Source organism: Oryctolagus cuniculus, chromosome 13, assembly GCF_051225735.1.
Source record: "Oryctolagus cuniculus isolate XC-2025 breed Fujian yellow rabbit chromosome 13, ASM5122573v1, whole genome shotgun sequence".
NCBI classification, from domain to species: domain Eukaryota; kingdom Metazoa; phylum Chordata; class Mammalia; order Lagomorpha; family Leporidae; genus Oryctolagus; species Oryctolagus cuniculus.
In genome coordinates this window covers 102,695,223-102,766,388 of record NC_142879.1, presented here as the reverse complement: position 1 = coordinate 102,766,388, position 71,166 = coordinate 102,695,223, and the positions used below count along the sequence as shown (strand labels likewise).

Below are 71,166 nucleotides of genomic sequence, written 5' to 3'. Positions count from 1 at the left end.
TTCCTGCCCCGGATGCGGGAGGCTTGGACTGAGCTGCTGGCTTCCGGCTTCAGCCCCAGCCAGGCTCAGTTGCATTTGGGAGTGAATCAGTAGATGAGAACTCTTCTTGTCTGTCTGTCTGTCTGCTTGCCTGTCTGCGTCTTAAGTAAATATGTTTTCAGTTAAAAAATAAAAAGCAGTGTCCTCATTGGCCACAGATGCTGCATTTCCTTGCTCAGTTTCCATACGTTCTCCTGAGTCTCCCTGTGTGTGTCTGCTTCTCCCAGAAAAACATTGTCTCAGAAGCGGGATTTCTTTCTCTGCCACTCCAGCAGCTTCCAGGGGTCGCTGTGTGCTCCCCGAGTGGTTGCTGATGGGTTAAGCCACAGCTTGGGACTCCTGCATCCCATACAGGAGAGCCTGGTTCAAGTCCTGGCTGCTCCACTTCTGATCCAACTCCCTGCTAATGCACCTGGGAAGGCAGCAGGTGATGGCTCAAGTACTGGGGTCCCTCCCACCTATGTGGAAGACCCAGATGCAGTGCCTGGCTTTGGCCAGGTCCAGCCCTGGCTATTATAACATTTGAGGAGTGAGTCAGCAGATGGAAAACCTCTCTCTCTCTTTCTCTCTGACTTTCAAATCAATGAACCTTGAAGAAAATAAAAGAGAAAAGAAATAGCCCATGCTAAAATTCCGTGCAAACATCATGACCACCAGACCGATTTCTTTCTTCTCCCCAAACTATCTTTATTTCTTACTTTTCTGTACAATGTTTCTTTTAGCCAAGCTGCAAGAAACCTTGGGTTGTCTTTTCCCTGCTTGCTCCCTAGAAGGGCACTGGCAAGTTGTTTGACATCCAATCTGTTTGGGAAGGAAGCAAGGAAGAACTCAGTCGATTACAAAATAAATCACATTGTTGCTGCACACAGCTTGGCTGACTGGGAACTCGTCCTTATCTTGCTATTACAACGTGGGTCAGCAAGTGCGCACAGTGTGGCTCTAAGCTCTCTGCAGAATATAAACAGCATCTGCCCGGTACTGTCTATTTAGCTACTGCTCAGTGAATGACCACTGCCGATAATATAGAAGACCGCCTTTCACAAGGGGATGTGTTTTTCTAAATTTCTGGTACAATAGGCTCACGGCTCCTGGGTGCGGCATCTCTGGGTGTGTTTCTTCTCTGAGCCTGCCATACCTACGCTTGAGGGCACGACTCACATCTGACAGTCATCCAGTCGTTTATTCATTTGGCTCCTACTGTATACCACACTCAGGGTCATAGTAGGCGCCCCAGGAAGTTTCTAAGCTCTCCACGGTCAAGCCTTCTGCCCACATTCTGTGGAAGTTCATGGCTGGATCGTCTCCTTAGTACTGTGTATCTGCTCTCTGGCCTTGTAAATTGCTTTCCAGGGAATGGTTTGGCACATTGGGTTCTCTGCCAATGGTTTTATTGAAATTCACAACGCATCTCCACATCTCTCTGGCAATTGAAATGCACGCAACTGGATACTATACAGGAAGTGCGATTTGATGTCTTCAGATTCAGAGAAATTTGTCGCTTGGACATCCTCAAGCACGACTGGTGGCTGATGGGACAGCCCAGGCCACAGGTCAGTGGCTGTCGGCACAGTCCACATGCAGATTAGTAAGGCTGAAGACAAATGTGGGAGCAGAGGGGGCTGCTGCATAGAGCCCAAAGGCAGAGGCTGTGGCCAAGTTCAAGACTAAATTGAAGAGCAGTCGCCCAGTCCTACCCCACGCTTCTGAAGGTGCTGACTGGAGGCTGGCACTGCGGTGCAGTGGGTACAGCCACTGCCTGCGATGCTGCCATGCAATATCAGGGCCCTGGTTCAAGTCCAAGTCCCAGCTGCTCTGCTTCTGATCCAGCTCCCTGCTAATGAGCCTGAGAAATCAGCGGAAAATGGCTCAGGTGCTTGGGCCCCTGCCACCCACATGGGAGACCAGGGTGGGGTTCTGGGCTCCTAGATTCAGCCTGGCCCAGCCCTAGCTGCTGCAGCCATTTGGTGAGAGAGCCAGTGAATATGTCTCTCTCTCTCTTTCTGTCACTCTTGCAAATAAATAAAAATAAATATTTAAGAAAACAGACAGTGCCTAGGAAAGCGTGATGAATGTGTCATGAGGGCACTGGGGGTTGTACTTTCTGAGCACACACAAACATGGCATGCACAAAACTGAGCCCTAAGCTGGATAGGATTTGTCCCATATGTTGGCCAAGGAAGCGCCACTGTTCACCGTGGGAGGGATGGAAAGTGAAGGCTGCTGAGCAAAGCCCAGGTGAAATTGATTAACCCGGTATGAATAGCGGTGTTTAGTTTGGAGGTAGATGAGATCGAACAGAGAAAAAGGAGGATCTGCGTAAATATCTTCAGCACGCAAAAAGCCAGCATTTCAAGGTCACGGCCGCTGAATGTTCCCATGGCACCCAACGGCATGAACTTGCCGACTCCTCACGGAAAGACAGTCTTTTGGGATTCCTGGGACCAGGCTCATCAGCAGCTCTCCCCTGAAAGTACCAAGAGCTGTCAGGTTGCTTTTGAACTTGATGTATCATGAGATTTACTTTCTGCAGCCTTTTTATTTTTAAAGTAAGATACGTGGGTTTCATCTCCAGGGATTTTTTTAAGTTTTTTTTTTTTATTTATTTGAAAGTCAGAGTTACACAGAGAGAGCAGAGGCAGAGAGAGAGAGATTTTCCATCTGCTGGTTCACTCTCAATTGGTCGAAACGGCTGGAGCTGCGCCGATCTGAAGCCAGGAGCTTCTTCTGGGTCTCCCACGTGGGTGCAGGGGCCCAGGGACTTGGGCCATCTTCCACTGCTTTCCCAGGCCATAGCAGAGCTGGATCGGAAGTGGAGCAGCCAGGACTTGAACCGGCGCCCATATAGAATGTAGGCACTGCAGGCTGGGGCTTTACCCGCTATGCCACAGCGCTGGCCCCATCTCCAGGGATTCTGACTCAGCAGCTCTCTCTCAAAAACTTCCCAGGTGATTCCCAGGTGGGATTTGGGGTTCACTGGTGTGGAATTCTTCCTTCTACACCACACAGCTGGGCTGGAAAGAGAGGGTGGGGTCTGATGCACCTGAAGAGGTGAGTGGTTGAGAAGACAAGACTTGACCATGGACAAGGGAGGAGATGGTGCCGGTGAGCAGGGAGAGGACAGGGGGCTTCCAGGCTGCCCAGCACAGCCCCAGATGCAGGAGGATCAGAGTATCTCTGGCAATGCAAACAGCGTCAGCCAAGCCATGGAGGCGAGGCGAGGAGCAGGGAGGAGGGCAGCCGGTCGCGGTGGACGCATCTGGAAACAGATCTGACTTGCTGCTGTTTAACAAGCTGCTCTGTGCACTTCGCAGGTGGGGCCCGGTGGAAAGTGTGACTTGGATCCACAGCTCCCCACCACGTTGGAGTTACAGGACGCTGTCATTGCTGGTCTGATTTCACAACACTCTGAGTTTTTCTTTCCCTATCTCTTCAAAGAGCTCATCGGAAAGGCATCCAGGCCTGAACACAGCAGACTTTTTTTTTTTTACCTTCTGGAGGCTTGACAGTGCTTCTGAGAGTTCCCAATGCCGAGAGAAAATAATGCTTGGGTTTAAGAGCTTGCAACCACATTTCCACATGGGCACAGGCCACTGGAGAGAAGGCATAGCCAGACGCACATCACAGCCATGCCCATCCGGGGACAGGGCAGAGAGGAAGGTCCCCCCCAAAGAAGGGTACCAGGAGGCCCACCCTGGTCCCAGCAACCCTCAACACCAACTATTGCCAGCGGCTGATGTAGGGCACATGTCAGAGCCATATGTGTGGGGTCCGCTCTGAGCCAGGCGGCATGATGGGTGCTGGGATATAGGGCCCAGTGTCCCAACGCAGGAAGTTCAACTTCTCACCTGAGAGATTTAAGGGTGAGTCCAGGTTAAGACGCGGGCCCAGCGCCTTGGACAAGCCAAGAAGGTGGTTAGGTCTGGGGGTGGTGAGTGACAAGTGGGGGGAAGAGATGGGATGTGGAGGGAGACGCAGCCGCCAGTGGAGGAGGCCTGTGTCTGTCTCTCGGATCTTGGCCGTGGACACAAGTGTGAAGCCGAGACGGAGCAGGAAGGGGGCGGGCCAGGCTGTGCCCTCATCTCTCCCTCCCCTGTGGCACCAGCGGAACCGTCACCATCTCTCCTTTGCAGCGGTGGCTTTGGTTTGCGACACAAGTGGATCGGGCAAAGGGCAACACCCATGCCGGTCAGGAACAGAAATGAGCCTGGGAGGGAAGCTGCATGATTCCAATTCAGTCCAGGAGAAGGGAAGCCAGGGAAGGGATTTAACAGCATTTAAATATAGGACAGTTATTTAAGGAGAAAGAAACACTTCTCTGTCTTAGCATGCCTTCGAGACGAGGAAGTGGCTTTTATTCACAGAAAAGAAGCTCATTTATTTATAAAGAAAGCTTTTGACTACGGACCAGATGAGGAACAGTGGGAGTCAGCAAAGGACCACCATGGCCAGGGCTGGGCCAGGCCCAAGCCAGGATCCTAGAACTCCATCTGGGTTCTCCCACATGGGTGCAGGGAGCCCAAGGACTTGAGCCGACACCTGCTGCTTTCCCAGGTGCATTAGCCGGGAGCTGAACACTTGTGCTCCCGGAGCTGACCCGGTCCCACTCTGCCTGCCACAGCTACCACAGGCCCTCCACCCCCAGGGTCATCTCACATCTCAGGAGCCAAGGAGATTCCAGGGCAAGACAGAGCTCTGAAGGTGGCCACACGGGCACAATGCCACATGCTCCATTTATAAAGACTTCCTGGACAGCAGCATGTATAAGAACAAGCCATGCATCTCTGATTCTGCTCCTCTCGAGATTCGGGGCTGGGGATAGGGACTTACACAACTGCAGCCTAGAACCAAGCTGATCTGTGTCACAGTGAGAACAAAGCCATTCCTCTCAGACCCTCGAAGTAGGGATGAGGCCACGCCCAGGAGGGATGAGGCCACACCCAAGAGGGATGAGGCCACGCCCTGGAGGGGCAAAGCCACACCCACCCGTGGCAAGCTCCCCATCTCCGGCTGGTGGCTCTTGGAGGTTACCCGGAGGCAGTGGTGTTGGGTGAAGCAAGGCAACCATTCCTGAGAAACGCATTTAGTGCCGTGGTTAACTTGCTGGCGGGACGCCTGCATCCCATGTGAGAGGGCTGGGTTCAAGGGTCAGCTCTGCTCCCAATCCAGCTCCCTGCTAGTGCACACCCTGTGGGACAGTAGGTGATGGCTCCAGTGCTTGGACCCCTGCCAGCCACATGGGAGACCCGGAAGAAGTTCCCGGATCTTAGCTTTGATCTGGTGCAGCTCTGGCTGGTGCAGGTATTTGGGATGCAAGATCTCTCTGTCTCAGTCTCTCTGCCTTTCAAGCAAAATGTGATTGAATAAAGAAAGAAAAGCAATGTGCATTTGTTCTGGAGCCTTCCTTGTAAATAAATCTGCACTATGTGGTCCATTTTTCCCATGGATGGAAACCTACCCAGGGCAGGAGACAAGAGGCAGCTCACCGCTGAGGGGTCTCCTTGCCACCCTCTGTCTGGGCCAGTGCCCGGGCAGCACTGTCGTGAGAACTGCACTGAATGTTCTAGATGCAAGTTTGTGCATGGCCCATTACACTCTGTGGATGAACCAGTCACGGAGGGCTCTGCTGCCCCCACACAGACCTGGAGACCCCATCAGGGGCTCAGCCCCTCTGCAGACCGGCTGATGCGAGAGAACCAGAGAGGCCCCAGCCCTGGATGCCCACATGAGGAGGCGCTCAGCCCGGGCCCTGGAGGCTGGAGACCAGGGAGTCAACGCACAGGCCAGGAAAGGGTGGGGCCTCGCCCTGGGCAGCTCAGGAAACGCTGCTTTGCTTTGAAGCCAGATGTACAGCTGGCCTCTTCCACCTCAGAGCCAAAGGCTGCTTTCTTCCCAGCGCCCAACCCAGGAGCCAAAGGCACAGGTGCCAGGGGCTGGCGCTCCTAGGCCAGGCGGGCAGAGTGGCTGCGTGCCCGGACTACAACGCCCGGGCCACGCTATACACTTGGGAGACACTGCTTCTGGGCACAGCCAGGGGCCATGCACACACACACCTGCACACGCACCTGGACATGCGCACATCACACACACACATTACACATGCACCTGGACACACATGCATTGTACACACATACATTACACACATACGCACCACACGACTGGCTCATGCACAGTGATGTCTGAGACACACACGCATGCACACACATGATACATACACTACATGTGTGCATGCCTCACACACTGATCTCTCACACACACATGCACACACATATGCATTATACACACACATTATACACACGCACATCATACTGTGTCCACAGCACATGGCCCAGTGAGCGGCCAGCAGTCTCCTCTGAGGGACCCCCGCCCCCATCAGCCACAGAGATGCACTGTGCCAAGCCCCTTCTGACAGCTGGGGTCACGCCAAGAGGCTGATGGGAAGAAGGGACAGCAGGGATGGAGGTTGGGCTCACAACTGCGACCTGGCCTCCCAGGGGGAAAGTGGAGGGGTGCCCTGGAGACCGGGAACAGGGAATGACACTGGGGTGGCTCAGAGCTATTTCCAAAGTAGTTCTTGGCATTTGTGGGATCCCCTCGTTAAGGGCCTGGCGCTTTCCAAGTGTGTGGCCTGGATGAGCACTGATCCTTATAGCTGCTTGGAGGAGTGGGAATTGCTGTGCCCATTTTGCAGATGTGGAAATAGAGGCAGGGTATGCATAGTAAGCAGTCTGTGGGATCCAGGACGCCTGTCCAGCCACAGAGCCACCTTCTCTCCCCCGGAACAGTCTGGCTATTGTGCCGAGAGGTTTGGGCTGTCCTTGAGGGAGGATATCTCTGACCGCATTGTGCCGGTGGGAGGCTGGGACGTGAGAGCAGGCATAGATGAATGCAGTCGGAAATTTGTTTCTAATTAAATCTGACACGAAATTTTCAAATGTATTATTATACACAGAGTGGCAAAACAAAATATGTTTCTAAATGCCAGCCACAGCCACCAGTGTCTCGGAAGATGATAAAAATACAAGCAGCCCAGGGTAGATAGCTAAATGCAGAAACCCAGCCAAGGACTGGAATCAGTGCTGTAGCTCCCGCCACTGCTTGTCAGTCACAGGGTGGCAGGCAGGCAGGGCTCGCTCTCTGCTGCTGGACGCCTCTCCCCCGGCCACCGGCCGGTGCTGAAGGCAGCCTGGGGCGTGGTTTTGCACTTAATGGAGTCTGCGTGCCCTTTGCGTGCTCACCAGCCATGTAGACATCCATGGCCCACACCTGTGTGACCTGTTTCCAAAGGGGCTTGGGACCTGTCACTTGGGTGGCTCCTGCACCCCCGTCCTGAGGCTGATGATCAGAGGGCAGAGTAGGGCTGCAGTCAGACGGCAGAGGCAGAAGCAGGCACAGCTGGTGGACTCCGCCTCCCCGGGGGCTGCTGCCCGTGCTAAGCTGCACGAAGGAGCAGGGCCGAGTCGTTCCAGGCCAACGCAGCAAGGAGAAAGCTGGGCTGTCTCAACAGAATTGAGTCAATGAAGTACGCCCCAAGGAGAGACAGCTGGGCCCTCATAATCCCGACACCTGCCTCCCTGAAAACCATATTTCCTGCAGGCTGTTTTAGGCCAGTCTGTAACAACTCACGCTTCCTTGGAGGTTCTGGCCCATCTGCCCATGGAGGGGGGAGAGAGAGAGAGAGAGAGAGAGAGAGAGAGAGAGAGAGGTCCTCCATCTGCTGGTTCACTCCCCAAGTGGCCACAACGGCCAGAGCTGGGCCGATCCAAAGCCAGGAGCCAGGAGCATCCTCTGGATCTCCCACACAGGTGCAGGGGCCCAAGGACTTGGGCCATCCTCTACTGTGTTCCCAGGCCATGGCAGAGAGCTGGATCAAGCTGGGACTTGAACTGGTGCCCATATGGGATGCTTGAACTGCAGGCGGCAGCTTTACCTGCTGTGCCACAGCGCCGGCCCCCAGTCCTGATTCTTGCAGCACCAGTGAGTTAGATGCTTGGATGGGGCAGAAGATGAGCTGGGAGGGGCCAGTGCTGTGGTGAGATGAGTAAAACCTGTGATGTGGGCATCCCATATGGGTACTGCTTTGTGTCCCAGTGCTCTACTTCTGATCCAGCTCCCTGCTAATGCACCTGGGAAAGCAGTGGAAGATGGCCCAAGTGTCACCTGTGTCCTGCCATCCACCACAACAGAAGTCAGGAGGCAGGAGCCTCATCCAGGTCTCCCATGTGGGTGCAGGAACCCAAGCACTTTAAGCCATCAACCTGCTGCTTTCCAAGGCCATCAGCAGGAAGCTGGATCGGAAGTGGAGCAGCCAGGACGTGAACCAGCACCCATATGGGATGGTGCATCTCAGGCGGTGGCTTTACCTGCTAAGCCACCAGGCTGTGTCATGCTCTCCAAGGGACTTTGAAAAAGCGTGACATGGGATCTCGCGTGGCAGTGCCCTCAGCATCGTGGCCGCACCTGCACCCCAGTGGTGCTCTCTGAGTATCCTGAGACCCCAGAGGAATCCCTTGGGTGCACTGTTGCTACGATGGGGATGCAACATCTACCAAAACATCGCATGGCCCGGGAAGTCTGGTCAAGGCCAAGGCCAAAGCTAAGGCCAAGGCAGCCCTGGGCCTTAATTCAAGGCTCTGTGGCTCTCAGAACTGTCATGAGTCTGGAGAGACCAGACCAGCACGGCAGGTGCATCAAGTGGCCAGAGGAAGGGCACACAATGTAGATGGTGGCTGCACTGGAGACAGAGCAGCCAGGGTTTCTGCTCCTCTGAGTCCCAGCTCTGGATTTGCTCTTCCCTGCAGTTCAGCCCCCAGCTCCTAGAGTGTCCAGAGGCCTCCCTGCCCCCAGAGAGAAACAAAAGAATGACCAACTTCATTACACTCTATTTTCTCCTATGAATTGATAGCAAATTCTAAATTTTTCGGTGTATTCTACAGAGAACTGTATATTTCATTATGAGACTTCCAGCTGGGTAACTCCCCACTGAGTTACTAATTGCAATTTTGATTGCATTGCAGAGACTTTGCGAGTTTGTGTCAGTGACCCGTGTGGCCTTTAAGGAGACGTGAGTGTGTTGCGACAGTCGTGAGGTGACCTGGGACTCTTCCTCTACAGGCGGCACTGGGAGATGAGCATGCCGGGTGCCGGCTGTGTGAGTGTTGCCTCGTTCTCTTCACATCGCTGTTCTCTCTGGGAGCTGTGCACACCTTCCCAGGGAGCCTGGGGGGCCAGGGTGCTTTTCCCACGGATGGCGATGCATTCCGCACTCCGTGCGCCGTGTAGACATCTCTGCAGAAGCAGTGGCAGTGGTCCCAGTCTTTCCTAGAAGTCACCGTGGTCTATACACTCAGGGAGGGGTTGGGGGTGAGGGGCAGTGAGTATTACAAATGTTGTTACACTTCAGACATTGAGTGTGGGCAAAGACCCGTACAAAGTGCGACAACCGCTGATGGACCTGAACGGTCAGATTCCATGCGGCGGCCAACTTTGAAGAAACTCCCACTCGGCACCCACATGGGAGACCTAATGGAACTCCTGGTTCCCGACTTTGTCCTGGCCAACCCTCAGCTCTTGCAGGTATTTAGGGAGTGAATTAGTGAACAGAAGCTCTCTCGCTCTCTCTCTCTCTTTCTGTCTCTCTGCCTTTCAAATGAATCAATAAATCCTTAAAAAAGAAACGACCACTTGTGAAGTTTGGATGTCGTGACAAAGCAGAATACCCACAATTATCTGAGAAGGCCAACACAGTGTCTCCCCTTTCCTGGCCACAGTAGCGCATGTGAGAGCCCAGCTGTCGTCTCTTAAACCAGCGATTCAGAGGTTCACGTGTTGGTATTCTAGTTACTTAAAATGAATTAACCCGTCTGTTCAGAATTTCTGTTTTTATTTCTAACATGGTAAACATGGACAGAGACAGCCCGTATAAATGAGAGCTCTTTCAACTAATCAACAACTGCAGGGGTCTTTAGGACAGAACATTTGAAGGGGCCGGCGCTGTAGACTGGCAAGTAGGTTAAGCCTCTGCCTGTGGTGCTGGCATCCCATACAGGCACTGGTTCGAGTCCCGGCTGCTCCACTTCTGATCCAGCTCTCTGCGTGGCCTGGGAAAGCAGTGTTTGGGCCCCTGCACCTGCGTGGGAGACCCAGATGAAGCTCTTGGCTTCTGGCTTCGGGTTGGCCCAGCTCAGATTGTTGCAGCCATTTGGGGAGTGGACCAGTGAATAGAAGATCTTGCTCTCTGCCTCTCTGCAACTCTGCATCTCAAATAATTAACCTTTTTTTTTTTAAGAATACTTGAAAACCCACTAATCTGCCAGGCTAAAAATCCTTATCTGACTCACTCACTGAGAGGCAGAAATCTCGGAACAGCTGGCACCAAGAAGACTCCGCCTAAATTCCTGAGAGCCAGAGCCGCCCCCTGCTCCCCCCGGGGCCACTGGCAGCCTCCCAGGCATAGGCATTGCCAGGATGAGGATAAAATCAAGATCGCTCTACAGTGAAGGAGCTGCTCTCCAGCATCCGTGGGGCCACATGGCCTGGCTTTGACCAATGCCAGCAGTACCTGGACTCGGGCTGCTCTGTTACTTTCCAGTCTACATACGAAAGATTCTACAAATATCTCCTATGTGCAAAAATACTGCCCGAGACGTGGCATTCGTGCCAAAGCATCCAGTCGGATTCTTCACTTCCTGTCTTCCAAGATTTCTCCCCTGAGACTTCTGTCCTTTCATTTATTTGAAAGGTACAGTTTCAGAGAGAGAGAGAGAGAGAGAGAATCCATCTACTGGTTCAATCCCCAAATGGCCACAAAGGCTAGGGCTGGGCCAGGCCAAAGCCAGCAGCTAGGACCCAAGGACTCAGGGCATCCTCTGCAGCTTTCCCAGGCCATTAGCAGGGAGCTGGATGGGAAGTGGAGCAGCTGGGACACGAACCGGTTCCCATAGGGAATGCCGGCACTGCAGGCAGCAGCTTTACCTGCTATGCCACAGCACCAGCCCTCTCCCCCTAACTTTAATCGGTGCCTGGTATAGCCATGGCAGCGAGCGCTACAGCCCACCCATCACAGGTGCTGCCACTGGACCTTGTGGGTGAATTCTAGGATCCAAAACCGACATGGGGATGAAGAGTGGTCAGGAAGCCATTGTAGACAACTCGGGTTTGCTGACTTTGTCAGTATGGTATCAGAAGAGCCCACCAGGTTTGCAGGCACAGGAGGAGGAAGAAGGATCACTCAATTAGATCACATTTTGCTAAAGGGAAATCACAACCATGCTGGCACCTGACGTCGGATCTCCTTAGGGGAGATTCTGTGTTGTCTTACAGTGGCAACAACACAGACTTTTTAAAAACTTTTTAATGTTTAGATCCTGTAAAGCCAAGTTTCCTGGTAGCGGAAAATGCTTTGAAGACACAAAGTATACTTGTTTTGTAAGCTAAACATCATTATTTTGGAAAAAGAAGAAAAAAAATTGTTTCTTGAAGACTACAGATTCTTTTAGTTAACTCTTAGTTTATTATGTTGCAATAGCCAGTGGAGCAGAGTCTGGTTATTTTGCTACTGCTCGCCTGTCATTTTATCTCTATCTGCTTTCCCATGTACACAACCATTTGATTCTCAAGCAAAAATTGTTCTAAATAAAATGACAAACTTTGATTTTTCAAAAAGATTTATTTATTTGAAAGTCAGAGTTACAGCAAGAGAGGGAGAGGAAGAAGGAGAGAGAGGTCTTTCATCCACTGATTCAATCCCCCAGTTGGCTGTAACGGCCCTGGGCTGGGCCACACTGAAGCCAGGAGCCAGGAGCTTCCTCTAGGTCTCTCATGTAGGTGGTAGAGACCCAAGGACTTGGGCCATCTTCTGCTGCCATCCCAGGCCATTAGCAGGGAGCTGACTCAGAAGTGGAGCACCGGGGAAATGAATTGGTGCCCATATGGGATGCCAGTGTCTCAGGTGGTGGCTTTACCCACTATGATACAATGCCGACCCCCCACACTTTCATTTTATTTTATTTTTTAAAGATTTATTTATTTATTCTTCCAATCCAGCTCTCTGCTGTGGCCTGGGAAAGCAGTAGAAGATGGCCCAAACACTTCAGCCCCTGCACCTGTGTGGGAGACTGGAAGAAGCTCCTGGCTTTCCCAGGCCATAGCAGAGAGCTGGATTGGAAGAGGGGCAGCCGGTACTAGAACCAGCACCCATATGGGATGCCGGCACCATAGGTGGAGGATTAACCTACTGAGCCACAATGCTGCCCCCCAAACTTCTATCTTAGAAAAAAAATAATTGCAGCCAATGCTGTGACATGGAGAGTTAAGCTTCTGCCTGTGGCACCTGCATCCCATTTGGGTACCAGTTCAGGTACCAGCTGCTCCACTTCCAACCCAGCTCCCTGCTAATGGCCTGGGAAAGCAGTGGAAGATGGCTCAGGTGCTTAGGCCCCTGCACTAATGTGGGAGACAGAGGAGGCTCCTGGCTCCTGGCTTTGGCCTGGCCCAGCCCTGGCTGTTGTGGTCGTTTGGGGAGTAGACCAGCAGATGGAGAATCTCTCAAATAAATAAATAAATAAATAAATCTTCAAAAAAAGAAAAAAATAATCAGTGCCTACAAAAGTTGGGCCCAGGTAAGGTAGGTCTGCACGCCAGGCACTGAGAGTCGTGGGTATTGGCAACCAGGGGAAATGATGGGGCTTCCTACGGTGCCTCACGCCATGTTAAGCGATGGAATGTTCTGGACTCACAGTTGTCAGAGGGTGTTCCCTGGACCAGCAGGCTCAGCTGCACCTGGGGAACTTAGACATGCAAATTCCAGGGTCCACCAAGACCCTCGACTCCAGGAGTGGCCCAGCGAGCTGTGCTCTCGGAAGTCCCGGGGGAGCTCTGGCCCAGGTCAAGGGTGAGGACCAGAGGTCAGGTCTGAGCCCCGCAGCCTCCCCCCAGCATTCCAAGCTTTCTCTTCCACTTCATCCCTCTCTCCTCCTCCAATCACATCTCCATCTTGTTGCCGACACTGTCTCGGACGAAGCCTGAGTGACAAGGCTTCTGGCATTGCACTGTATTTTTTTTTTTTTTTTTTTGACAGGCAGAGTGGACAGTGAGATAGAGAGAGAGACAGAGAGAAAGGTCTTCCTTTGCCGTTGGTTCACCCTCCAATGGCCGCCGAGGCTGGTGCGCTGCGCTGATCCGAAGCCAGGAGCCAGGTGCTTCTCCCGGTCTCCCATGCAGGTGCAGAGCCCAAGAACTCGGGCCATCCTCCACTGCCTTCCCGGGCCACAGCAGAGAGCTGGCCTGGAAGAGGGGCAACCGGGACAGAATCCGGTGCCCAGACCGGGACTAGAACCCGATGTACCAGCGCTGCAGGCGGAGGATTAGCCTAGTGAGCTGCGGCACTGGCCCGCACTGTATTTTGAAAAGCTACAGGTGGGACTCAGAAGAATGGACCCCCCACAGCCTCTCTCTTCAGCTGTGGTGCGCCCCACTAAGTCCCCCTTCTTCCATGGCCTCCTCTCTGGAAGCATGCACCTGCAGCCTCCTGTTAGCTGGTGTATGACCAGCACCACGCAGTTCAGCTCCTAGGAGCTAATGTTCCACAGTGGTCCCGGGGGCTTCTCCAGGCTGCTTGCCTCTCCGTGCAGACTTTAATGCAGGACTTAACACAGGTCGGGAAGTAGCCACGTGCTGACTACTGATGTCCGGCCAGCAGCGACCAAAAAGGCACCGAGTGTCAGTTACACTGAGACTTGGAAGCAGGTACTTCAAAGAGCTCACAGAGATGGAATAAAAGATGTTCACTTTTGGTGCAAAACATTTTAAATTTGTACATAGTGTACACACTACACATTTTCCCACAAACTTCTAGAAGATACTTTCTGTGCACGGACTTCAAATACTTTTGCACCAAAATAAATTAATCTTTAAAAAATATATAGATATATATTTGAGGAGAGAGATATTCACACACACACACACACCTGCCGTTCACTGGTTCACTGCCCCAGATGATTGCGGCAATGACCAAGTCTGACATTGGAGCAGGAACTCAGTCCAGGTCCTCCATGTGGGTTGGAGGAATCCAATCACCTGAGCCATCACTACTGCTTCCCAGAATCCCCTTGTGTGGGCAGTTCGAGTCCCGGCTGCTCCACTTCCGATCCAGCTCTCTGCTATGCCCTGGGAAAGCACTGGAAGATGGCCCGAGTGCTTGGGCCCCTGCACCTACGTGGGAGACCCAGAAGAAGCTCCTGGCTCCTGGTTTAGGATCGGCTCAGCTCCAGTGGTTGTGGCCATTTGGAGAGTGAACCAGCGGATGGAAGACCCTCCCCCACCCCTTTCGCTCTCCCTCTCCTTCTCTCTCTGTGTAACTCTGAATTTCAAATAAATAAATAAATATTTTTTAAAAAAACCTCACCTTCTGAAAAGTCAAAGCTAAATCCCAAGGACCTAAAGCCCTCCCACCAGCCCCACATAATTAGCTCTAGTCTCCACCCACAATCCATCAACCGTCACAATACAAGACTTTGAGGGCAAAGGGCGCCATGAGTTTTGGGAAGCCAAATCCTGCAAGCCCCTGATAGAAGGCAGCAGACACCTCCTGCACCTCCATCTCCGCACCATCGCTCAGCCTGCTCTGGATCCCAAACTTATCCAGCTTCCCACAGCTCGCCTGAGCGAGCTTCCTCCCAAAGGAAGGCCGAGCGGAGCCGAGCATGGGATGTGGTGTCCACCAGTGGACGGCTGGGCCTTGAGCATCAACAGGCAATGGGACTGGGGGAAGATGCCCAGCCTGGGCCCCCCAAAGGGGAAGTTCAGGTTGAGGAAGAGTGTGACAACCAAAGATCCAAGGGGCAGGCAGGAGCGATAAGCGGTTGACCTGGGATCAAGCGCCTGGGGCCTGGGACAAGACCACAGAGGCAGTGCAGAGTTCAGCAGATGCAGCCACAGGCAGCACTAATGCCCCCAGCACAGCGCCTCAGCAGGTCTTGGCCAACGGCCTCCCCCACACTTCCTGCCAGAGCAGATGCTGGCCAGGGTGTGGGCTGGACTGGGGCTGAGCGAGAGAACCGGGCAAGCGGCAGACTGCCGACTGCTGGGGCACGCATCAGGTGGGCTGATACGGGATCTGCTATTTTCCAAGCCTCTTGGGAGAGCATAGCATCTTTCTCTGGTTCTCAAAGGCTTTCCTGATCTAGTTCCACGGTCCCTTCTCCACGTCACCCTGTTCCCCACAGGGGACAGCTGAATCCCTCCCCATGCTTTCATCTAACGTTGTTGAATCCAACCCAAGATTTTGACAACTCGCAACAAAAACGAAAGCTGCTTTGAGGTGTGGGCACAGCACCTCCACACACACACACACACGCACACACACGCACACGCACACACAGCTGGAGTTTCCTGCCCAATTTGCTCACGCTGGTGGCTTCATGACAAAGAGGAAATCTCTTATCGACTGCTAGGGCAGCAAAACCTGTACAAAGAACAGAGGTCTGTGTTTCTGTAGCCACAGGGGACCACTGGGCTGGGGAGTCTTTTATTTTCCATTGTGACTGTTCCAAAGATGACAAGCTCAGCAGGAAATCCTGGGTCCTATAAATATAGAGAGATTCCCCCCACGGCTGGTCCTGTGTAGACCTAATCAAATCCTACATCATCACCCGAGCGTATCCACCACGGAGAGAAGAAGAAAAACATGACCCAGATCGCCAAGGACTGCACACAGCTTGGCTTGGGACAGCGTGTCCAGGGGAGAGGAAGCTGTGGAAGTGGTTAGTGCAAGGAACAGTGGGGCAGGGAGCTAGCAGGAAGCCGGGCGTTTAAGGAACTGTTTTATTTTCATAGCTTAGCTGAGTTCATGTTGGTTGCTTTTTTAGGTCTGATCAAAAAGGAAGGCTTTTGATCTGTAAGTCAATCTTTTCTAGACTTTGAAGTCAAAGCACACGGAGTCCTGATACCACTGTGAACCCACGATTGATGGGCTGAGCCCCCGCCCAAGGCCCCAGCAGACCAGGCCCCACCAGGACCGAGTCACTCATGCTGAATGTCCCGTGATCAGAACGTGAAACGTGAAGGAAGCAAATGCGTCCCTAAACAGACCAGCTGTTCCCGGAGACAGAAGATTCCAGTCTAACGCGTCAGTATAAGGAAGCCCCCCACCTCATCTCCACTTGAACCCTTACCAAAGGGCACCTGGAAGTAAGTTGATGTAAACCAACCAGCCTTGAGCTTGTCCCCACTTTACAAAATCCGGAGTGCCATCAGTGCCTGGTGCTGGCTCTCGTCTCACCTTGTAGAGTGGAGGCTGCTCCTGTTCATGAACTATTAATAAAAACCAATTAGATCAGTTTGGTTTTTATCTATTTGGTTTTTTGGAATTTGCTGGAATTTCCCCATTAAGAATTTCCTAAGCTCCTATTAAGTCAACTACATTCATAAGCATAGTCTTGTCTACACAGCAGGCCAGATGAACTTTCTTCACTGAATTAATTTCTTTGATGTTATCCCCTTTGGCCTTATAAAGGAGTCACTCCCTTGAGGACGCCACACCTCAGCCGCCTGCAGGGAGGCCATCTCCTGGGGGCCTGGAGTGCCAGAGCTGCTGTGTTGTGATGGACTGCAGGTGCAGTCAGGGTCTGCAGGTGGCTTCCAGAAGCTTCTATCTGACAGCCAGTGAGAAACCGGGACCCTCCATCTGCAGTCCCAAACAGCTCATTTCCCTGAGAGCTTACAAAAAGATTCCAAGCTCTAGGAAGGACTCCAACGTGGTGGCTACCTTGACTGTGTTTCTCTATTACAAACGCAACCTTCTCCATACGTGTGCTTCTGGAAGGCGTATGATATTACACAGGGTGGATTTTGCTAACCGGGATTGCCTAATTGTCCTCCACGGCTCCACCATGTGGGAGAAGGGCCAGGCCCCTCCTCCTGACCAGCACTGATCTGAATTCATCGCTGCTCATTAACGAAGGTAAACATCTTTCCATGCGAGGATTTATCAGCCACGTGGTTTTCCTCCCGTGCCTTTCTGTATCTTTTGCATATTTAATCCTTTAAAGATGATCTATTTGAAAGGCAGAATGACAGAGACCTACAAACAACTCATTTGCTCATTCACTTCCCAAATTCCTGCAACAGCCAGGGCTGGGCCAGGCCGAAACAGGGAGCCTGGAACTCGTTTTGGGGCTCCCCTGAGGGTGGCGGGACCGAAGGACTTGCTGCCCCCCAGAGTATGCATCAGGAAGCAGGAAGTGGGAATGGACCCAGGGCTTGGACCCGGGTTCTCAGATATGGGACGTGGGTGTCCCAAGTGGCCTTAACCACAGGACCAAACGCCCACCCCCCTGCTTATCTTTTTAAACATTGATTCTTAGATTTTTTTTATCTTGAATATGAATCCTTCTATTGTATATATTGCAAAAACACGAGGGCAAGTCCTGACGTATCAAAATCTCTCGAACTGCACAGTTTTCTGGAGCGTGTTGATGATTTTCTGGTCATACAGAAGCTTTCCACTTTGATGTGGCATCGGATTGATTAATTTGTGTGTGTTTCGATTTTGACCGTTTTTAATGGCTCCCTGACCCTGCGTGATGAAAGATCTTCCCTGTGCTCGCTTGTAATAATTCCACAGTCTCGCCCGGATGCTTTTGCTTTATCCCTTCTGGAGCTGATTTGGAAGCATCCAGTCCTGCACGGTGCACGTGAGCCTGCCCCCGGCCAGTTCCCTGTTGCTGAACCAGCCAGCCTCATGCTAGCGGGTTTCCCAGGAGTGCCCGTCCTGTGGGCCCTCCCCTCTCCTGCCCTTCAGGGCCACACACTCTCCTAACTTGTCCTGTCTGTCCCCTCTCCTCGACCTCTCAACGTCGGAACGTCTCTGTGTTCTCCTTCCCCTGTCCCGCAGGGACCCGGGCTCTATACAATGTCCACCACGGTTCCCCCCATTCCGTCTCCAGCCCGAATGTCTCTCCTGGGCCACGCCTCTGTATACTCCACTTCCTGCCTAAGATTTCTCCCGGAACAATCCATAGCCACCACACAGCGAGCATGGTCCAGACGGAACCCCGGCTTCTCCGGCCCTGGTGCACGTCTGTTTCTCCCCGATCATCTCCGTCCAGTCCTCTGGCTCAGACCAGCAACTGGGGGCAGAGCCACGGCTCAAACCCAGGTGCTGTGACACGGGACATGGGCTGCCCACACAGCCTCTGAGCCACAGCACCAGACACCAGCTGCTGTCCGCCCAGGGCCCCTTGCTGGGCGCTGTTGACCTTCATCTCCCTGGCCACGCCTCTGCTGACTCACTCTTATGCCTCTGCACGGCATCTCCACTTGCTTCCTCTCCCACGAAGCAATGGTCTCCTAAAGACACGCTCACGTGGGGTGGGCCTTGGGCCCAGCAATTAAAGTCTCCACTTGGAACGCCTGCCCGTCATATCTGAGTGAGTCCAATCCTGCCCATGTGCACTCTGGAGACAGCGGGTGATGGTTCAAGTACTTGGGTCCCTGCCACCCACATGGGAGACCTGGATGGAGGCCTGAGTGCCTGGCTTTGGCCTGGCCCAGCCCTGGATGGTGTGGCCATTTGGGGAGAGAACCAACATATAGGAAATCTCTCCCCCCACCCTCATTCTCTACCTTTCAAATAAAATGAAAATTCATAACTAAAAAAATTAAATCAAAAGTATGTCACTGTATTCCCTGCTTGAAACAGCTCCATGGCTTCCCATTGTACTTAGAATATTCCAGACTTTGGGGCCAGCGCTGTGGCGCAGCAGGTTAACTCCCTGGCCTGAAGTTCCAGCATCCCTATGGGCACTGGTTTGAGACCCGGCTGCTCCACTTCTGATCCAGCTCTCTGCTATGACCTGGGAAAGCAGTAGAAGATGGTCCAAGGGCTTGGGCCCCTGCACCTGCATGAGAGACCTGGAGAAAGCTCCTGGCTCCTGGCTTCAGATGAGCACAGCTCCAGCCGTTTCGGCCAATTGGGGAGTGAGCCATCAGATGGAGGACCTTTCTCTCTCTCTCTCTGCTTCTCCTCTCTCTGTGTAACTCTGACTTTCTAATAAATAAGTAAATATTTTAAAAAATGAATATTCCGGCCGGCGCTGCGGCTCACTAGGCTAATCCTCCGCCTAGCAGCGCCGGCACACCGGGTTCTAGTCCCGGTTGGGGCGCCAGATTCTGTCCCGGTTGCCCCTCTTCCAGGCCAGCTCTCTGCTGTGGCCAGGGAGTGCAGTGGAGGATGGCCCAGGTGCTTGGGCCCTGCACCCCATGGGAGACCAGGAAAAGCACCTGGCTCCTGGCTCCTGCCATCGGATCAGCGCGGTGCGCCGGCCGCAGCGCGCCGGCCGCGGCGGCCATTGGAGGGTGAACCAACGGCAAAGGAAGACCTTTCTCTCTGTCTCTCTCTCTCTCACTGTCCACTCTGCCTGTCAAAAAAAAATAAAAAAAAAAATAAAAAAAAAGAATATTCCAGACTTCTTCCCTGGCTCACTGCCCACCCTCATCCAAGGCCACTCTCCACCTTGCTCCCTGGCTTCCTGAACAAACCCAGATCTGTCCCAGGGCCACCGTCACCAGGTACCAGAACCCTGGTGGTCCAGCAGCCGGTTCTATCACAGTGCCGGAGGCCCAGGATCCTAAATCGAGTTATTCTTATAAATGGGACACTGCGGGAAGGGGGCTGGGAAAGGCCCCACAGCTTAAAGCCCCACGCTCCAATGCCTGCCTGCAAAACCGAATATCCACAGTAAGGTGCTTGTCTGTAACAGCAATGCACCGTCACCTCTTTGTCACCAGTCGGAGAGACCATCTCAGCCCGAGAGCCGTGTGGGGCAGCCACGGGAGTGTCCCCAGATCACCAAACCGCTCCAGCCATGGCTCGGGCTGTGGCAAGAACTGCCACGCTGTGTCGGTGGGATCTCTCTTGCAGAAGTAGAATCTGAGAATCCACAGGGGTTGCCTCGGCTGTGCTTGGACATCCAGCTCTGCGCTGTGCTCTGAGCGACCTCTCTGTCCCTTGAGGCTTTCCCACAGGCTACGGTGCAGGGTTGGGACTGTTTAGGACTGTGCCTATAAAATCCTCCAGGACACCAGACGCCCTGGTCGCACGTCAGTGTCTGTCTGGGGCTCCAGAAGGCCCTGCTTTGCCTCCCAAGGGGGATCCGGGCAGAGACACTTTGTGGAGTTAGCTGCTCTTATGCAGATAAGTCAGGGATTCTCTTATCTCCAAGGACACAGCAGGACAGCGAGTCACCTCCCAGGAGACCTGGAGAGTGTCAGAGAGGAAGGAGAAGCCCCCTGGGCCTCACTGGGTAAACAGCTCAGAGCAGGCACCATTGCACATTCTCCCACATCTTGGGGCTCTCCCTCCCAGCAGAGGGAGGGAGCTGGGGAGAGGCCTGCCCACCTGCAACACCCGGACAGCACCATTCCTGGGGTCCTCAGCACCTGCCACCAACTCCCCCTGCTTCCGGGAGTCGGTAGGAGGCGAGTGTTCCACACAGCTGTGGATGGCATGGTGGGAGGCCCACTGAGGCCTCTGTCCCATGCAGTCTCCAAATGCTTTATGAGCAGTGGTGAGCCCACACTTTCATCTGCTCGTGGCGCAGTGGGCTAAGCCGCCATCTGCAACGGCCGCATCGCATACAGATATCAGTTCGAGTCCCGGTTGCTCCGCTTCCAATCCAGCTCCCTGCTAATGTGTCTGGGAAAGCAGCGGAGGATGGCGCAAGTGCTTAGGTTAGGTCCCTGGGTGGAGTTCCTGGCTCCTGGCTTCCACCTGGCCCAGCCCCAGCCATTGCAGCCACTTGCAGAGTGACCCAGTGCAGGGAAACTCTTTCTTTCTCTTTGTCTCTCCTTCTCTGTCTTTCAAATAAATGAAGCGATCGTTAAAACCAAACTTCATCCTTCCCCAGACTTCTGCCTGGCTTTGCACCCTAAGCATTCGATCAATGGCTCCTAATTAGCTCAGTGGCAGCGGCTTCTCACACACAAATGAGTCCTGTGGGGCAGGGACATTCTGTTAAACAAAAATCCAATCTTCCTTTCCAACCGGGCTTGTCTGAGCTCCTAACCGCATAACCTCTGGTTGAGACCCTCAAGGGAAAAGGCAGGCACATAGGAGTCCCGGTCGCTGACACATGTCACTCGCGGCCACCGTGAAGTCCAAACACGAGAGGCACCCAAACCCAAAACTGCTTTAAAAGGATGTATTTGTTAAAAGATTTATTTATTTATTTTAAAGGCAGAGTTACAGAGAGGCAGAGGCAGAGAGAGAGAGAGAGAGAGAGAGAATCTTCCATCCACTGGTTCACTCCCCAATTGGCCACAATGGCCTGGAGCTGAGACGATCCGAAGCCAGGAACCAGGAGCTTCTTCTGGGTCTCCCATGTGGGTGCAGGGACCCAAGGACTTGGGCTATCTTCTACTGCTTTCCCAGGCCACAGCAGAGAGCTGGATCGGAAGTGGAGCAGCTGGGACTTGAACTGGCGCTCATATGGGATGCTGGCACTGCAGACGGCGACTTTACCCACTACACCACAGCACCGGCCCCTAAAAGGATATTTTTATGATAATCTGCTTTTAAAAAAGTCATCAGGCTGTTGTGTGAGGTAAGGAACAACCTGCCACAGGCCAGTGGTGCTGGGTGGCTGCAAATGGCTGGTCAGTGATGTCACGGTGACCCTGACCTTGGGATGAGGACGGGGTGGGGGTGGATGCCATGAAAATCTCAGAAAGCCATGGAACAAAGGTCACTGATAGCTGGACAGGGGCTGAAGATCCAGGGGCTACAGGAGATACCCCAGACAGCAGGGCTGGGCGCCAGCCAGACCATGCTGGGGGCTGGGGAAGGGGGGAACCTCTGAGCAGGGCTAATGGGAACCCTCACACAAACAGAAATGGATTTCTGGTTTGGGGAGAGAGAACTGAGGGAGATACGAATTGTGGTATCATCATCATTATTATTGTAAAGCCTTTGATTTTCAGACTAGCTTCAGAGTTTCTAAAAACTTGCCATGAGTGCACATGCCCACACCCACCTACCAATGCTGATGCACTGCTATCATCTAGTTTCTCTCACTTGTTTGTCTTTTTGCATTTTTCCTGGTTTTTTCCTCTTCCTGATTTTTGATGACCTTGACAATTCTGCAGAGGACAGAGCCACTGCAGGTCCCTGGGAGAAAGCTTGATGCAGAGTAGAGAGGGCAGGGGCACAGGAGGGAGGGGAAGGAGGGGGTAGAGAGTCACCAAGGGACAGGACAGGAGGAAGAGAAGTGACAGGGGTGGGAAGGGGTAGGGCGCGGGAGGTCGGTTATGAAGGACTCAGTGCGTCCCAGGACATGGGCTGCCTGGTTCCCTTCCATCTTGTCTCTTAACTCCTCATGGCCCAGGACGGGGTGGGGGGTGACCAGCACGACACCAGGGATGCACATGCCTGGGGACCCATGGGGAGACTTGGGAGACGTGACAAAGGTAAAAGCAAGATCCTCATCAGACTGCAAATTGTTTCTTCCAACATGACTTCCTCTGCTTGGCCTTGATCAGAACTTTCTACCTCGAACGTCCCCTCTCCTGATCACAGACAATAAACATCCAACTTCCTTGTCCTATCATTAGGCTCTAATCCTAAACAGGACTCGGGCCCTGGGAGCTTCGGCTTCCAGAGGCCATTTGAAGACATCCATTGAAAGACAAAACTAGGGGCCGCCGCTGTGGCGCAGTGGGTTAACACCCTGGCCCGAAGCGCCAGCATCCCATATGGACGCCGGTTCAAGTCCCAGCTGCACCTCTTCCGATCCAGCTCTCTGCTATGGCCTGGGAAAGCAGTGGAAGATGGCCCAAGTCCTTGGGCCCCTGCATCCAGGTCACCCACATGGAACCCAAGTATTTGAGCCATCACCTGCTGCCTCCCCAGGTGTGCCTTAGCAAGAAGATAGAATTGGGACCAGAGCTGGGATTTGAACCCAGGCGCTGTGTGTGACCGGGGTCAGGGCTTGGGTCAGCACCTTCCGTGAGTCCCTGAGCCAGGCGGATTGATTGTCACAGCTGTGCCGGCAGAGGGACACGGCTGGGTCGGGTGGTGACCGAGTGCCGAGTCCCGGAGGGGAGAATCGATGCTGTGCGTGTGCCAGGGGCTTGGCTTGGTATCACCGAGAGCCAGCAGCTGAGCCCAGCTCATCTTTGTACACAGGGTCTCGCTCAAACAGCACCCGAGTACCTGTGCGCTTTGTAGTCTAACGCCGACGCCTGCAGTCTGTGTGCTACTGAAGAGGTGACCTCAGGATCTCAGAAAGACACTTGGTTGTGGCCCAGTCCCCTGCTGGGCAACACTCCTGCAGGGAGCAGGAGGAAGTGAGTTGGAGTCTGGTCCCTCGCTCTGTGTTGTGAGGGTGTGTTTTTTTACAAAAGATGAGACCCTCCCCACACACATCAAAAAAAACAAATTCCGAGTGAAACCCTAACCCTACAGCCTCTCACTTTCTTAGTGTCTGTAATTAGAACAGTCTTCCGACTGAAATAAGGCATTCATTTGTCAGGTTGATCTTTGGGCAAAATACTTTGTTCTTATTATTCCTGGGAAGGCAGAGTGGCAGAGAGAGCTAGGTAGAGAGAAGGCTTCCATCCACTGGTTCGGGACCACAGTAGCCAGGGCTGGGCCGGCCCGAAGCCAGGAGCCAGGAACTCCATCTGGGACTCCCCACATGCGTGGCAGGAACTCAGTATTTGAGCCATCGCCTGCTGCCTCCTAGGCGCATGAGCAGGAACTTGTATGGGAATTGGAGGCAGAGGAGAGACTGGGTCTCAGGCACTCCAACAGGGGATGCAGGCTTCCCAAGCAACATCGTCTGCTCAACACCTTCCTTATTTTGTGTTCCTGGTGGTACAGGTGGCCAGCAGAAATTACCCGGATAATTGTGGAGGGGGTGAGTAGCTGCCTGTTGTGTATCTCCCACTACTCGAAGTTAAGCTCCCCGAGAGTAGGTGGTCACTGCTGGCATGTATTTGTTGAATGAATGAATGAATTCAGAGTCCCCACCAGAGATGGCCAGAGCGTCTGGAAGGTTCTGAGCAGTTACAAGGGGCAGTGTAGGGGTTCAGGGTGCCTCAGGGGTGGAGGGTGCAGGACCACCACCTGACCGCCTCGGTCGCCCTGGAGCTGGAGCCCGGGGCCAGCCTAGGGGAGTGATCGCGGCTCAGGGCAGAGGCACTCGGGGTTCAAAGGCCCCAGCTGTTTCCAATTCCAGAGGCCTCCAACCACACTTCTCAAATAAAGGCGCGTGAAAAGCAAACAGGGAGTGGACCGAAGCCATGTTCTCTAAGATAAATACGTCCAGCTCCTCTCACGCAGCTGACAGCAATCAGGGCAAGGCTGCCGGAGCACCAACCATGCAGCCGCTCACGGCCATTCTTGTTCTTTCTGGAAACCCCCAAGCCACGGATCTCTGAGGAGGAAGTGCACACCACAGTGGACAGAATCCCAGACTGGAACCGCCATGTTCCCATCTCATCCTCATCCCACCGTCCCCTCTCGGACATCACAGCGTTTCGTCTGTAAATATTTCTGGCCATGCATCAAAAAGAAGACACTGAAGACATGATTGAAATATAATAGCCAGCCCTGAGAATGAATAATAATTGCTTCGTGTCATCAATTACGTGGTCAGTATACCCGTTTCCAATTATCTCATAAATATCTCATCATGGCCTTACATCTTGTTTATTTGAACTGGGAGTCACAGAAGGTCTATGGGTTGCAATCGCTTGTAGGTCTTTAAGTTTCCTTTCCAGAAGTGAGGAATATCCAGCCCATGAGCCGGGCCACATGAAGCCCGTGAAATCATTGGGTCTGGCCCCCTCCACAGCAGCCATGCAGGTGGGACTTGAAATTCAATCAGTCTGTAGCAGGCTCATTATTAAGTTGATCATTTTGTATGGCCCGCGAATGATGTCATCCATATCCAAATGGCCCTTGATAGAAAATGGTTCCCTATGCAGTAGAAAATGGCCCAAGTTCTTGGGCCCCTGCACCCGCGTGGGAGACCCGGAAGAAGCTCCTGGCTCCTGGCTTCGGGTCGGCGCAGCTCCGGCTGTTGTGGCCATTTGGGGAGTGAACCAGCGGATGGAAGACCTGTCTCTCTGCCTCTCCTTCTCTCTCTGTGTAACTGACTTTCAAAGAAATAAACCTTTAAAAAGAAAAATGGTTCCCTACCCCTGCTATAGGTTCTTCTCTCTAGTCTCTGCTTTAAAAAAATTTTTTTAAATCCCCTGCCATTGATTAATTGAAGAATCCATTTCTCTGTGGAATTTTTCACAGTCTGGAATTTGTTTGCAACATAAGCGCAGAATTCAGACTCTTCTGCATTTTTCTTTCACTTATCCAACCCAACAGATAAGTGTTGAGAGCCTGCTCAACACTTGGGAAATGGGACAGCCAACAGAACCCCCCGCCCCATCTTCATGGATGTCACATTTCAGCTCTGGCTTCGCAGACACACAGCATTCACATGGGGGAGCAGGCTCTGCAGGGTCCAGTCACAGCCGGGTGTATTTCTGAGTTTGGTAGGCTTGCAACCTAACTGCATAATCACACCCATTTCTCCTCGCAGGGACGCTGGAGAAGAGGACCGGCCTCGCCCACAGCTTTTGAGCCTTCTCCCATCTGATGAGCACAGACTATCGCCAGCATGACTTCTTGGTGTACTTTTTCGCTTTATTTTAGGAGTGAGGTTAAGCATCACTTTTGCGTTTCAATATTTTGGGGGCTGGCGGTGTGACAAGCCGGTTAAGCTGGAACTGTGACACCACCTCTCATACGGGAGCATGCTTCCAGTCCCGGCTGCTCTGCTTCTGATCCAGCTTCCTGCTAAGGAGCCTGGAAGGCAGCAGAGGACAACGCAAGTGCCTGGACCCGTACTGCCCATGTGGGAGACTGGGGTGAAGTTCCAGTGGACAGATCCCTCCTCTCCCTCTCCATAACTCTGCCTTTCAAATAAACAAATATTTTAAAAGAAAATGACCACAGAACCTCAGCGCTTGCCATGTCTGAGCTCGGGACTTGCTCATCGCACAGTATGGACCAGCTAAGACCAGGTTCCCTCGGTGCCCAAGCTTCCGGGGCCACCCGGACTCGCGTGTCTACTGCCCCTGGGTCAGGGGACGGGGTTACGCCAACACGCACATGCGCACTTGAAGGCTCTCACTCACGTCATCCTGGCCACGTGAGTCCTCCAGCTCACCTGAAACCAGGCAGTGGGCACTGCGACTCCTAGAAGGAGTTGTAGCTTGCAGGATTATGTCTGAGCCTTTGCTTGTGTTTAGGTGAAGAGCTACTTCTCTATGCAGTCCAGTCCTTGGCTTTCCCGACCCAAGCACTAGTGGATGTCCCTGGCTGGGCTGTGTGGTCATCGTGGGACTCTGGGAGGGGCAGGTGCTCAGGAGAGGCAGCAGGAACTCCCCAAAGCGCCACGGCCTCCCGGGTCCCAGCCCTCGGCGCGGTAACAGCTGCTCCCAAGCCCGACGAGGCTTGTCACCCAGCTTCCTTGGGCGCAACATACGGAATAAATGCAGAATCTGGGGTTGGTCACTTTTATATGAAAATAAATGATCTGTATCCTGCAGAGCCAGAAAAGGTGCTGTTTGTTTAGACAGTGGGCTTTTTTTGCAGATTGAGCAAAGCCAATGGATCTTGGAACTTTCCACATAAACAATGAGGGAATTAAAATAAACCCTCACAGAGCCTAAGAGATAGGAACATTCCCCTCGGCACGAACTTCGGGCTAATTGTTATTTCTAAAAATGTAAACGAAATCCATTTATGCCCAGTCAGCAGCTGGAGGCCAGGAGGAAGCCGGTACCTGCCTTGTGTTTTTGGAGAAAAGAAATGCGATCCGTGTTTGCGTGCTTGATTTTTTTTTTTTTTTTTTTTTGTGCTTGCCAGACTATAATCTGTCTTCAGTTACATCAGGTAGTGGGCATTGTGTTTGGAGATTTGTCTATGTGGAGTAAGAGAAGCATGGATCTTTTGGGAACCTAAGAACGAAACCAGCATTCACTGGACCTCACTGGAAGGAAGCCTATGGGCACAGCACCTCCGGGAACTCCTGGAGTGGCAGGAGTTGGGGCCCTACCTGCCAGACTCTCAGCACTGCAGCAAAGCAGGTAAAGCCGCCGCCTGCAGGGCCGGCATCCCATAGTGGCACTGGTTTGAGTCCCGGCTGCTCCACTTCCGATCCAGCTCTCTGCTATGGCCTGGGAAGGCAGCAGAAGATGGCCCAAGTGCTTGGGCCCCTGCACCCACATGGGAGACCTGGAAGAAGCTCCTGGCTCCTGACTTCAGATCAGCGCAGCTCCGGCCATTGTGGCCAATTGGGGAGGGAACCATCGGATGGAAGACCTCTCTCTCTCTCTCTCTCTCTCTCCCTCTCTCTCCCCCTCTCCCTCTCTCTCCCTCCTCCACACGTGCTCTGTGACTGCCATATTCTGCCGTCACCATAGGCCAAACCAACAGAGCCACCTGTTCTTGAACTGAGAACCCCAAAACCGTGAGCCAGTATAGGCCCTTTCCTTCGCAAGTTGGCTGTCGGTGTCGTTGTCGTTACGGTATCAAAAAGCTACTACTACTGCAGCCGAAGACCGTCTTTCCAGCTGACCATGGCAGGCAAGGCTGCAGGGGCGAAGGAGCTATTAAAGTGCCGGGTGTATTTCGGGTATCCAGGTCATGAGGTCACGGAAGACATGGACAGGACAAACAGAGACTGTGGATGATAACTTCTTATCCTCAGCTGTGGTGGCCTGGGAGAGCAGTGCATGGGCCACTGTACCCCTGGCACCCCAGCCTGGGGGACCCCTGTTACGTGGGACCTGTCCTTGTAGACACCGGCCACCCTGGCCACAGGAGCGTACCACAGACGTCACGGACTTGGGGCCCAGTTAGGGGAGCTGGTTGGAGTCTTCACTGTTTGTTAGCTTTGCTTCTGGGAAGCAAATTTTCTCTGCCCATCCCCCCCGAGCCCAGGCTGCTCCCATAGCCCAAGGAAGATATGGGGACAGTGCCATGTTCCTGGGGCCTGCCATCCACCCTCACCCCTGCTGGGACTAAGCTACAGACCCCAAGCTACGAGCCCTCCTCAGTCCCAGCCACAAGCAGTCTGCAGTCAGCCAGTCACCCCCAGGCCCATGCTCTGTGCCCGGCCACCCACGACACGCGCCTGCATGGTGTGCGCCCTGCACCTGCTGCTGTTGCTGTGGGGAAAACGCCCACTGCGTGTCTCCAGCAGCACCATTGCTGACACAGCCACACAGGAGGCACTTTTAGCACCACCGCTGTGTGCACCGCATCCTCCCAGGCTTTTGCAGTACCGTGCATGGCTCCCGGGGTCGGCACGACTCTCTGTCCCCACCACCGAAGACAGACGAACCCTGAGCAGTCCGATGTTGAATAACGGGGTGGAACCAGTGACATCCAGCTTCCCCAGAAATGAAAGTCTGGAAGCAGATGGCCTTGTGACTGAATTCCAGCAAATTCTTATGCAAGCCCTAACACCAACTCTTCCAAAGTTAGTCTCAAAAAAATTGGAAAGGAGGGAATTCTTCCAAACTCATTCTATAAGACACCAAAGGCAGCACAAGGACACAATAAAAAGAGAAAATTGGAGACCAATATCCCCGGTGAACGGAAATGCAGAAATTCTCAATAAAATCCTATTAAATCCTACAGTGCATCAAGAAATAAGTCAAGGGGCCAGTGCTGTGATGTAACAGGTAAGGCTGCCACCTGCAGTGCCGGCATCCCATATGGACACTGGTTCGAGTCTCAGCTGCTCCACTTCTGATCCAGCTCTCTGCTATGGCTCGGGAAATCAGTGGAAGATGGCCCAAGTCCTTGGACCCCTGCACCCGCATGGGAGAGCCAGAAGAAGCTCCTGGCTCCTGGCTTCAGATCGGTGTAGCTTTGGCCATTGTGGCCATCTGGGGAATGAACCAGCAGATGGAAGACCTCTCTCTCTCTCTCTCTCTCTCTCTCTGCCTCTCTGTAACTCTGCCTTTCAAACAAATAAAGTCAATCTTTAAAAAGAGAAAAGAAAGAAATCAAGTGAGATTCATCTCTGGGCTTCAGGGATGGTTCAACATGCACGAATCAATAAATGTTGCACGTCCCATCAATAGGACGTGGATAAAATCATGTGGCACCTCAACAGATGCAGAAAAACGACATTCAGAAATGTGCATGGTGAAAACCCGGATCAAGCATCAGTGTGATAGGAGGTAGACACACCCCCAGCCATCCTCATACAGAAAGAGAAAAAGTCAAAAGCATTTCCTGTAGGATCTATAACAAGACAAAGCATCTGCTCTCTCCTCTGTTACACCCAGTGCAGTGCTGGGAGTTTTGATCAGAGCAATGAGGCCAGAGGAAGGAATAAAACACAAACAGATCACAAGGAAGGCAAATCATCCCTGTTTGCAGATGGTAGAATTCTCTACAGAGCAAATCCCACAAGCTCCATCAAAAGACTGTTGGAACCGATAAACAAACTCGGTGAAGTTGTGGAACACAAAGCTGACAAAGATGCAGAGCATTTCATTATACCAATAAGAAACCTGATGAGAAAGAAATCATAAAAGCAATTCCACTATGAAGATTGGGGGCCCATATAGGATGGGCACCAGTTCGAGTCCTTGCTGTTCCACTTCCTATCCGGTTCTCTGCTATGGCCTGGGAAAGCAGTAGAAGATGGCCCAAATACTTGGGCCCCTGCACCTGCACAGGAGACCTGGAGGAGGCTCCTGGCTCCTGGCTTCAGTTCAGCACAGCTCCGGCCATTGCAGCCAACGGGGGAGTGAACTAGCAGATGGAGGACCTCTCTCTCTCTCTCTCTCTCTCTCTCTCTCTCTCTCTCTGCCTCTCCTTCCTCTGTGTGTAACTCTGATTTTCAAATAAATAAATATTTAAAAAAAGAAAAGCTACAAAGGCAGTAAAACAGGTAGGAATAAGTTTACCCAACCGAGTCAGATTTCAATGAAATTCACAATGAAAACTACAAAACATTGGGGCAAGAAATTGCATCACACACACACACACACACACACACACACACACACGGAGAGACTTCCTTTCTACGTGGACTGGAAGTCCTAGCATTGTAGGAGAAACTGAGGCCCAGAGTAGCCCAGAGTAGCAGGTACGTGGCCTAAGGTCACCAGACAGGGCACCAGTCTCCTGGCCCAGCCCAAGGCTCTGTCCCGCACACCAACGTCTTCTCGAAGAACAGTGTTTGCCCAACAGGGTGCTCTGTTCCCGGACCCAAGCATCAGCAAGGCCAGAGAGCTGACCCAACACCAGGGAGCTGTGGCCTGGATTTTTCTGGATAAGGCCAACCGGAGCACAGCTGCTCACCTCGAGGGCGGACGCTGTCCATTACCCATCCCCCTCGTGGGCCACCCGTCTCGGGCTGGAGGTAGCTCTGGAGTGCAGGGAGAGGCCAGTGTGTGTTGTAGGGACACAGCTGGGGTTCCCGCCTGACCTCTGAGCTGGGGGCAGGGGCACGTCTGCTCCTGGCTCTGCCACATGCTGGTCTACACTCAGGCTACAGGTCAGCTTCTCTGTTCCTCAAAGTCATCAGGAAAACAAGGGCAGTGACCGTGACCTCACAGAGTAGTGAAAGCCCAAGTGGAGGTTTTTGATTTTTAAATTTGTTTTTAACTGTGTATTTATTTTAGAGACAGAAACAGACAGACAGAACTTCTATATGCTGCTCCATTTCCCAAATATCTACAAGGACTAGGACTGGGCCAGGCTGAAGCCAGGAGCTGGAAGTTCACCTGGGAGCTTGAACCCTCACCGCTGCCTCCCAGGGGCTGCACGGGGCAGGAAGCCAGGAGTGAAATCCAGGAGCCCTGAGGTGGGATGCGGGGGTCTTAGGTTGACACGCGTGTGTGAATGTGTACGCACCCAGCACAGGAAGTGCTCGGTGGCACATGGCGTTAAGACCACCGTTTTGGGACACAACAGTCTAGAGTGTTCAAGGCCCGAAGTCAAGGTTGCTATGAGAACAGAACGCAGTCGTTGCCAACTCCCGTTGCAAGTTCAAGGTAAACTGTCTTCTCCGTGGCTGGCAGAGGCAGCACAGGTGGGTGTGGTCCTCCCCTTCACTCAGCTTTCAGAGAGGGAGGGAGGATGAGGAACCATGAGGTTGCTCTCCTTAACCCCCAGGGGGATGCCCTGGGCAGGTGTGTTCTATTCAGCCCAGAAGCACACCTGACCGTGCCCCACGTGAGCATCGTGCTTGCTCAGCTGCCGGGAACCCGGCTAGGGTCATCCACGAGACAGCCGACAGAACCAAATGCAGCCAGCACCGTGACTCAATAAGCTAATCCTCTGCCTGCGGTGCCGGCACACCAGGTTCTAGTCCCGGTCGGGGTTCCGGATTCTGTCCCGGTTGCCCCTCTTCCAGGCCAGCTCTCTGCTGTGGCCCGGGAGTGCAGTGGAGGATGGCCCAAGTGCTTGGGCCCTGCGCCCCATGGGAGACCAGGAGAAGCACCTGGCTCCCAGCTTTGGATCAGCCCAGTGCTCCAGCCGCAGCAGCCATTGGGGGGTGAACCAATGGCAAAGGAAGACCTTTCTCTCTGTCCCTCTCTCTCACTGTCCACTCTGCCTGTCCAAAAAAAAAGAATCAAATGCAAACGGCAGGCACAAGTTGGGGGCCTGCAGAAGAGGGAGGGGCCGTCCCCCCAGGGTAAATCAGCAACGCAGCCGTGCTGAGCGCCCACGAGCAGGCAGGACGGGTCTCGAGCCCTCCTTCCCCCACTTCACTGCCTGCCCCCAAATCGTGGCTCAACTTCTGAGCCCTCAATGTCGTCCCTCTGGAGCTCCGGGTTCCCTGGTGTCTGGGTTGGATTTCCTGAACTTGGGCGGATTAAACTCGATGAGTCACAGGGTCTTCCCAGGATGGGATGTTTTCTGGTGTAGGGAAAACCATCCAGGACGGTCCGAAAGGCAGAAGCAACCCTGGGACCTGACAGCAGGGAAGGCAAACCCTGCCCTGCCCAGGAGGAAGCAGCTCTCACTGCCAGGGGGGCTTTGGGGGCCTTGTTTTCTCACCATCTGTCAGCAACCTCGGGGTCTCCTGTTTCTGCGGCCACAGAACACCCATCTTCCGGGTGGATGCATTCGTGGACTTGATGTTGCTTCCTCTCACCTGGCCTCCCTCGCTCCCCAGGGGAAGCCATGCTGCTGGCCCCAGGGGCTCCTCCCGGCTTCCACCAAGGTACTGGAGATACATTGCAGCCTTGGGAGGAGAAGCCAGTGTCCCTCGTCCGTGCAGGGACCTGGTACTGCAACCCTGCCCCTGCACTCACAGCCGTGAGGAGGGAGCTCAGAATACACAGCAAACAGACTCGGGCCCCCCACTCCTCTCTCGCACCTCTGCTGCCAAGTCCAAGTAATCCCCAGGCTCCCTCATTCCTTAGGACTTTTCCCTGGGGACCTCAATCACTCATAATTTTTTTTATTTTAAAGTTTTGGGAAGGCCTACCTTGCCAGGTGTACTGGTCAGCTTTTTGTGACTACAACAAAATACCCAAGGCAACTCACTATATGAAAAGGTTTTCGGAACTCACAGTTTCGGAGACTCAAGTTCAAGCTGGAGTGGGCTCCGTTCGCTTTGTGTCTGGTGAGGCCGGCAGATGGCCAGGGCAGAGTGTGGGTGGATGACCACACAGGTCAGCCAAGAAACAGAGGAAGCAGCTGGGTCCAACTCGGGCTTTTATACCCAACTCTTCCGCAAGAGTGATACTCTATTTTTTTTTAAGATGTATTTATTCATTTGAAAGAGTTACAGAGAGAGAGGAGAAACAGAGAGAGGGAGAGAGAAAGAGAGAACAAGAGAAAGAGAGAGAATCTTCCATCTCCTGGTTTACTCCCTGAATGGCTGCAATGGCCAGGGCTAGGGCAGGCCAAAGCCAGGAGCTTCTTCTGGGTCTCCCACGTGGGTGTAGGGGCCCAAGCACTTGGGCCATCTTCTGCTGCTTTCCCAGGCGCATTAGCAGGGAGCTGGATTGGAAGAGCCAGGACACGAACCAGTGCCCACAGGTGATGCTGGCGCTGACAGAGGCTTTACCCACAATGCCACACTACTGGCCCCAAGAATGATAATGTGAGGGCAGATGCCCAGTGGCCTAAGGCACTCCCACCTCCTGATCACCAGATGTAGATTCAGTGTCTACCTTCTCAGAACCACTGACCTGTGACTTTGGGGTTTAAACTTCTGAATGATGGGGCTGGCGCTGTGACACAGCAGGTTAAGCTGCCAGCATCCCATAAGGGCACCAGTTCGAGTCCTGGCTGCTCCACTTCCGATCCCTGCAAATGCCTGGAAAAGCAGCAGAAGATGATGGCCCAGGTGCTTGGGCCCCTGCACCCATGTGGGAGACCCAGAGGGAGTTCCAGGCTCCTTAGCTCCCCCTGGCCCAGCCCAGGCTGATGGAGCTATCTGGGAAATGAGCGCTCTCTCTCTCTCTCTTTCTCTCTCTCTCTCTTTCTCTCTCTGCCTTTCAAATGGAAAACTCAACCTTAAAAAAATTTTGCATAAGCTCAGGAGCCAACTCGTATTGAAACCACAGTCCCCAGTCCTCACACAGAAACCCTCAGAGGGGGTACAGGCAGAGCAGGGGCTGGTGCCGGTGCCCGCCCCTCGGCCGTCTCATCTCGCAGACAGACAGCTGTGCTGAGGCCACGCACGTCCCTCCACTGCCTGCTGGACAGAGCTGGGTGTTGGCCAGCTCTGTGCAGAGTGCAGCGTGGCCACGAGGAGAGTGACTTCGGGGGCGGTGGTCCCCAGGGCGTCTCCTGTGTGGGCAGAAGCAAGATGCACAGTCCAGGATCTGGCGGTTAAGGGTCTTCTTGGTCGGCTCCCTGGGATTGTGGGACGATGCAGAATTGTCCTGAGGGTCTGGGGCCCTGGGCAGGGCTGCCTCCTCCTCATGCTGGGCTTTGGAAGTTTGCTGGGCAGCGTGGGAAGCCCCAAGCCCTCTCTGCCTTTTTTGGAAGCAGGGAGCTCGGGTTGATGCTCTTGGGAGAGATACGGGGGAGAGCGCACTTTTCCTTAGCCAGCGCGGAGGCCAGTGGGGGTGGGGCCTGGCTTGGGGCTCTGCAGCTGGGGGCCCGGTGCCAATTTTCCCTGCAGGGGCATCTGCCGCGTGCACGCCACTGGGCCAAGAACCTGACACGGAACACTCGGGACGCTGGGACGAGAGACCTGCAGAACCTCGACTCCATCTATTCCCTTGGGTCTTTCTTCCCTGTTCTTTCCAAGCCCAACCCCAGCGCAGCCCAGAAGCAGCCCTGTGTCCCTGGTTGCCACCGTGCCAGGCATCCAGTTTCCTGTCGGTTCCAGAGGTTTCCTTCCGTGCCAGGGCGGCCCAGAAGGCAGACAGATCAGAGAGAGAGAGGGAGCGAGAGCGAGAGAGCGGGCGCACAGCCCCGCGTCTCCCCTTGTCCGACGATGGATGCTTTCGCCATCTGCTTTCAATGAAGTGTGGGCTTGGGTACATATGATGGAAAGGGAAACGGAAAAACCATCGGGGTCGCTCCTGCAAAAACAATCATTATTCCGCCCCGCCCCGAAATGAGCTCCCAGGAGCTTCCGGGCACAGATCACATCCCTATTCATGGAATGTTGGACTCACCCAGCCGTTAAGAAGACAGTCCCTGAACACAGCCAGCCAGGGTCCTCCAGCGGGGCTGTGCAATCTGACGCCAGCCTGCCTGCTTTCTCTCCGCCTTTAAGGATGGCGCCAGGGCTGGGGAGGTGGACTCAGTTACCACGGAAGCCAACCCAGAACCTGAGCCCGCCAAGGCTTGGAGAGTCAGCTGCCCCTGGGGCCACTGCGCGCCCGCCGGGGCCTGGCCAGCATCGTCCGGATCCTCAGAGCGCACGCGCACCCAGCAACTCACTTCCTGTCCCTCCATCCGTGCCCTGCGTGGGAGACCGAAACTCCAGGAGTCCACGGTTAGCCAAAGAGAGCAGGACACACAAAGGACCCGCACTCAGCCAGGAGTGGATGGAAGGGACGAGGGGAGGCTCTCCGAATGTGTCCGGTCTTTCCCCCTCCCCAGAAGGCTGTGTGGATTTGCACACGTAGGCTCATTGCAATGCTGGGCGTGGTGTGCATGCACATGTGCACACGTGTGCGCGTCTGTGTGCATCAAAGCCCCGCCTTCTCCCCTCGCCCACCGATGGCTGCCCTGAGACACCCATTTCCGTCGTCCCTCCTCGGATGCCACAATGTCTGAGAGGCGGGCCTCACCTGGGCGCTGAGTCCCACGGGGCCCGGTGATCACGCAGAGAGCAGACGTGCGTGGCGGCGCGGTCCCAGCCGTGGCGTGGGTGGGAAACGCCTCCTCACGTGGGTTGGGGTGCACTGTGGGCGCCAGCCGCCTTCCTCCTGGGGGGGGTCTCCCTGAGGGGTCTGACTGAGACGCCCATCTTGGTTCATCTGCTGCTGCTCTCACAAAGTGCCTGAGACCAGGTAATGGATAAAGAACAGAGCAGAGCTCAAGGTCTGCAGGCCAGGAAATCTAAGAGCATGGTGCCAGCTACAGGTGCGGGCCTTCTGCTGAGTCAGCCCACGGCCAGGAGCATCCCACAGAGGGAGGAGCATCCCACAGAGGGAGGAGCATCCCACAGAGGGGGAGCATCCCACAGAGGGGGGAGCATCCCACAGAGAGGGAGCATCCCACAGAGGGGAGCATCCCACAGAGGGGGGAGCATCCCACAGAGGGGGAGCATCCCACAGAGGGGAGCATCCCACAGAGGGGGGAGCATCCCACAGAGGGAGGAGCATCCCACAGAGGGGGAGCATCCCACAGAGGGAGGAGCATCCCACAGAGGGGGAGCATCCCACAGAGGGGGGAGCATCCCACAGAGGGAGGAGCATCCCACAGAGGGGGAGCATCCCACAGAGGGGAGCATCCCACAGAGGGGGAGCATCCCACAGAGGGAGGAGCATCCCACAGAGGGGGAGCATCCCACAGAGGGGGGAGCATCCCACAGAGGGGAGCATCCCACAGAGGGGGGAGCATCCCACAGAGGGGAGCATCCCACAGAGGGGGAGCATCCCACAGAGGGGAGCATCCCACAGAGGGAGGAGCATCCCACAGAGGGGGAGCATCCCACAGAGGGAGGAGCATCCCACAGAGGGGGGAGCATCCCACAGAGGGGGAGCATCCCACAGAGGGGGGAGCATCCCACAGAGGGAGGAGCATCCCACAGAGGGGGAGCATCCCACAGAGGGAGGAGCATCCCACAGAGGGAGGAGCATCCCACAGAGGGGAGCATCCCACAGAGGGGAAGCATCCCACAGAGGGGAGCACCCCACAGAGGGGGAGCATCCCACAGAGGGAGGAGCATCCCACAGAGGGGGGAGCATCCCACAGAGGGGAGCATCCCACAGAGGGAGGAGCATCCCACAGCAGGGAGGAGCATCCCACAGAGGGAAGAGCATCCCACAGAGGGGGGAGCATCCCACAGAGGGAGGAGCATCCCACAGAGGGGAGCATCCCACAGAGGGGAGGCATCCCACAGAGGGGGAGCATCCCACAGAGGGGAGCATCCCACAGAGGGGAGCACCCCACAGAGGGAGGAGCATCCCACAGAGGGGGAGCATCCCACAGAGGGGGAGCATCCCACAGAGGGAGGAGCATCCCACAGAGGGGAGCACCCCACAGAGGGAGGAGCATCCCACAGAGGGGAGCATCCCACAGAGGGGGAGCATCCCACAGAGGGAAGCATCCCACAGAGGGAGGAGCATCCCACAGAGGGAGGAGCATCCCACAGAGGGGGGAGCATCCCACAGAGGGGAGCATCCCACAGAGGGAGGAGTATCCCACAGAGGGAAGCATCCCACAGAGGGGAGCATCCCACAGCAGGGAGGAGCATCCCACAGAGGGGGGAGCATCCCACAGAGGGGGGAGCATCCCACAGAGGGGAGCATCCCACAGAGGGGAGCATCCCACAGCAGGGAGGAGCATCCCACAGAGGGGGGAGCATCCCACAGAGGGGGGAACATCCCACAGAGGGAGGAGTATCCCACAGAGGGAAGCATCCCACAGAGGGGAGCATCCCACAGCAGGGAGGAGCATCCCACAGAGGGGGGAGCATCCCACAGAGGGGGGAGCATCCCACAGAGGGGGAGCATCCCACAGAGGGGAGCATCCCACAGCAGGGAGGAGCATCCCACAGAGGGGCAGCATCCCACAAAGGGAGGAGCATCCCACAGAGGGGGGAGCATCCCACAGAGGGGAGCATCCCACAGAGGGAGGAGCCCTCCTCACCATCCTCTTTGATCTGAATTATCTCTCCAAGGTCCTAAACACATGAATTTGGGGATCACGTTTCCAAACCCTGAACTTTTAGTTTTGGAAGATTTACTTATGCATGTACCTGAAAGGCAGGGCATGAAAGAAAGAAAGAGAGGAGAGAGTCTTCCATCGGACACTTCGCTCCCCAAATGCCCACAACAGCCAGGGCTTGGCTACGTCGAAGCCAGAAACCAGAAACCCCACTTGGGTCTCCCACATGGGTGGCAGGGGCCCGTGTCCTTAGGCCACCTGCTGCTGCCTCCCCGGGTGCATTAGCAGGGAGCTGGTTCGGAAGCAGAGCAGCGGGGCTTGAACTGCAGCTCTGACATGGGGTGCTGGCGTTGTACAGGTGGCCTAACCCACTGTGCCACAGCAGGGCCCCACCCACGGACTTATGGGGAACACGTTCAAATCATAGCAGCGTCCCACTTCCAAATAACCACACGCCCCACTGGCCAACAGCTCGGTGACGTGTGTACGGCTTCCATCAGCCAGTTCTCAGTGTGCCCCTGCGTAACTTCTCTCTCCAAGCCTCACAATCGTTGCTGCCTGTTGGTAGGAGAAAGCAAGTGAGGCACCTCCATGGGCCTCAAACCCCAGCCCCGCTTCAGCCCCCTGCCGCCCCACGGAGCCCCAGGGGTGTACCTGCAGGCACACAGCCACAGAGCCACCCTGGGCTCTCTATGCAGCAGTCACGTTGGGGCGAGGCTAGGGTGACAACCCTGGCTATGAGAATACGGCTTCCCACGGCCAGCTCACGGAACACTGTCGCCTCACAGTGACAGTCTCCCCCGGGTTTCCCAGGCTTTGACAAGGGGCTGGCGGTGAAGAAGGGCCAGTCTCTCCTCTTCTGCAGAGAACAGGGCCGGCTTGTCCCCTCAGTGGGCGGGAGCTCCCAACAGCATGGCAGTGGGAGGTGCTAGCATGCCAGGCAGCCCCTCCCAGGACTTCATGCAAATCCCACCATTGGTGGGCTGGGCTTCCAGAAATCCTCTTTGCCTCATACATGTCTAGGAGTCTGTGGAAGTGCTCCTTGGGCCATTCTGGATGGGTGTGTGCTTTGTCCAAAGCTAGATGGGGAACTCTAGGAATGTTTACTTTTTTTCCATAGGCCTTTTTTTGCTAAAAGTTCCTTCTCTCCTTTGCAAGTTCAGATCCTCAGACATAGCTTGGCAAAGCTGGTTCAACTGCAGTCAAGGGTCAGCGGGAGCTGATGGAGGCCGGCACCCAGCACCTGGCGGCTACGGAAGCGGTCAGGACATCACGGGGTTAGCTGGTTTGGTTCAGTGATGCGGTCATTCAGTGCCTGGTGACCACAAACGGCCACACAGAGCAGAAGGGAAGCATCACACAGTGACTTGAACTGCTAACCTTATCCCGCCTCCCCTCTTGGCTGCCAAGCCATCTTCCAGAGCCCTTTGCATATGCTAACTCATTTAATCCTGCAAACAAGGAGATGAAGTAAGTTCTATTATTAACCCCATTGTACAAATAAGGAAACAGGCAAGCGTGTTCCCAGAGCCAGCGGTGATTAGCTGGACCACACGCAGACCTGGACTCTGTCCGCCCTGGGCATTGCCCACCCCGATGATTAACCAACTCTGGTCAATCAACAGGGCCGAGCTGCCTTGGCTGGATTTGTGCTGTCACTGTGAGGAGGAGGAATCTCAGGCCAGCTCAGGGACCGCAGGCAGTGGCGGAGAGGGCAGAGCTAGGTCTGTGTCTCTGCGAGAGCCCACGAGGGTGGCTTTCCACCCAGGCTGGCTCTCTCCAGCAGTGACCCGGGACGGTGCGCCACACGGAGGGCCACAGCAGGTCTGCAGCCTAAGTAGCTGAGACACGAGGCTGGAGACCCAGGCCCCAAGGGTAACAGAAAGCCAGCTGGCCACACGGCTGGGTCATCTGCTGGACGGGACACAGAGAGAGGAATGGGTGCAGATGCAAGTCCTGGGGTGGAAGCAGGAGCCCTGAGGAGACAGGTGCAGTGTGGAGCCCCAGAGCCCACCCACCCTTCCCGCTGCTCCGCCTGGGGGTCCTTCAGGCTTTGGAGGACCCCTGGGGTGAGCGGTGGGTGACAGGAAAGCCCTTGGAGAGAGAGAGAGAGAGAGAGAGAGAGAGAGAGAGAGAGAGAGATGTGGTTCATGCGGTGGCTCAGTTGCTAGCTATGTGGCCATAGCAGATTAGTGACCTCCTTCTAAGCCTCAGTCTTCTCACCTGTAAAATGGGAACAACTCTCAGGGTGAAGAAGCTGATGGGGTGGAGAGGGTTTGCACGCCTGGCCTGCAATCCATCCACAAGGAGGGGCACCTCCTGCTGTTGGCATGCCAGGCATCAGAAATAAAGTTATTGATTGGGAGGGGACAAGGACCCCGGAGATAAAAGCATCAATCCCATGGACGATGGAGCCCTGTTTGCTTCTAGCTCTGAAGGGTCACCTCCTTCTCCCTTGGGGGGCACTGGGTAGGCACAGGGAGCTCCAGGATCCCAAGGAGAAAGCCTTCGGTCCTCTCTACCCCTGCCTCCACCTCAGCTCAGTTCCTGCCTCCTGGAAGAGCCACCTTGAGTGTGTGTTTAAAGACTCAGAGTGAAGCTAAGCTGCCTGATCATTTTAAAAATATTTATTTGAAAGAGTTTACAGAGAGAGAGAGGGAGGGACACACACATACACATAAAGAAAGAGAGAGAGAGAGAGGTCTTCCATCTGCTGGTTCACTCCCCAAATGGCCAAAACAGCCGAGGCTTAGCCAGGCCAAAGCCAGGAGCCAGGAGCTTCTTCTGGGTCTCCCACGCAGGTGCAGGGACAAAGTACTTGAGCCATCATCTGCTGCTCTCTCGGAGTGTTAGTAGGGAGCTGGATCAGAAGTGGAGCAGCCAGGACACAAACCAGTATCCATATGGGATACCAGTATCACAGGCAGTGGTTTTACCCACTGTGCCATAGTGCTGGCCCAGGTCTGATCACTTTTTAAAAGCATTTTATTTGAAAGGCAGAGATGGAGGCTGGCACTGTGGTGTAGTAGATTAAACCACCATCTGAGAAGGGGGCATCCCATATGGGTACCAGTTCTAGTCCCGGCTGCTCCTCTTCCAATCCAGCTCTCTGCTATGGCCTGGGAAAGCAGTAGAAGATGGCCCAAGTCCTTGGGCCCCTGTACCCACGTGGGAGACCTGGAGGAAGCTCCTGGATCCTGGCTTCAGATTGGCCCAGCTCTGGCTGTTGTGGCCATCTGGGGAATGAACCAGCAGATGAAAGACCTCTCTCTCTGTCTCTCACCCCTCTCTCTGTAACTCTACCTCTCAAATAAATAAATAAAATCTTAAAGAAGAAGAAGAAGAAAGGTAGAAAGAGAAAGAGAGAAGTTTCCCATCCACTGGTTTACTCCTCAAATGCATGCAATTGGGACTGGTCCAGGCTGAAGCCGGGAGCTAGGAACTCAATCCGAGTGTCTTCACGTGGGTGGCAGGGACTCCAGTACTTGACCCATCGCTGCTGCCTCCCAGGGTGCACATTAGCAGGGAGCTGGAGCGGAAGTGAAGGCCCCAGAACTCAAACTCAGGCACTGTGATATGGGATACGGGCGTCCCAAGCAGCACCTCCACCACTGTGCCACACCCCAGCTGTCGGGCATCTTAGAAGGGGTTCTGGGATGTGGGGAGGCTCCAGCAGGTGGGGGCAGCCCGGCAGAGGCAGTGTCCGAGCCCTCCCTGGCCTCACCCAGGGCTGGACACACTCCCGGCCCCTCAGATGCTCCCTTTGGCTGTCACCTTGCCTGCCTCTTTTTCTTTTCTTTTCTTTTCTTTTTTTGACAGTGAGAGAGAGACAGAGAAAAAGGTCTTCCTTTGCCATTGGTTCACCCCCCGAATGGCCACTGCGGCCGGCGCACCGTGCTAATCTGAAGCCAGGAGCCAGGTGCTTCTCCTGGTCTCCCATGCGGGTGCAGGGCCCAAGGACTTGGGCCATCCTCCACTGCACTCCCGGGCCACAGCAAAGAGCTGGACTGGAAGAGGAGCAACCAGGACAGAATCCAGTGCCCCGACCAGGACTAGAACCCGGGGTGCCGGCACCGCAGGCGGAGGATTAGCCTAGTGAGCCACGGCGCCGGCTCCTTGCCTGCCTGTTTGCAAGGCACTGTGGAAGCGTCCATCTTGCAAACCACCAGGTGAGCCTTGAGCTCCCATTGTCTTCAATAGCTGCCTGCCTCCAGCATTAGGACAGGTGCCACACTCACTGGACCCGCCCCTCCCCAGAGCCACAGTGGATCTGAGCACCCCACCCCCACCCCAGCCTCCTCCCAGGACAGCTTCCCATCCCTCCAGCTGGCCCCTGCAGCCATGGCTCCAGGCCCTGCTCAGCGAGGCGTCAGGACCTCAGGACACATCAGTTAGCAAGGGAAATATGGAGAGAGCCTGACTTTCCCAGCTGCTGTGGGAGGGAAGAGGAAGCTGGGCTCTGTGCATCGCACAATGCCCCGAGAACAATTCAAGGAAGTGTCCAGAGGAAGTGACCGAAATAGCCCCCTGGCTCACCGCATGCCGGAGCAGAGCAACTGGGAGTCTGGAACTGGGCGCCCCAGGTGCAGGGGACAGGGCCCCAGAGCCAGAGAAGCTGCTGTTGGTGAATATTTACTGCTGGGAGGCTGTCCGCTAACTCCCAGGTCCCGGGAAGGAAAGGATCACGGAGGATGGGGGTGGAGGTGCAGGCATCGGGCACCGGCTCATCCTGGCCTGGGTGTGGCCGCGATTCTGAGTTCTGCACTTCGTGTTGGCTCTGGGGCTGCACAAATCAGCAGGTGCTGCTGTCGAGGGTGGGCACCTCTCCTCCCTCTGCAGTGGGGGAAGAGGCAGGAATCTGGCCTAGGGCGCAGGTGGCTTTGGGCTGAGATGTGGATGCAGAAGAAACAGAAGAGTGTGGGGTCCAAGCTCCAGGAAAAAAAAAAAAAAAAAGGCCCCTGTTGGCAGCGAAGTCTGAACACAGACGCCGCGGCTTGGGGTCTTGGCCCCGCCCCCTCGCGGCTACCCAAGCTCGTGCTGAAATTTTCACTCTGGAACAATTACGTCTTCACACCTGGAAGGCCCCAGCGCGCGCCACAGGGAGCCCGGGAGAGCTGAGAGCGCCTGCTACCACCCTCATATCTTCGGCTTCAGACGTGATCACAAAAAGAATGGGGTGTAGGGTGGGTGGGGGGCGTTCTGTGTTGATTTTAAAGTGCAAGCTTCAATAAACAGTCTTATTAAAAAATAATAAAAACCCAAATGGCACAGCAGAGAAAGGATCTGCTTTCTTTGCTTTCTGCAGCCGTCAAAACCTCCCGCACCCGTGGCTTCCCCATCTGCGAGCTCCGCCCACCGTCTGTGAAACCCGGGCAGGTTGTGCTCCATTCGAAGTCCTTGGGAGTTAAAGGCAACCACATGTGCCCCGAGGTGTCGTGTGTGCGTGCATGCCTGCGTGCGTGCAGCTGATGGCCAGGCCAAGGGCAAGGGTGTGCCCCTCTCTCCCAGACCTCAGCCGCCTGCTCCAGGTGGCCAGCCCTGTTGCCAGGAAGGGGGATGAGAGAGGAGGAGTTGGCCAAACGGGGTCTCAGGGGCTAGCAGATGCCCGGTGGGCTGGCCCCACGCCGGCCCTGCCCTTCCCAACCCTCACAGGTGGCTGAAAATGCAGATCTTTGCGGATTGCAAAGCGAGGTAGAAAGCCACATTCCTTCCTTACAAGAAGCAAAAACCGTAGGCACTTGAAACCTGAGTGTGTCTGTGTCGGCGGAAAAGTGGGTAGGGAGACCCTGGAGATAGGAGGGGACTTTGGCGGGTTGGTGGATGAGTGGTGTGCAATGGAAGATTGCGGGACGGGCACTGTGGTGCTGTGGGGTAAGCTGTAGCTTGGAAGGCCCACATCCTGTGCTGGAGTGCTTCCAGTCCAACTTCCTGCTAATGCATCATGGGAAGCAGCCCTGGGTGATGGCCCAGGTACTTGGGTCCCAGCCACCCCCATGGGAGACCCAGATGCAGTTCCTGGCTCCTGGCTTAAGCCTAGCCCAGTCCTGGCTGCTGCAGCCATTTGAGGAGTGAACCAGCAGATGGAAGCGCCCTCTCTCTCTCCTGTTCTGTCACTCTGCTTTCCAAATAAATAAATAAATAAAACAGATCTTTTGTTTTTTTTTTTTTTTAAAAAGATAAACTTATTTTGGTGCAAAATATTTTGAATATTTGAAATTTTTTGAAATCCACACATATGGGGTATTTCCATTGCATATAATGATAAACTGTGCATGGATTTCAAATAAATTTTTTTTCACCAAAATAAACTGAACTTTTATAACGTACTTATTCATTCATTTTGTTTATTTGAAAGCCAGGGAGGCACAGAGAGAAATGGACAGAGAGACATCTCCCACCCACTGATTCAGTCCCCAAATGCCCACGACAACCAGAGCTGGACCAGGCCACAGTCAGGAGCGTGGAACTCAATCCGAGTTCCCCATGCGGACAGCAGGGGTGCGACCACTTCAGCCATCACCTGTGGCCTCCCAGGGTGAGCACTCACAGAAACTGGACTTGAGAGAGGAACTGGGACTCGAACCCAGGCACTTCAGTCCCAAGCAGGACCTTAACATCCACGCCGAAAGCCAGCCCCATAAACAGGTTATTCAATTCCATTCCCCACAGACTGTTTGAGGTCCCATCATAGATGCGAATTCAGTCAACTCCGACTCTTGTCTTCCTTCGGGAAGATTCTCATTGTTTTTTGTGAGGCTTTCCGTGTCTTCCCTGCAGAGGCTGGGGCTGCCTGTGTAGACATCATGTCCTCTCCTCCCACCCCGACAGAGTCCTGCTCTGGGATGCCGGTGCTGCAGACTGGGGCTTTGACCCGCTGTGCCACAGCGCCGGCCCTGATGGTTTCATTTAAAAGTTTGGCTACTGTGTAATTCACCCATTTTCAGCGCGGCTTTCAGTGGCTTTTAAAATATTCACAGTTGAGCGGCCATCACCACAAATCATTTTTAGAACGTTCTCACCACTTCCAAAAGACACTCCATATACCCATTCACTCTCACCTCCCAACTGGCCCGTTCAGCACAGCCCTAAAACCCACTAACTTCCCTCTCCACGGAGTTGCCTGTCGTGGCTACTCCCGACCAGCGGAATCCTAGGACGAACTGGTCTCACGCCCCTTTCACGTAGCAGGTTTTCAGGAATCTTCAACTCGGCACTCCAGTCCTATATGAAAGGTGATTTTCTAATTCCATCACTATTTGTAGATAAAATGTTCACGTCTTTATCTTCATCTACTTGAAAGGCCGAGAGAGAGAGAGAGAGAGAGTGATTGATTAGAGAGAGTGATTTTCCACCTGCTGGTCCACTGCACAGATGTTTGCAGCAGCCAGAGCTGAGCCAGGAGCCTGGAACTCCAGTCTCCCCCCACGGTGGCAGGGCCCCAAGTACCTCCAGGACGCTGGGCCGGCAGTAGAGCATCCAGGACCCCAGTATGGTATGAGGGTGTCCCAGGCAGAGGCGTCACGATGCGTGTCACCCTTCATTCCTTCTTACAGCTACGAATATCCCGCAGGTGAGTGTATCACAGTGTGCTCACCATCGTTGGTGAGGGGGCAATCCAGGGGTTTCCACCATTTACCTACCGGGAACGGTGCTGCTACGGACCCACGCACAAGTCTTGCCTGCTCGTCTGACTCCACGTCCCCTGGGTGTATCCATACCTTGCGGTGGGACTGTGGGTTCCCTAAGTGATTGTGAGTGGGGCTTTTGTCACTTGCAACCAGGAGCATCCTACCGGCCATTGCAGCCATTTGGGGAGTGAACCAGCAGATGTAAGACCTCTCTCTCTGTCTATAACTTTGTCTCTCAAATAAATAAATAAAATCTTTTTTTTTAAAAAAAAAAAAAGAACCAGTGCTCTGAAATATTGCACATTAAAAAAAAGTGATTGGCAGCATCAGGTGGCAGATTTGGAAGTAGGGAGGGGGCAGGTGAGATTCTGGAGGCTTGGAATGAAAGGACTGAGGCCAAAGAAGGGGGGAGAGGAGCGGCAAAGGTGAGCTCTGCGCACGTGGGGTTGGGTGCTGTCTCTGACCTAACTCAGGAGCTCACATGGTCATCTTGTTTGTTGTCCTTGCCAATTCAACGAAGGTGTGACAGATTAGGGATAGCTATAGATGATAGCTCTATGATAGACAGATAGCTAAGATGAACAGGTAGGATCTGATAGACAGTTATGGTAGAGAGACAGTAGACAGACAGATGGACGATCCATGATGGACAGACAGACAGACAGACAGATAGGACTGTTTTAGGGGAGTAGAGAATTAAACTAGCAAAGTCCAGTCGGGAAAACAGGATCCAGCTCCCAACTAATGCATCCAGGAAAGCAGCGGAAGATGGCCAAGTGCTGCAACCCTGCCATGCAGGTGGGAGACCAGAGGGAGTTCTAGGTCCCTGGCTTCAGTCTGGCCCAGCCCTGACCTTGGCAGCCATTTGGGGGGTGAACCAGCAGATGGGAGATTCTCTCTCTCTCTCTCTCTCTCTCTCTCTCTCTCCCCTTCCCTCTGTGTGTGTGTGTGTGTGTGTGCAACTCTGCCTTTCAAAAAAAAAAAGTCACACAGAATCTATGAGATCCCACATGTAATCCTCCCTGCCCCAACAGTTAGCAGCAATCACATTAAAAAAAAAAAAAAAAAAAAAGAGTGAGAGAGGTCATCTGGTGGTTCTCGCTTCAAATGCCTGCAATGGGCCCCGGCTGGAGTCCAACATATCCAGAGGCCTGGACCGAATCTGGGGGTCCCACATGGACAGGAGGGGCCCACTCACTTGAGCCAGCACACTGCCTCCCAGGGTCGCACTAGCAGGAAGCTGGAGTCGGCAGGGGAGCCAGGTATCGCACCAAAGACTCTCACAGGTGGGATGTGGGCATCTTAGCCACTGGGCCAAATGTCCACCAGAGCACCCGCATTTTCTTCCTGCTGATGGGGCCCCGTCATCCCTATCAGGTGAGCCAACCTTTCCTTGCCTGTTAGTTCAGTGGCAGGAAAATCCCTCAATACCCACAGGGAAGCCTCAACTTGATGGAAACGCCGCGTCCCCCTGGAGGGAGCATCCCTGTATGGTTAACCAACAGCTACGGCCCGAGCGTTATCAGAAAGTGGAGAGAAAAAACCTCTCTGCAGGTGGGTTTCCTAGCGAGAGGAGCCCCGTCTTACCACAGTCACCCCTTGATTTCCAGACCTCTGCGCTCTGGTTATGGGGAAAATTGCACCAGCAACGGCTTTCCAGACAGTCTAGAGTGGGGTCCCTGCCCCCTCGGGGCTGTCGCCCTGCCTGTGCTCATCAGAGGCCCGTTCCAACGCCAGCTGCTCCAGGCGCCGGAGCACGTGCCGAGGCAGTGACTTCCAGAGCCAAACCCCACCGTGGACTTCTTTTGCTGTGAAAAGAGCTCCCTGGCCAGAAGCCGAGTTGTCTGAGACACCACACAGCCAGTAGGGATATTCCCAAGTCCACACACGATGATGCCGCCGCGGAAGCATTGCAGGCAGAAGACACATCTCCATCTAGAATTAGGGTCTGTTTCCCAGGGGCATTAAGTTGCCCGAGGCTGCCACCCTGCCGGACTTCAGGAATGTGCCAATCAATCAGCCACTCCTCCCCCTCCAGGGGCTCCTGGATTGGTCCAGATGCCCCCTCACTCCCCCCCTGCACACAGACGCATGAATACCAAAAATCTGTGGCTACTGCAAGGACATCTCCCCTGTTTCAGCCACCTTGAGTCTATTGACAATACCTTACACAACACCGCTGCTGTAGAAACGATTGCCATGTTGTAGCGTTGCGGGAACAGTGATGGGAAAACTGTACACAGGCGTCGTTCTGAGTAGTCTCAATGTGCAGTGGGTGAGCCCATGGACACGGGGGACTTGGGGACAAAAGATACCGTCCATGTTTGCGCTACTGGCAGGTGACGCCCTTGGCCATGGCCACAGTTACCTGCAGGGTCCATGGACTAAGCGCCATGTCGTGGGGACGTGGAGAGGCAGAGGTACGGAATCATCCCCTCCATAGGATTCCTTGGGACTTCTTGGAAACGCCACGCAGGGCGTAGCACCCGGGCAGAAGCACCCGCCCACGCTGTACCTGCTCTGCTATGTCCACCCCATCGTCTGTTCTCGGTTTCTGGCGGGGCCCGAAGCTCTGGATCATGTTCCGGAGTGGAAGGACAAGTTGTTGCCGCTTGCACCTCCTACAACCAGAAGCACCTACATTCTAGAGATGATATGAGCAGGCTTCAAGCTTCAGAAAGTTTACAGAGAAGTTAAATTGACGTATAGGCTTATTTTGGTGCAAACACCATTTGAAATCTACGCATAGTTTTTTTTTTATAGTATGCATTTCCCGTGAACATTTTGAAGATCCCTTGCATGCATAGATTGTGTTCCTTTTGTACCCAAATAAACTTGCTTTTAATTCCTTTTGCGACATCCCTTTATATTCTGGATATTATGGGCTGTTCTGCCAAGAAACAGAGCTGGGAGTGTGCCCCACAGATGGTCAGATTGCCCCACTGGGCAAGAGAGTAGCATGGCCAGTCATCCAGCCATGGGAACATGGCCCAGCCGCCGCGGGCATCGTCTTGCACCTGCCTAGCATGGCTGGTGTCAGGGCAGAAATGAAGTGGGCAGCAGGAGCTCTCTCTGTTGCTGGAAGGCAGGAAGCCTTTTCTTTCTCTTCCCGCCCTCCAGCCTACCCTCAGTGCCTCTTATTGGCCAAACTCAACAGGAAGTGAGTTGGCCAGGGAGCTTGGAGAAGTCCAGCGCCATGCTCAGAAGGGTGGGCTCAGAGCAGAGTCAGCCGATAATGGGCACAAGAGAACAGAAGTTTTCAGAGCCAGGAAATCTGGATTCTGGCAGCAGCTCTGCCACTTAAAAGTTGAAGAGCCTTGAGAAGTTTCTAGACTTTTCTCTGTCTCAGTGTCCTCATTTAGAAAAAGTGAACAGTACCACTGGTCTTAGAAGGTAGTTATTTTTCTTATTGTTTATTTGGAAGTCAGAGAGAGAGAGAGAGAAGGAGAGAGGGAGGGAGAGAGAGAGAGAAAGAGAGAGAGAGGTATCTTCTATCCACTGGTTCACTCCCCAGATGGCTGCAATGGCCAGGTCTGGGCCAGGCTGAAGCCAGGAGCCAGGAGCTTCTTCCAGGTCCCCCACATGGATCCAGGGCCCCAAGGACTTGGGCCATCTTCTAATGCTTTCCCAGGCCATAGCAGAGAGCTGGATCGGAAGTGGAGCAGCCAGGACTCGAACCAGTGCCCATATGGGATGCGGGCGTTGCAGGTGGAGGCTTTACCCGCTACGCCACAGTGCTGGCCCCCAGATGGAGGAATCCTGAAGACAGGCACTGGTCAGTGTTTATTCCTCTTCCTAAACAAACCAACCGAATCCAGGAGTTCATCGGGTGCCTCAGGGTTTATATTCTTAATAGTTTCATACGTGGGTTTCTAGATCCACTATTTTTAGCTACAGAGTCTGTGGGCAGATAAGAAAGAACCTCCAAGAACGTCAGAGACGCCAGAAGAAACAGCGGAAGGGATGCCAGGGTTTACGGGGATGCGCAGGGCATCCGCGTGCCCTCTTGGGCAAAATCCAGTCGCAAGGATAGGAAATGACATCGACAAAGAAGAATACGGCCACCGTGTGTCGGAAAACAGGAAGGGTGTCCCAGGCAGATCAGAAGTGATCTCGTAACGCTTCTAAGGAACTCCACCAAAATGCACAATGGTTGCAATATGCGGACTGATGCACGGATATTTAAAGAAAAATGTGAATGTCCACCGTCTTCTTTTCATGGCTTGATGGGTATCCTCCTGACTGCTGCTCTTCTGCCACACATACACACACACACACACACACACTAATACACACACATATGTACACATACACATACACACATGCATACACACAGACACATAAACACATACACACATATACACAGACACACAAATACACACACATATGTACACATACACACATATACACACAGACACACAGAGACACATACACATGAACACACACACATATGCACACAAATACACACATACACACAGACACATAAACACATACCCACATACACACAGACACACACAAATACACACACATATGTATACATACATACAGACACATACACACATACACACATGCAGACACATACACACATATACACACAGACACACATATACACACAGACACACAAATACACACATATGCACACATACACAGACATATACACACAGACACACAGAGACACATGCACATGAACACAGACATGCACATATGCACACTAATACATACATATGTATACACACAGAGACACACAGACATACACATGTACATACATACACATATACACATATACACACAGACACACAGAGACACATACACACGAACACAGACACACACATACGCACACAAATACACACATATGTATACACACACATATATACAGACACACGTGTGCACATATACACACATATACCACACAGACACCACACACATATGCACACAAATACACACATATGTATACATACACATATACACATACACATGTACACACATACACATACACACAAAGACACATACACATGAACACAGACACACATACACACATGTATACATACACACATACACATATATATGCAGACACACATACACATGTACACACATACACGTATATACCACACAGACACATACACACACGTACAGACACACACATACACACAGACACACACACACACACACGTGCAGATATTAGAGAGGTAGGTAGATGGATGACTGATGGAGAGTTTGGACAAGGTATGATTTGTTTTATATAGACGTTGTCTTAACACAAAACGGAGTCCCACCCTACTACTACCCTGTGCCTGCTACCTTACACACTACGTCGTGTGTCTCTCTCCACGTCCATACACACATTCATCTGTTCTTTGCGGGTGCTGGGGAATGTTCTGTGACACACATGTGCTGGCCTTGGCTCACCTCCTCCTCCTGATGCGTATTCTAGGGTTTATTCAATATATAAATGAACAAGGAGGCCACGAGCTCTCCGCGCATGCGTTTGAATGTGGCAGCGCATCTATGCGGACTCACAGAGGGGAGACTGGCAAGTCCCACGTGTGCGCGTGCCTTTTCTCCACTTCTGAGTGTCTGTGACTCATGTGTGTGCTGCTCTACTTGGCAACCCACTTTAGATGAGCAAGGCAGCTCACCCCTAACTATTTCAGCCGCCCACCTCCCACACAGCCACTAAATCACCACCCGTCACTCGGGCCACTGAAGATCGTTTCGTGGGATCATGGCACCCGAGGCGGGCGCTGTGGCCCAGTGGGTTGACCCTCTGCTTGGGATGTCCATGGCCCATGGCAGAGAACCGCCGTGTGTCCTGGCGTCTCTGCTTCTCATGCATTAGCTCCCTGCTAATGCATCCGGGTAGGCGGCAGAAGACGGCTCAAGTGCTCGGGCGCCCGCCAACCAGTGGGAGACCAGGGTGCAGTGCCAGGCTCCTGGCTTCCGCCTGGCCCAGCCACAGCTGTTGAGGGTATTTGGGGAGTGAATCAGTGGGTGGAAGACCTGTGTGTGAGACCTGTGGGGGGGTTGTCACTCTGCCTTTCCACTAGATGAAAATAAATGAATAATTTAAAAAAAGATAATCTAACCTTCAGCCCATATTCAAATTTCCCCCTGTTGGTCTAAGAATATATTTAATGGGGGAGAGAGAGAGAGAGAGAGAGAGAGAGATTGAGATCAATCTTCACATGCTAGTTCACTCCCCAAATGGCCACATCAGGGCCAGGCCAAAGACAGGAGCCAGGAGATTCATCCGGGTCTCCCACATGGGTGCAGGGGCCCAAGCACTTGGGCCATCTCCCACTGCTTTCCCAGGCCATTAGCAGGGAGCTGGATAGGAAGCGGAGCATCTGGGACACGAACTGGTGCCTATATGGGATGCCAGCCTCACAGGTGGCGGCTTTACCCACTACACCACAATGCTGGTCCCTGAAGAATAACTTTTACAACTTCTTTTCAAACTGGGATTCAGTACAGATGTATGCATTATGTGCGCTTTTTGCATCCCTTGGTCCCTTTGAGTGAGGAAAATCTCAGTTACTTTCCTCTTACAGCGGCATTGCTGGTGAAGGTATCCTCCCAAGTTAAACAGGAGATCGCGCCACATTCTGGGTGTCTCCAGTTATTTCATGCTATTACCGAAATTTTTTTCTTGACTTAATATTTTTGAAATTGAAAGTTAGGTCTAGAAGCTTGATGAGATTCAAGTTACACATTTCTGGTAAGAAAAACAAAAAAATTTGCACATTTGATGTGATGTGATAGGATAAATCTTTTTTTTTTTTTTTTTTTTTTTGGACAGGCAGAGTGGACAGTGAGAGAGAGAGACAGAGAGAAAGGTCTTCCTTTTGCCGTTGGTTCACCCTCCAATGGCTGCTGCGGCCGGTGCACTGCGCTGATCCGAAGCCAGGAGCCAGGTGCTTCTCCTGGTCTCCCATGGGGTGCGGGGCCCAAGCACTTGGGCCATCCTCCACTGCACTCCCTGGCCACAGCAGAGAGCTGGCCTGGAAGAGGGGCAACCGGGACAGAATCCAGCACCCAGACCGGGACTAGAACCCGGTGTGCCGGCGCCTCAAGGCGGAGGATTAGCCTATTGAGCCGCAGTGCCGGCCAGGATAAATCTATTTTTTCCATTTAAACAAATACTGTCAGGTGACTTACCCCTAAAGACAATAGCATTATGTACTCACACCAGCAATATTTGATTCCCTGCATCTTTTTTTTAAAGATTTATTTATATAAGAGGCAGAGTGACAAAGAGAGGGGGAGAAACAAAGAGAGAGAGAGAGAGAGAGTTCTTCCATCTGCTGGTTCACTCCCCAAATGGCCACAACAGCTGGATCTGGGCCAGGCTGGATCCAGGAGCCAGGAACTCTATCCTGGTCTCCCGCGTGGGTGGCAGGGGCCCAAGTCCTTGGCTGGCTGGTGTGGTCTGGAGGGGATTGTTTAGTGGAATTCCAGTTCCAGGCAGAGAAGTGCCAGGTCTGGGGCAGAAGGAAATCTCCACTCGCATAGAACGCCCCCACCAAGACCACCAAAGCCACCTGGCCGTCATCAGTACCCTGAAGAGCGCAGCATCGGGGCCGGCGCTGTGGCGCAGAAGGTCAATCCTCCGCCGGTGGTGCCAGCATCCCATATGAGCGCCGGTTCTAGTCCTGGCTGCTCTGCTTCTGATCCACCCGCCCCCCCATGTCACTCGCCTTTCAAATAAAGAAAGAAATCAGAAAAGAAGGAAAGAGGGAGGGAGGGAGGGAAGGAAAGAATCTTGTTTGGTCTTTCTGAGAGGTCATAGGGGCTGCACAGCCTCAGCCCCTTCTGGCTCACATGCCACTGACGCCCTGCAGACAACTCTATTGGACACAGCAAAAGCTTCCCCAACTCAGCCACTGTTCTCAAATGAGTCCGAAGCTCAGGTGATTTTCTGGGAGTTCTCCAACCCTCCAAGTCCCTCAGTGGTGCCACTCTCCACTTTGTCCTGCAGAAATGCGACATCTGCAGGTCTCGGGGCTGTTGGTAGGTCTCTACTTGGTGTGCTGGTTGGCTCGTGTGGACACCTTATCACCTAGCTTTTTTGTAAAAGGTTGTCAATGGATTAGCGGTTGTCAATCAAGGTGTTGTGCTTTACTGTAGATATCTGGATAAGCTGAAAAACCAAGCCATCCTCCTCTTTCGTGAATCTCTCCGGGTTACTCTGAAATGTGTGGTGGGAAACCATAGTCGGCAGGACATCCAGCACACAGAGGTCTGTTGTTAGGAATAGGAATTTCTGTTTTTGACGACTGTACCTATACGAGGTCTATGGCTCTGGTAGCCAGCCCATGGAATTGACTGGAAACAAACAGGTGAAAAGCCTACTTGAGTTTTAAGGATGCCATGTTGCAAAAGATAACTCAAGTCTGGCCAACAAAACCTATGATTGGTCACCCTCTAGGGCTGTGGCCAAAGAGTTCTGAAATCCCCAGCAACAGACAGAGACCAGCTAAAGATGTGCATCCTCCCCAAAGTCTCTTCCTGAGGGAGAGAAAGGGCACCCCGCCCATGCCTGCTTCATGATGGACAATGTACAAGCAGGAGCCTCGTACATTGCTCAGAGGGAAAAACAGATGTTGTAGAGCAAACTCCCAGAACACAGACGAGCTGGCCAGGAAACTAACTTCACTGCCTGGACCCAGCCGCAAGCTCCTCTCCCTCTTCCACGATTATAGAATAGTACAGGATACGTCTGTCATTTGGGATTGTCCAATATATTCCGACATTCACCTTACTTCTCAGATAACTTCTCTTATCATGAGTTGCGCATTCTGAAGGCAGAATCCAGAAGATTCAGATGTTCAGAGCCCCTTGCAACCGAGGGGGCGGACATGTGCGTTTAATTCCACCAGTCAGATGCACCATTGGAAAGCCTGGAAAGCAAAGCGTCGAGATGAATCTCTTAGCAAGTGTGGAGGCAGAGGCATCTGGTGCAGCCTGCCCAGCGGTGGCCGGGCTCCCAGCTTCCAGCCCCCAAGCCCTGCAGCAGTGAATTTTCGCTGAATCAGCACCTGGGGTGTGGTTGTGCACTGCACTTGGCCTTCTGTGTCTGCCATTCTTCAATCCCCTCTGAGATGCTGTGCACTAGCTAGCCTGCCTTACTAACTTCACTGGGTTCAGCTGAAGAGAGTCCAGTGGCTTCCACCATTTATAATGGAGAATCCTGAGTCAGACCACTGAATCCCCATTTCCCCAATGAGGAGCTACATCCTGGCCTGACATTGCTAGCCACAGAGAGAGGGAACTCATAGCTGGCTAAAGTCTGTGCATTTTGCAATGAGTATCCGCTAACTAGCTACAGAGGACATGCTATCCTCAACACCTTCTTTTTTTTTTTTTTTTTTTTTTATTTTATTTTTTGACAGGCAGAGTGGACAGTGAGAGAGAGAGAGACAGAGAGAAAGGTCTTCCTTTGCCGTTGGTTCACCCTCCAATGGCCGCCGCGGCCGGCGCGCTGCGGCCGGCGCACCGCGCTGATCTGATGGCAGGAGCCAGGAGCCAGGTGCTTTTCCTGGTCTCCCGTGGGGTGCAGCGCCCAAGCACCTGGGCCATCCTCCACTGCACTCCCTGGCCACAGCAGAGGGCTGGCCTGGAAGAGGGGCCACCGGGACAGAAGCCGGCGCCCCGACCGGGACTAGAACCCGGTGTGCCGGCGCCGCTAGGCGGAGGATTAGCCTAGTGAGCCGCGGCGCCGGCCACCTCAACACCTTCTTATCCCTTCTTCCGTTGTATTGAGGCTGTGAGGTGGATAGGCCCCACCCCCAGCTGCTTGGAAGGACCATGATTGGTCATAAATAAGGTGGCCACAGTGACCGACTCAGGGATTGCCCAGTTAAAATATAATGGAGAAACCTTGTCATAGATATCATGATCTCCACCTCAGGGGCTGCTGGCAGCCACACTTGCATCCCAGGAGGAGAGGAGCCCAAGGATGAGGCAAATTAGAGAGGCAGGCAGAGCCAAGACAGCTCAGAAGCGGAGCCAGATGGAACCATGCGAGGCCCATTACCAATGAACGCTCTAGTTATCCATGGGCCAGTAAATCCCCTTTGTCACCAGATATCTCCACTGGGTTTCATGTCCCTTGCAATGCAAAGAATCCTGATCTAAAAACTGCAAGATTTTTTTGCCTTTGTGTATAGCGCTGAGATGGGCTGGACTGTCCATGGGCTTACATGCAGCCATCCCCAAGAGGACAACGTTTCGGCTCATTTATTTCCAAAATATTTGAAAGTCATTGAACAAGTAGGAAATTTGTCTTCACTGGTATCTGCAGACACATGGGAGGGTAAGCTGTAGCACACATTCCAGAAGGTTCTCTTTAAAGCAAGTCTCAAAGGGAGTTTGATCCCCAAAGTCCAGCCTCCTTATCCTGTTACTGAGGACACTGTAGTTCAGTGTCTCTTAGCCAACTGTTGACAATGGGACTATAAATCAGGCGTGCTGGTTGCCAGCCTGCAGTAAGTAGAATCTGGAAGGTGAACATTTGTGCTGAGTGGTGTCTAAAAACACCCAATACTTGAGGCTGGCGTTGTGGCTCAGTGGTTTAAGCCACTGCCTGCAATGCTGGCATCCCACATGAGAGTGCGCTTGAGTCCTGGCTGCTCCACTTCTGATCCAGCTCCTTGATAATGTGCCTGGAGAAAGCAGTGGAAAATGACCCAAGTGCTTGGGCCCCTGCCACCCATGTGGGTGGATGGATGGAGCCAGGCTCCTGGCTTCAGCCTGGTCCAGCACTGGTTATTGAGGCCATTTGGGGAGTGAACCAGTGGATGGAAGCTCTCTTTCTGTCTCTGTTTCTGCCTTTCTCTCTGTAACTCTTTCAAATGAATAAGTATTTTTTAAAATAAAAATGAAAACATCTGATATAATTGGCATGTCCTGCATTAGAGTTTGGATTCAGATACATGTAGATTTCCCAAACTTACAATAACATCTAAAATACAGCAAGGAGGGGCTGGCGCTGTGGTGTAGTGGGTAAAGCGGCTGCCTGCAATGCTGGCATCCCATATGGGCACCGGTTCGAGTCCTGGCTGCTCCACTTCCAATCTAGCTCTCTGCTGTGGCCTGGGCACAAGAAGAAGTAGAAGACAGCCCTGGTCCTTCGGCCCCTGCACCCCTGTGGGAAGACCCAGAGGAAGCTCCTGGCTTCGGATCAGCACAGCTCCAGCCATTGCAGCCAACTGAGCAGTGAACCAGTGGGTAGAAGACCTCTGTCTCTCTCTCTCTCTCTCTCTCTCTCTCTCTCTCTCTGCCTCTCCTTCTCTCTCTGTGTAACTCTGACTTTCAAATAAATAAATCTTTAAAAAAATACAGCAAGGAATAAATACATAACACTAGTGGAAACTAATTCCCACCCATAGGCCCTCTTATTGCTTATAAATGTTAAACTCTTAAAGAGTGACTTCAAAAGGCCAGTCCTGCATGAGCATAAAAAAATCCAGATCAAACTGATGGCCATTGTTGGTGTCGAAACTGGAAAGCATTTCCAAAGAAACATGGATGGTGTTGACTTGTGCACTAATTTTTAAAATTAATTAATTTGAAAGGTAAAGATCTTATGCCCACTGGTTCACTCCCTAGATGGCCACAAGGGCTGGGGCTGGGCCAGGCCAAATCTGAAAGCCAGGAACTCCATCCAGGGTTCCCACCTGGGTGGCAGGGACCTATATGCCTGGGCCCATCTCCACTGCTTTCCCAGGGTCATGAGCAGGGAGCTGGATCAGAAGCAGAGCAGCCAGGACTTGAATCAGGGCTCTGATAAGGGATGCTTGTGTCCCAGGTGGCAGCTAGCTTGCTCGCTGCACCACAATGCCTGCCCCTGACTCGAGCACTCCTGAGATTCCACTCCCAGTGACCCCCCCTCCCCCGCCCAGAGTGCTCAGCACATGGCAGCTTCTCCCTGGGGGAGGCAGGGAAGCTGCGCCTTCCCCTGTGCTGCACTTGACCAAGGCTGTCCATGCCAGCACTGGCTCAACATCCCAATACTGGAACTCCGGGGTTCCCCTCCAGGCCCGTTTCCACTGTTGGAGGGCATTCAAGATCACCAAGAAGTGGGGGTTCTAGCATCTGCTGTTGGCGTGGCTTTCTTTCATTCACTGGACTCAGCGAAGAGGCCCAATCACTGTCCCTTCTCTTTTTTTCTTTCTTTTCTTTCTTTTCTTTTCTTTTTTTTGACAGGCAGAGTTAGTGAGAGAGAGAGACAGAGAGAAAGGTATTCCTTCAGTTGGTTCACCCCCTAAATGGCTACTGTGGCCGGCGCGCTACACCGATCCGAAGCCAGGAGCCAGGTGCTTCCTCCTGGTCTCCCATGAGGGTGCAGGGCCCAAGCACTTGGGCCATCCTCCACTGCCTTCCTGGGCCACAGCAGAGAGCTGGACTGGAAGAGGAGCAACCAGGACAGAACTGGCGCCCCAACCTGTCGCTCCCCGTCTTCGTGGAGGAACGACACAGGACTCTGCGCTGTTCTTTTGTCTGCTCGGCCCTCCCCGGGTTTGCTGCTGGTTCTTCCCGGGTTGGCTACCGTCCCTTCCACCTCCGTGGAAGGGCGGTTCCCCCTGCCACATTCCCCACTTCCGCGGGGGAGCGGCACACCGCCGGCCGGCTCTCTCGGGGGCCGCACAGGTGTTCCCCTTAGATGTTCCTGGTGCATGCCGTCTCTCTCCTCCTTTATAGTCCTCCTCTGCCAATCCCAACTCTGCTACCCACACGCCGAGTACGCTGCTCTCCTCCAATCAGGAGCAGGTCCTACAGTTTATTGGTTGAACTGGAGGCAGCTGTGTAGAAGCTGTTACTCCCTTCTCAGCGCCATATTGTGGGAGAGCAGATGCATAGAATAAGTCTTAATTCCAGTAACTTAGTCTAGTCCGAGTTGCTCCCCACACCAACCGGGGCTAGAACCTGGAGTGCCAGTGCTGCAGGTGGAAGATCAGCCTAGTGAGCCGCGGTGCCGGCCATGTCCCTTTTGTTTCTGCCCTTGGCATGACTTTGGCCTGAGAGCCTAAATGGCTCACATGTCACTGATGCTTGGTCAAGTCTGTGTACACGTCACTAAAATGTATCTGAAGATTTATTGATTTGAAAGGCAACACAACTGAGAGAGGTGGGGAGATCTGCCATCCACTGGCTTACTCCTCACCTGTCTGTAACAGCCAGGGCTGGGCCCGGCCAAAGTTAGGAGCCAGGAACTCCATCCAGGTCTCCCAAGTGGGTGGCGGGAACTTAGCACTTGGTCCATCTTCTACTGTCTTCCCAGGTGCATTAGCAGGGAGCTGGATCAGTAGTGGAGCAGCTGGGACTTGAACTGGTGCTCTGATATGGGATGCCAGTATCACAGGAGGCAGCTTAACCACACTGTACCACAATAGCACCCCAGTCCCCCAACTGACTTTTATTCTTCGGAAGGGGGCAATGAGATCTACAGCCCTCGCTTTTTTTTTTTTTAAGATTTATTTATTTATTTATTTGAAAGGCAGAGTTACAGAGAGTTACAGGCAGAGAGAGAGAGAGGTCTTCCATCTATGGTTCACTCCTTAAATGGCCACAATGGCCACAGCTAGGCGAATCCGAAGCCACGAGCCAGGAGCTTCTTCTGGGTCTCCCATGCAGGTACAGGGGCCCAAGCACTTGGGCCATCTTCCACTGCTTTCCCAGGCCACTAGTAGAGAGCTGGATGGGAAGTGGAGCAGCCGGGTCTTGAACCGGCGCTCATATGGGATGCCAGCACTGCAGGCAGCGGCTTTACCCACTATGCCACAGCATCAGCCCCAGATCTACTGCACTCATAAGTCTTTGTCTGAAGACCCCTGGATTCCTAAAGAACGTGAATCCTTCCCTAGCCATTGTTCCTCCTTTCCACTGGTTTTGTGTGTGTGTGTGTGTGTGTGTGTGTGTGTTTTGCCGAAGAAGGCAAAATTAAGTTCAACCACATCAGATACCCTATTACATATCCTCACTGTCTTTTGGGCCACAGAAAGTAATCTATACCCTCTAGTGGAAATAACATTTTAGATTCCTTTTGAAAGAGAAAAGAGGGATCCTAGTGAATTGTTGACATTCCTAAAAACATCAGCACGAGGGCCGATATAAAAAGAACTCTTCCGATAAAGTGCTGAATGGGGTGGGCAGTGTCTACACTGGCTCCTAACCAGCTTCCACCTGTTGCCATTTGCGTCTGTGTATATGCTCCTCCTCTTGGGTGTAGACTGGGCCCATGACTTGGTGCTAACAAAAAGAATTCAGCAAAAGTGATGGATTGTCGCTTTCAAGATTGGGTTATCAAAAGACAGTGGCGGCCGGCGCCGCGGCTCACTAGGCTAATCCTCTGCCTAGCGGCGCCGGCACACCGGGTTCTAGTCCCGGTCGGGGCGCCGGATTCTGTCCCGGTTGCCCCTCTTCCAGGCCAGCCCTCTGCTGTGGCCAGGGAGTGCAGTGGAGGATGGCCCAGGTGCTTGGGCCCTGCACCCCATGGGAGACCAGGAAAAGCACCTGGCTCCTGGCTCCTGCCATCGGATCAGCGCGGTGCGCCGGCCGCAGCGCGCCGGCCGCGGCGGCCATTGGAGGGTGAACCAACGGCAAAGGAAGACCTTTCTCTCTGTCTCTCTCTCTCACTGTCCACTCTGCCTGTCAAAAAAATAAAAAAAAAAAAAAAAAAAAAAAAAAAAAAAAAAAAAAAAAAAAAAAAGACAGTGGCTTCCCTCTTATTCTCTGGCACTTCCTCACTGTCTCTCATTCTCCCCCGTGACCTCCATCTCTCCCCTTGCTCTGGGTAGAGCTGGTGGCCTTCCTGTGAATGGCCCTGTGGACAAGCCCACATGGCAGAGACCTGGTGTCTCTGGCTAACAGCCCCCTGAGGCCTGCTGGCAGCCCCCTGAATGAGCCTGGAAGTGGGATCTCCTCCCCACACACCTGGGGGTGGGGGCAGCCACAGCCCTGGCCGGCACCTTGATTTCAATCCTATGGAGGGCACAACTGTGTTGTGTCCCAGACACCGGGTCCCTGCATCCGGACCCGTGGCCCGCAGAAACTCACGACAATATGTGTTCTTACTGTTTGAATCCTCTGCGTGTTCAGAGTTCTGTGCTCCACAGCAACCGGTCGCTAACACGCTGAGTATTTGCAATGCAAGGCATTCGGCTTACGTCACGCTGTAGCCTAGGGAGTGCTTGCACGCCCCTGGAAACTCCGCCCAGATCTGACTGTATCTGAAGTGTGAGGGAAGGAGCTAGGGAACCTGGCCCAAGAAATCTCTCCCTGAGCCCCAGCTCAGGTGCAGTAACTCCTGCTGGACAGCTGTGAAAAGACTTCGGCAAGTGGCTCTCGGGGTCACTTCCAGAGGCCACCTCTGGCCCTGGTGCCATTTTCTGTTCTGGTCCTTGGAAGGCTTCGGTGTCTGTAGGATCCCAACTGGGCCGTGGCATTTAGCCTGAGGAACGAGACTGGGGGATGGGAAAGTGTCCCTCCCGCCCCGCCCCACCCGGGTAGGCTAAGGCAAAGCTGGGGGTCTCCGGGAAGGCAGCCAGGCTGCAGAGTCCCGCCCCCCTGCAGGGCGTGGGCTGTCAGAGGACATCCTGGCCTTTGGAGATGAGCCCTTCCTCCGGGGGTCTGGGGTGTGGCCGCGGTGGAGCGCTTCCTGGCCTGGCGGGCCGCCTTTTTCAGTGAGCAGACAAAGAAAGGGGCCCCGGGCTTCCTGTGTTCTATTCTCTGGAGTGTCATCCTTGCGAGGAAATACCGAACTTCCAGAGGAAACCGCGCCGGCTAAAATAGCAGCAATAATGACATCATGCAAATCAAAATAACAAGCAGTGCATGGGATTAAAACAAAACAAAAAAACCGCCCTAGAGAAAATTCCAGTGACCCACATCTGAATAGGATTAGAGGACGCTCGGACTTCGCTCAGTCCATTAACGGGGATTTGTCCAGCAACTTGGGTCTCTGCGCCGCCGAGCACAAAATGTGCTTTGCACTTTCGGGCACAGTTGGCAGCAAATCTACAAGGCGCTCGGCTTCCCCGTAAGCAGTATGCAGCATATTTTCTCGTTTCTGCAAAACAGCACAAGCGGGAAAGTGCAGCGAAACCTGAGTAGGCGGGAAGCGTGTAGGAGGTGGGGCTGGAGCGGAGACTCCTTAGAATACAGTGTCTCCTCCTGAGACACAGGGACACATTTCCCAAATCCCCAGTGGGTGCCAGAAATGCTGACAGCGAGGTGATGGGGCTGGGAGTCAGGGAAGGCATGAAAAGCTGAGGATTGCCACCACGGGCTGTGCACCACCCAAATCCCACCACCTAACACGCCCACTCCTCATCGTGCAGCTGAGGGCACCTGATGCCAAGACTCCCTCTTGGGGCGCACCCCGTGGGCTGCAGCCCCACCCAATCCTGTCTCTGTCAGACCCTGCCCTGAGCACGACCACTGCCCCCCTATAAATAGGATGAACCCAGCCTGGCCCCAAGACTTTTATTTCTAAACATCATTCCCCACCGAAGAACCAAGGCTCCCTGAAGAACTGGCTGCTCTCAGATCTGGTACTCAGGAAGCGTGGGATAAGCCTGAGATAGTTTGTGTCAGAAAACAAAGGGGGTGCTCTCACATTCATGGGGCGCATTCAAGGGACACAGAAACATGTGGCAAAACTTAAGCACGAGAAAAAAAAGGACAGCTGGGGCCAGTGTTGTGGTGCAGCTGGCTAAGCCACCGCTTGGGAAGCCAGCATCCCCCATCAGAGTGCTGGTTCGAATCCTGCTACCCTGCTTTATCTGTCTATCTATCTTTCTATCTTTTTTTTTTAATAACCTGCTTCCAATTCAGCTTCCTGCTAATGTGACAGAGAAAACAGAGATGGCTCAATCCTGGATGCTGTGGCTTTTTGGAGAAATGAACCAATGGATGGAAAATTCTCTCTGATTCTCTTTCTCTCTCTTTCATGCTCTGCCTTTCAAATAAATAAATCTCCTTTAAAAAGACAGTCAGTGATTATAAAAAACTGAGTTGTAAAAATTATGAACCTATAATGATATACAAAGAGTGTGTGTTTGAGACACAGAGAGAGAGAGTGAGGCAAGGAGGGAGGGAGAAAGAGAGCCCTTCTTTAATAAGATGCCCCCTAAGAAATGTGGAAGCTCTTTTAAAATCTTTTAAGACATCATTTTGGCCAGCGCCGCGGCTCACTAGGCCAATCCTCTGCCTAGCGGCGCCAGAACACCGGGTTCTAGTCCTGGTTGGGGCGCCGGATTCTGTCCCAGTTGCCCCTCTTCCAGGCCAGCTCTCTGCTGTGGCCAGGGAGTGCAGTGGAGGATGACCCAAGTACTTGGGCCCTGCACCCCATGGGAGACCAGGAGAAGCACCTGGCTCCTGCCTTTGGATCAGTGCGGTGCGCTGGCCGCGGCGGCCATTGGAGGGTGAACCAACGGCAAAGGAAGACCTTTCTCTCTGTCTCTCTCTCTCTCTCACTGTCCACTCTGTCAAAAAAAAAAAAAAAAAAAAGACATCCTTTTGTAGCTGCATTTCATAATCGCTACAAGCAAGAATCCTTATGAATGATTCTTACACTGTTGGGGAAAACAGCAATGGTGACAGGATAGCCACACCATCCCCAGATATTTCTCAATTGCCAAAACGGAAACCAAATCCACCATCACAACAACAGGACTGTAGCCTGCGTCTGTATACCAGCAGGAGCCGGTGGTCAGCTTGGGCCAAAAGGTCAACCTTGCGCCGTGGGAGCACCGGCGAGGACTCCTCAACATCACCCCTGCCGTGAGGACCAGAAGCGTTGAGGCCCAGTCTAACCACCAGTCAACAGCACGAGCAGGAGACGGATCCAACTAGAAGGAAGGGTGCTGCACGGAACAGCTGGGTTGGAGGTTTGAAACCGTATACTGCTGGGGCAGGCGTTTGGTCAAGTGGGCGCCCGCATCCCATATCAGAGCTCCTGGGTTCGAGTCCCAGCTCTGCTCCCATTCCCAGCTTCCTGCTAATGTGCACCCTAGGGGGCAGCAGTGATGGTTCAGGCAGGTGGGTCCCTGGCACCCATGTTGGGGGCCCCAAATTGAGTTCTGGGCTCCTGACTTTGGTTTGGCCTAGTATTAGTTGGTAATTGGGAAGTGAACCAGTAGAAAGAAGATCTCTCTCTCTCTGTCTCTCTCTTTCTCTTTCAAATAAAAATGAAAATAATAGAAAATGTTTCCATATACAATGTCATGAGAGATATAAAAAGAAGTTGGGGCCGGCGCTGTGGCACTGCAGGTTGAGCCATTGCCTGTTCCCATATGGGTGCTGGTTTGCATCCCAGACCCTCTGCTTCCAACCCAGCTTCTAGCTAACGTGCCTGGGAAAGCAGAGGAAGCTGGCCCAAGTGCTAGGGCCCCTGCACCCATGTGGGAGACCCAGATGGAGTTCCTGGCCCCTGGCTCAGCCTGGCCCAGTCCTGGCTGTTACAGCCATTTAGAGAGTGAACCAATGGATGGAAGATCTCTCTCTTGTCTCTCCTCCCTCCCTCTGTAACTCTGACTTTCAAATAAATAAACAGATCTTTTTCCAAAAGAAACTAAGAGTGATAACAGACTATGCAGTGCTTAAAACTCAACAGGATCTCGACCTGAGCCAAGCACTGTAGGCTACATGTAAGACAGCGTGGTGAGATGGTTCATCCTATGAGGTTGGACAATGATATCATGGTTATGTAGAATACCCTCAATCTAAGGAGGCTCCTACCAACACACTTAGAAGTGTTCAGATGATAACAATTATTTTTAAGGATTTATATGCTTATTTGAAAGGCAGGGTTTTAGAAAGAGGGAGAGACAGAGAGATCGTCCATCCACTGGTTCACTCCCCAAATGGCTGCAAGGGCCGAGGCTGGGCCAGGCGAGAGTCCGGAGCCTGGAACTCCATCTGGCTCTTCCGTGTGGGTGGCTGGGGCCCAAACACCTGGCCCATCCTTCGCTGTTTTCCCAGGAGCATTAGCAGGGAGCGGGCAGTGGAGGTGACTACGATTTGCTTTTCAGCAATTATAGTGTCAGTGAAGTAGACACACACACACACAGACGGCACACATGACACACATATAAATACACACACAAGAATGGAGGAGGGGGGCAGAGAGATGGGTGGGAAGACAGAAAGCAAGCAAGAGCCAGCTGGAATACACGAGAAAGAAAACAAAGAGGGCCAAATTCGTGACTGTCGGCCGACAGCGCGCAGGTTGCATTTTGTGATTCTTTCTGCTTTTCTGCATATTTGAACATTTTCAAGATGAGAAGATGGAAGGGCGGGGTGGGGAGAATGTGGATGATGACACGTTGCAAAAAAAATCAAGCAAAGTTGCTGCAGGAAAGACAAGTGATTGATCCGCCGCTCCCGCGCTGCGCGCTGGTGGCTAAGAATAGCAGTGTCCCCAGGGCTGGCGAGAGAGGCGCCCGCCTGGCACTGTCAAGGACCTCTCCGTGACGCTGTGCGTGGGGCTTGTTTCAAAGCAATCCCAGCCCTCATCCTCCCAGGCCAACACCACCGAGGCAAGATGAGCCCCAAACATCAAGCACGCCTTCGAGGGATGGCACAGTGCACCTGTCGGCTGCATGGCCGGGACCAGCTGGCAGCAGAGAGGCTGGGCTCTGACCTGGGCAGCACTGCCCCCGGCTTCCAGGCCAGTGCCCTGGCTGCGACAGGAGGCATGTTCATCCTCACACCTGCCTCTCCCCTCTCCCCACTCTGCAGCACTCGGCAGAACCACCTGGCAGCTCTGGGCCCTGGTGCCTGCTCCCGTCTTCCTGGCCTGCATTATCCCTGGGACGAACCCCTCTTCCGTTGCTGTTGGCTTCAGAACCACGGAGGGCCCTCAAAGATCTCCCAGCCCCAACCCCCTGTGTTGAGCACAAAGAATCATGGTCTCCCAGCAGCAGGCACTAGTGTCTTTTTTAAGCTCCCTGCTGGCCTGGCTACCTTTGATTTCTTGCAAGCAAGAACGCCCACGACTTTGGAAGGTGCAGTCAAAGCTAGGTGCTTTGGGGTGAGCACCTGGCCTTGCGGAAGAGTCTCAGCTGTATCCCCAATTCCAGCTTCCTGCTAACGCAGACGCTGGGAGACAGCAATGGCAGCTGAAGAAGTGAGGGCCCTGCCACCCGCGCAGGAGATCTGGATCAGGGTCTCAGAGCCTGGCATTATCAGCCTGACCCCAGGTCACAGCAGGCATCTGAGGAGTGAAATAGCAGGTAGGAACATGCTCCCTTTTCCTCTCGCTCCCTCTCTATTTTCTTTAGCTGCCTCTCTTAAGTAAATAAATTAAAATGTTCGTTAAACAGCCAGCTGCTGGGAGGGAGTGCAGCAGGGGGGTTACGCAGTTGCCTGGGATGCCTGCGTCCTGTGTTGGACGTTGTGTTGGACGTTGCCTGGTTCAAGTTCTAGCTCCTCTGCTTCCCGCCCTACTTCCTGCTACTGTGCACCTTGGGAGACAGCCGCCAGTGCCCCGAATACTTGGGTCCCTGTTACCCACACAGGAGGGCCAGATGGAGTTCCTGGCACCTGGCCTCAGCCCGGTCCAGCAGGTCCAGCACCAATTCTTGGGAGCATTTGGGGAGTGAACCAGCGGATGGAAAAACCTCTCTCTGTCTCTCACTGTAACTCTGCCTTTCAAATAAATACATCAAGCATCTAAAACAAAAACAAAAACAAAACAAAACAAAACAAAGGATGAGGAGGTTGGCATGGGAGGAAGACGACACTGTGGCCAGGCTGCTCTCCGGCTGCACGTCTGCCAGTGCACCCCTAGGTGCCTGAGCCCTATTACCAGGAGTAATGGTACCTAGATGTTACCTGGATAACTACCACCAGGCCTGAACCCCAGTTCAAAGCGGGAACAGCAGGTTTCCAGGGCACAGCTGAAGTGATAAACGAAGCTGTCATTTAGGGGTCTCAGGAGGTGTAGACGGCACCAAGGCGCGTTCTCAACAAAGGCATTGTACCTGACACCTTTGCCCTGTGCACAGACCACCCCCAACATAGGGGCTGGTGGGACGTAGCGTCTCTACCACACCTCTGCAATAAAGCGTTGCTATCCCATTTCACACACTCATACACTGAGGCTCCTGGAACAGAAGCCGTTCAAAGTCAAGCAGCTGCAAGACAATGGCAAAGCAAGAGTTAAAAAACCCTGGTGGCTCTGCCTCCCAGGTCCTGGCTCCCGGCTGCCCATCCCATCGCCTGCCCTTGCCTGTGCCTCTGTTTCCCCATCTGTCCCGGCATGAGTGTCACGTCTCGTTAGATCCCTGAAGAGCCTGCTCCGTGAAGCCCACAGATCATTTTAATTCTAAGCAGCACAGAGCCACGTGCACAGTGAGGCCACAGCAACCCTGGGCAGCCGCCCAGCTGGGCTCTGGGTCCCTGTGAGCCTCAGAGAGCAAATGCCCAAGAACAGATCTTGCCCTCTGGCGTCCGCAGACGTCACAAGAATTTGTGGAAACTGCTGGAGAAGTGCCCCAGTCCTGGGAGGACTTTGGCAACCCCAGCATTTAAGCGCTGCCCTGGGGGACAGCCAGCGCGGCCGTCACGGTGCAGATGAGAATGTGTCCTGTGCCGTCAGCCCCAACCAGGGCACCCTGAGCATAGGTGCAGAAGCAGGGGCCGGTTTCCTCCCCTCTCATCCCCTCCCCACATCAAAGGTCCCTCAGCCCTAGGACAGCACACAGGACACAGTGATCAGAGAATGCCCAGGAGCCAGGAGGCTCAGCCGAAATCAGCCATGGCCCAGTCACCCTCCCAGACACGTCTCCATCTGGGACTTGCTCAGAACACAGCCAGGAGAGCAAGAGATAGAAACAAGGCTCAGAGGCCACGCACCTGATCCAGGGAGGTGAGGAAGGACACACAGAGCAGGGGAGGTCCACAAGAAGAAGGAGGCTCCAGGGGCCACTCGCGGGCACAGCCAAGTTCTCCAAACTCTGGGCTCACGCACTCCCACGTTGAGACAACGGGAAGCAGGGGTTGGCTCCATCCCTGGGCTTGGCTCAGCCTGCAACCCTGAGGAACCAAGGAGGTGATATGGAAGGCGGAGAGGTGCAGGCAATGCCTGGTTCCAGGAAGTCTTGGGGGAAGCTTCCAGAAACTCACCGGATCCCTCCCTGCTGGCCTGGCACTAAGTTGTGGCCCTCCTGGGAAACGCTGGCCCCGAGAGAACGCACCTTATCCCAAGATGAGAACTCACTGGGAGAGACCCCGCCCAGCAACCTGATGCTACAGCATCCAATCTTGGCTGCTCTGTGAGCGCTGGTGACACAGTAGTCAGCCGCGGGGTCCCCTGGCCCACTGAGATCCAGGTACCAGGAATAAGGCCCAACTCTCCAAGAGGACTCGAAGAAGCAGTTGTGGCTGGACCCGCCCCTGGAAATGCCTACCTCTGAACTCAGTCTCACGGAAAGCAACGCCTAAGTGGTGGCCCGGGGTTAAGCCACTGATTGCATCGCCTGCATCCCATATCCGAGGGCTGCTTCTGCGTCCTATCCAGCTCCCTGCTAACGGCCTGGGAAGCCAGCAGAAGATGGCCCAAGTACTTGGGCCCCTGCCACCCATGTGGGAGACCCAGATGAAGCGCCTGGCTCCCAGCTTCTGCCTGGCCCAGCCCTGGTCATTGTGGCCACGTGGGCAGTGAACCAGCAGATGGAAGATCTCCCTCCCTCCCTCTCCCTCTGCTTCCCCTCCCCCTCTCCCTCTCTCCCTCTCCCTCTCTCTGTAGTGATGCCTTTCAAATAAATAAATCTTACAAACAAAAATGAAGAAGTGACTTCAGTGGGCATTTTCTGTTACTTGCAGCCTAATGCACAGTAACCGGACGCTGTAGAGAACGCGCGGTTCGTGAAACGTACACACAGAAGCCGGCAAGCAGACAGCGCAGGCGCAGATGCTTAGACACGCAGGCGCTGTTGCACAGGGAATGAGACACTGGGGCAGGTGCTGGAGCACTGGGGGTCGTGGACACACGGTGGGCGATTTTCTCTCTGTGCACGCTTTCCTATTCCAACCAGGCATTTCTCAAAGCAGGGGACTCTTGTGTGTGACTCTCGCCGCTCTCTGCTGCCAGGGCTCCGGGCTGGGTCCTCTGCACAGGCGGGCCGACCCCTGAGCTGGATGCCTGCAGCCCTTGTGTCTCCGAGTCCTTGCCCTGTAAGCTTTTCTCCCTTGGCCTCTGTTTCCGCTCCTGGTCCTCATCAGCCTCTCTCCTGCCTCCTGGTTTTTGTCCCCTAAGTAGAACGCTCATCACTCAAGATCAGTGCAAGAGACTTGAGCCCTGGCTGCCCCGATCCCAGACCCCCGGCTCACCCCAAGGACCTCAGAGCTCTCAGAGAGCGCGAGGCTAGGGGCTCCCTCCAGGACGCCCCCGGCCTCGACAAGTCTGCCCCAGGGTGTGTTTTCCTTGCTCATCGAAGGGTGTGGCCCTGAGCTCAGTAGCCACTGGCGCAAGGGTATGGGGGGCACCAGGCAGTGTGGTGAGCGCCCCTGGGATTGGGAACCCCAAAAGAGCTGTCCACAGGCACCCACTCCCCGCAGAGCAAAGTCCCTGCTGCTCAGCTGCCGGCTCCTGCTGAGACGGTCATCAAGAGTGGTTGTTAGCTGAGGATCGGCTGGTTGTCCGGGAGAAGGCGTGAGGCTTTCGGAACCAAAGCAGTTGCCTGGCGTGGGTGTTCAACACGGGGTTGCTCAGGTCGGACCCGGCCATGGTGTCCAAGCAGGCCGAGGCACAACTCAAGATGTGGCTGGGTTGAGGGTGAAGGCGTGCAGGTGGATGGAGGCCTGGGGGTGGGGTTGCTGCACCTGCATGAAGAGTGGGGAAGGGGCTGGGCATTGTGTGCAGGGGAGGTGTGGGCCGCTTCTGAGCCCACAGGCGGAAAAAACAGCGACGGCCCAGACACATGGACTTAAAACCCACACCGCAGCTCAGAGCCCTGGGTTGCCCATTTCTTTCTTCTCTGCTTTTTCTGGTTGGTGTTGTTGGGGTGGGGGTGGGCGCGTGGACATGGGAAGAGAAAGGAAGCCGATACTGAATAATGTGATGTTCTAATAACATGGAGCGGCCCTTGAATTAGCCGTCTGTGCTGCACTGGAGGAAAATATTCAGCTATTGGATTTAAACCCAAAAAGTCTTAGAATAACAATAAATAAAGTGCAGTGCCAAAGGACTGCACGGTGAGTGAGTCACGCAGGGGGCTGCAAATGTGAACTTGAACTCTCTTTGAAGTCTCTTGCTTGGTCTTTGAAATGCATCCAGTGGCGTTTCCTGCCCGTTAACATTTCTTCTAATGTGAAAATAATGTCCTTGCTCCTCCAAAAACCTCCACATCCAAGCCAACGCTCCAGGAAGGTGTGGCAGAGGAGCTCATAGCCCAAGTCCAGATGCACAGGGCTTTGCGTAACCAGATGTCTAAAACCATCTACGGACATGATGATCGCAGACCCTGGGGCCAGGGGCCGCGGCGCATCTCTGGGAACACACAGGGGTCTCCTGGGGCTGCTAACAGCCTCAGTGTGTCCTTGTGTTCAGAGCGTCTAGGCTGGCTCCACACCAAAGAAACACAACAACCCCCAGACATTCAGACGTGGCTCTGTCCCATGCAGTCACATGGGAGCCTAGGCTGATGGCTTCACATATGGCTTCGGAGGTGGCCCGGGGAAGCAGAGCGAGTGGGGCTGTGCAGGTGAGGGCTGTAGAGCCCGGCTCTGGAGGTGACGGGCGTGCTCCCACCTCCAATCCGTCCCTGAGCCCCCATCACAGGTCCAGCCTGACACGCAAGGCAGTCTGGGAAGGCACATCTGGCTGGACACGGGGAAGGAAACCCAGCTTCCGCAGAGGGGTATTTGTTGCCGCCATCCCCCTGAGCTGTGTGTGATGATTCCAGGGTGATGAGCCAACGAGATGACCGCTTCAGGGGTCACCAGCACACTTCCGGATGATCCTGGGTCCCCCACCAATATTTCTGTTATGGCCAAGAGATTCTGCCCGAGGTGAGGCACTATCATGGCAAAATCTACTGGTGCACTTGCTGAACAAAGCTATGATCTTGTTCAATTAATACCGTCTGCAAGAATAATCCATAAAACTTGTCACTCTACTGACCAGGTACACTGAGGAAGAGACCGGGAGAGCTAGATTTTCTTCTTGAAACCATGTTTTTATTCTTAAAGCTGTCTTCCATTTCAACCTTTATTTTTTTAAAAAGACTTATTTATTTGAAAGGCGGAGAGATAGGAAAGGAAACACATACACACACAGAGAGAGAGAGAAAGAGAGAGAGAGAGAGAGAGATCTTCCACTGGTTCACTCTGCAGATGACTGTAATAGCAAAGTCTGGGTCAGGCCAACTCCATCTTCATCTCCCACACGGGTGGCCAGGGTTCAAGTACTTGAGCCCAGGAAAGCCTAGTGGCACTCATTGAAAACAGCAAACGATCCAAGTGTCCCTTGCATATAATCTTTTGTCACAATGGATTTGCCTTCCTGGTTCTGGTGTTGGGCTAGCACAGATGCAGCCTGCAGCTTTGCAAGACAGAACAAGCAGTGTTTGCCATGCACGATGCCGGTAGAACAGCTATGACAGATCCTCCTCTGAGTTTAGACTCAACTTCAGAGGCAGACTGGGGATGGCCTGCTTTTCCGGAAGCTTCTGTCTACAAGGTGCGTGTCCCACACTGGCATCTGTCAGCAGGTGTCATCCAGCCAGGAAGGCTCCTTAGCCATCCTGTGCAAGGCCAACAGCCACCGGGATTGGGGCCATTTCCTCCCAGGAGTTGTCCCTCCCAGACTAGTCCCTGGGCCTGGCTTTCTGCTTCCTCTCGATGCTGATGGCACCACATCACATCCACGTACAGAACGCCCTGAGCCAGGGCTGCCTTTCAACCTCCTGGGAAAGCAGCACTTGGGTCCTGCCACCCCCATGGGGGACCTGGATGGAGTTCTGGGCTCCTGGTTTGGCCTGGCCCAGCCCTGCTGGTATGGCCATTTTGGAAGTGAACCAGTGGATGGAAGTTCTCCATCTCAATGTCTCTCCCTCTCTCTCTGTCACTCTGCCTTTCAAATAAATAAAATCAATCTTTAAAAAAAAAGACCTCAAAATGTCTGAAGAAATAATCCACTAGGATTTAGAGCCAGCA

At 53.7% G+C, this 71,166-nt stretch overlaps 1 long non-coding RNA gene across 1 annotated transcript; it reads right to left on the bottom strand.

Moving 5' to 3' along the window:
• Positions 1-21,237: 21,237 nt before the first annotated feature.
• On the bottom strand, positions 21,238-34,961 carry LOC127483595 (uncharacterized). Its single transcript, XR_007910031.3, has 2 exons — positions 34,714-34,961; positions 21,238-21,579 (listed from the first exon to the last, which is right to left on the bottom strand). It is a non-coding gene; the product is annotated as an uncharacterized LOC127483595 (long non-coding RNA).
• Positions 34,962-71,166: the final 36,205 nt, after the last annotated feature.